The sequence below is a fragment of the Miscanthus floridulus genome, chromosome 8, assembly GCF_019320115.1.
Source record: "Miscanthus floridulus cultivar M001 chromosome 8, ASM1932011v1, whole genome shotgun sequence".
In the NCBI taxonomy this organism is placed as follows: domain Eukaryota; kingdom Viridiplantae; phylum Streptophyta; class Magnoliopsida; order Poales; family Poaceae; genus Miscanthus; species Miscanthus floridulus.
Window position 1 is genome coordinate 109,274,762 of NC_089587.1, and position 72,089 is coordinate 109,346,850.

The window sequence follows — 72,089 nt, forward strand, 5'->3', positions numbered from 1 at the left end:
CTAAAGGGATGTTGTGCCACAAGCATCTTTGTCATCTTTTCTCTTTTTCTTTGGTCTTTGCGTTCTTTTTTTCTTTTGCCGCGGCCTCCCTGGCACTGTGCTTAGCAGTAAGCAAAAAAGGCAACTCATCAAGACCCTCGTGCTACGAAGTGGATGTTGCCTTCAGCTGTCCAGTCAATAGTTACAAGTAGAGCGTCCATGACTTGTTAGCTTGTATGTAGGTAAACATGCATGAGCTTTTCTTCACCAATTATAAGTAGATTTGAAGTTAGATTATTAGGTTCAACGGCAGGGGCTTTAGGAGTCGTTTACACGACTAAAAATAACTATCACCATCTAGACTCCACAAAAAAGAAAACTTAAGTGAATTTTCAGTTTGATTTTGCTACGTTCGAGAGACACAAGTATTTTGGCCATCACATGTAACAAAAATGCAGTCGATGCAGGTAGATACATGGCCACATATGTAAACAAAGTAGTTTGTTAAACACCGGTTGCTTCTCTGCTCCCACCTACCTCGTTCAATACCAGCCGATAGCAATTAGCAAGATGTAATTCGTTTTCAAAACAGGGAGGCTAGGTCATTTTCATGTCCCTTTTCAACTTTACAATTACAGATAATATAGTATATTTTTGCTTCTCCTAGTTCATATATATATGAACCCCACAAAGGTCGTCGGATAAATGAGGTATCTCAAAATATCTGCATGCATCTCTTCGGATACCAATGCAACAGCCAATTAATAATAACGCATAAAGCGGACCGAATTCTAAATATATACACCGAAGAATAGCGTTTTTTCAGCCGGAACAATATTTTTCTCTCACAACAATTTAGTCAGAACAGTGTTTTTCAGCCAGTTTCGACCAAAATTCTGCCAGCCGAACGGGGTTGCAACTTATCATCTTATCACATCTATGCCCTATTCGTTTATGCTGGTTTGGCTTATAAGCCATGCCTGAAAGTACTGTTGCACTAGTACAGAAACGGGTTTTACTCCCGGTTGGAAAACCCCATTCAGTCCCGATTTTCTAACCGGGAGCACGAATCCAGGACTAAAGGGCTCCTCCTTTAGTCCCGGCTCCTCGCCCGGGACTAAAGGTGGGGTGGCCCTTTAGTCCCGGTTGGTATTACCAACCGGGACTAAAGGTTTCTTTTTTTTCTTTTTTTGTTTCTATTTTCAATTGATAATTCATTTTGGTTTTCGAATAGGTTTTCGAATACGCATTCTACGCTGCTAGTAATATACGTATTCTACACATTTATAATGTTTGAACATTTTGTACAAACTAAAGTATGAAACTAACGTATATATTACATGCATATACATATATTGTACGTTATTTTATGTACATATAATATATACATATACATATACATATACATATATATATATTACAAATAAAGCTTGCATTGTATATTTTATCATATCATTGGGATAACAAATTCACTCCATCTGGTTTGGCTTCCATGTTTCGTTGACGTCATTGTAGAACTCGTCGGCGGGTTGAGGACCAGGTCATTAAGAAATCCTGCTATGGTCTCTTGAATTGCTTTCAGTTGATCACGTCGTATGACTTTTTCCTTCAACCATAGAGTCTTCAATAAAAGTTAAAGAAAAAGTATTAATATATATATATATATATATATATATATATATATAGGGAGAGGCTATTCAGTAGCCGGCTACAAAATAAGTTATTCTGTAGCCACCTCCATTTACTATAATTTTATATACTAATTTACCATAATATAAATACATATTTACGATAGTTGGGTTACTATAACACATGGGGATATTTACCATAACGTTATATTAAACCACTTAGTAAGGAGTTACTATAATCTCGTAAAATAACATATTAATTATCGTAACTCAAAGTGGCTACAGAATAAGTTATTCTGTAGCCAGCTACATATATATATATATATATATATATATATATATATATATATATATGTGTGTGTGTGTGTGTGTGTGTGTGTGTTGGTCACGTGATTACTTATATATATGAGCAACAAAAGAAATTATGAATATATGAATATATTTATATAACGTACTTTGAGGATCTCTTTAGAAGTTCTTTTTGTGTACGCCATGATAAACTCACAAACATAGTATCTGCAGTAGTTGTTCCCCTGTTCTTGCCTCAGAACCCACTTTTACGAGAAAAAAGATCCGGTGAATTGAAAGCATGCATGGTCTTCCACGACCGTTGCCGCTCTCCGTCGTAGAATCAAAGCTCCTCCTTGATGTCCGTTACCGCTCGGCAGAGAACATGCTCGCCGAGATGAACATGGTCCGCAAATTCAACTAATACGGATTTTCTACAATTTTCTAACTATTTTCTAAGTTTTTTATTTCATGGAAAAATTAATTCTAAAAAATAAAAGGCATGATTTCTAAGTATTTCATTTCATGGAAAAAATAATTCTAAGTGACCTGCTCGATATCGGCGAGCTCGCGGTCGTTTAGGTTGCCGAGGATAGTAACATTTGTAGATGACATTTGTACGTCTAAAGTTATCAAATATCCATCAAATTATAGCTCAAAAACATGTTTTAATAAATAACCATCCGTACTAGTTGACATTGCTTACGTGATCATCTCGGCGAGCATTTCTCCACCGGATGGTACCGTACTTGGTTAAGGAAGAGCTCCGATTCTATGAGGAAGGGAACACAGTCTTCCATGACCGTTTTGGTTTTCGAATACGCATTCTACGCTGCTAGTAATATATGTATTCTACACATTTATAATGTTTGAACATTTTGTACAAACTAAAGTATGAAACTAACGTATATATTACATGCATATACATATATTGTACGTTATTTTATGTACATATAATATATACATATACATATATATATATTACAAATGAAGCTTGCATTGTATATTCTATCATATCATTGGGATAACAAATTCACTCCATCTGGTTTGGCTTCCATGTTTCGTTGACGTCATTGTAGAACTCGTCGGCGGGGTTGAGGACCAGGTCATTAAGAAATCCTGCTATGGTCTCTTGAATTGCTTTCAGTTGATCACGTCGTATGACTTTTTCCTTCAACCATAGAGTCTTCAATAAAGTTAAAGAAAAAGTATTAATATATATATATGTGTGTGTTGGTCACGTGATTACTTATATATATGAGCAACAAAAGAAATTATGAATATATGAATATATTTATATAACGTACTTTGAGGATCTCTTTAGAAGTTCTTTTTGCGTACGCCATGATAAACTCACAAACATAGTATCCGCAGTAGTTGTTCCCCTGTTCTTGCCTCAGAACCCACTTTTATGAGAAAAAAGATCCAGCGAATTGAAAGCATGCATGGTCTTCCACGACCGTTGCCGCTCTCCCTCATAGAATTAAAGCTCCTCCTTGATGTCCGTTACTGCTCGGCAGAGAACATGCTCACCGAGATGAACACGGTCCGCAAATTCAACTAATACGGATTTTCTACAATTTTCTAACAATTTTCTAAGTTTTTTTATTTTTGGAAAAATTAATTCTAAAAAATAAAAGGCATGATTTCTAAGTATTTCATTTCATGGAAAAAATAATTCTAAGTGACCTGCTCGATATCGGCGAGCTCGCGATCGTTTAGGTTGCCGAGGATAGTAACATTTGTAGATGACATTTGTACGTCTAAAGTTATCAAATATCCATCAAATTATAGCTCAAAAACATGTTTTAATAAATAACCATCCGTACTAGTTGACATTGCTTACGTGATCATCTCGGCGAGCATTTCTCCACCGGATGGTACCGTACTTGGTCAAGGAAGAGCTCCGATTCTACGAGGAAGAGAACACAGTCTTCCACGACCGTTGTCGCTCTCCCTCGTAGAATCAAAGCTCCTCCTTAACGTCCGTTACCGCTCGGCAGAGAACATGCTCGCCGAGATGAACACGGTCCGCAAATTCAACTAATACGGATTTTCTACAATTTTCTAACTATTTTCTAAGTTTTTCATTTCATGGAAAATTAATTCTAAAAAATAAAAGGCATGATTTCTAAGTATTTCATTTCATGGAAAAAATAATTCTAAATGACCTGTTCGATATCGATGAGCTCGCGGGCGTTTAGGTTGACGAGGATAGTAACATTTGTGACATTTGTAGGTCTAAAGTTATCAAATATTCATCAAATTATAGCTCAAAAATATGTTTCAATAAATAACCATCCGTACTAGTTGACCTTGCTTACATGATCATCTCGGCGAGCATTTCTCTACGGACGGCACCGTACTTGGCCAAGGAAGAGCTCTAATTCTACGAGGAAGGGAACACGGTCTTCCACGACCATTGCCGCTCTCCCTCGTAGAATCAAAGCTCCTCCTTAACGTTCGTTACCGCTTGGTAGAGAACATGCTCGCCGAGCTGATCACGGTCCGCAAGTTCAACTAGTACGGATTTTCTACAATTTTCTAACTATTTTCTAAGTTTTTCATTTCATAAAAAGATAAAATAAAATGTTTAGTCGCGGAGTCCATAGAAACGACCATATTTTGACCTAGCAACGCATTGTCAATTGTCATTGCGTTGCATTGCACCCTAGACTGTAGCAACACAACGAAAACTATCAGGCCGGCTGTTCGGACTCTGATTCTACGAACGAAGTGCACATGACAACAACGCAACCGCAAAACCATGACCGACAGAGTTGAACGACGACTAACGCCTACCTAGCGCTCCCGATGGAAACGAGTCGCACCGCTGGGCACCGCAGCCGCGTGGAGTCGACAGCATGAGTTCTCCGCCGTCCTGCACGTCGCGTTTTACAGAAACTCAAACACGCTCAAACATATAATGCTACTAACAGGCACATACAAGAGAAACTAATTACAAGGCTCGGCCGCGCTCCGGTAAGGCAGCGCGTGCGGGGAAGGCTCGGGCGAGCTCCGATGAGGCAACGCGGTGAAAGCTCGGCGCGCTCCGGTGAGCACGAGCGAGGTGGGGGCCAAGGACGAGGATGATGCGCGCTCCAGCGAGGACGAGTGAGGCGCGCTGGCCAGCCGGAGAAGAAGCACGCTGGCCGACCGGAGAAGAGGCGCGCTGACGAGGCGAGGCTAGGGTGGTTGCCTAGGAGCGGCGGCACTGCTGGATCAATCTGGTGGAGAAGATGAGGTGACGGCATGGCGGAGACAGAGAGGAAGAGAACTAGAGCATGGTTTATAAAGGGATACCTTTAGTCCCAGTTGAAGCTACCAACCGGGACTAAAGAATCTTTAGTCCTGGGCTATTATTAGAACCGGGACTAAAGGTCTGAGCTTTAGTCTCGAGTATACCCACGACCCGGGAGTAAAGGGTATTTGGGCGGGCCATGAAAACTGTAGCTCTACCTTTAGTCCCAGGTGGTTGATCCACTCGGGAGTAAAGGGGGATCTGTCTCGGCTAGTGGATACACCCGGGACTAAAGCTCCACCTTTAGTCCTGGGTGGTTGATCCACCCGGGAGTAAAGGGGGAGCTGCAGTTGGCTTTCTCCAATTACCATAAGTTTTTTCCTTTTTTATATATTTCTTTTATATAAATATGCAGAGAGCTATTAATTGCCTAATAAATAAAATATTATCCAAAAAAATTATAAAAAAAATTCTTGGACTTGGTTTTGCATTATTATACGCAACAAAAATTTGTAAACTAAACTCTTTTGTTTTACTGTATAAATATTTGATATAGTGTAAATAATAATTACAATTTACACCATGCAAAAATATTCTACTTAATTAAAATCATTAAAACTATTGTTTTTCGACAGGAAATTAGTTTTCACATCTTATTAACGTTCATCATTTGGTTTTTCATCACACATTCTCCACGGGAAATCCACCGTCTAGTAGAAAATTCATTTAAACCGTAGAAAATATGAAAACACGACAATAAAATCTAAAGTCACAATTATTACACAATAGGTCTAATACATCACTATATATATCAAGCGGGCACAGTAGTGAACTTCTTCTTAACATATATCCCATGGTTATGATCGCGTCGTAACCATGGAGTGTCCTCATCATTTAGCTGGATGCTTGGGTCTTTGTTCACTATGAAGGGTGGAATTCGGTCATCCTTTTCATAATCTTCTGATATGTCTGACTTGTCTTCAATTCCGACGATGTTTCTTCTCCCTAAAAGAACTATGTGGCGCTTTGGCTCATTGATTGGGTCATTGTTGTTTTTTCCTCTCTTCGGTTTTATAGCCATGTCCTTGACATAGAACACCTGATTCACATCCTTGGCAAGGACGAACGGTTCATCTTTGTACCCAATATTGTTGAGGTCCACGGTTGTCATTCCATACTGGTTGTCGACTGCTACCCCGCCTCCAGTCGCCTTTACCTATTGGCACTTGAACAAAGGTACCTTAAAAGTAGGTGCATAGTTTAGTTCCCATATCTCCTCTATGCTGCCATAATATGTTTGCTTATTTCCATTAGGGTCGGTGGCATCTATGCGGACACCATTGTTTTGGTTGGTGCTCCTTTTATCTTGGGCTACTATGTAAAATGTATTCCCATTTATCTCGCACCCTTTGTATGTGAGGATATGCCACGATGGCTGCCTAGCCAACAAATAAAGTTGCTCATCAATACTCTCATCACCCTGACATTCTTTTCGCAATCAGTCGCTAAAAGTTTCCATATGCTGACGCGTAATCCAAGCTTCAGACTTCCCTTGAAACTCAGATCAGAGCAACTCTTTATGTGTCTCAATATACGGATCCACCAAAGAGGAGTTTTGCAGAACTGTGTAGTGTGCTTTATTAAAATAATTGTCCTGCATACCAATATATGGTTTCTTCCCTAGTGTCCCCTTTCCACTTAGTCTCCCCTCATGTCGCGATTCAGGAACACCAATCGGGTCAAGGTCGGGAATAAAGTCAACACAAAACTCAATGACCTTCTCTATTCCATAGCCCTTGGCGATGCTTCCTTCTGGTCGAGCATGGTGGTGAACATATTTCTTTAGGACTCCCATGAACCTCTCAAAGGGGAACATGTTGTGCAGGAACACATGACCGAGAATGCTAATCTCCTTGACCAGGTGAACTAAGAGGTGTGTCATGATATTAAAGAAGGAAGGAGGGAACACCAACTCAAAGCTGACAAGACATTGAACCACATCATTCTGTAGTTTAGCTAGATCCATTGGATCGATTGCCTTATGAGAAATTGCATTTAGGAATGCACATAGCTTCACGGTGGCTAGACATACATTTGGAGGTAGAATTCCTCTTAATGCAATGGGAAGCAATTGTGTCATGAGCACGTGGCAGTCATGTGACATTAAGTTTAGAAATTTCTTCTTTGGCACATTTATTATACCCTTTATATTCGAGGAGAATCCATATGGTACCTTGATGCTTGCTAGGCATTCAACATGCTTTCCTTCTCTTCTTTGCTAAGAGTGTAGCTGGCAGGACTTAAGTAATGGCGTCCATCATCTGTCTTCTCTAGATGTAGGTTGTCTTGTTCTTTCAAACACCGCAGGTCCTGTCGTGCTTCAAGTGTGTCCTTAGGCTTCCCATACACACCCATGAAGCCTAGCAGGTTCACACAAAGATTCTTCGTCAGGTGCATCACGTCGATCGCGCTACGGACCTCTAGGACTTGCCAATAGGATAGCTCCCAAAATATGGACTTCTTCCACATGGGTGCGTGACCGTCGACGTCGTTCGGAACAGGTTCACTGCCATGTGCCTTTCCAAATACTACTTTCACATCCTTGACCATATTGAGTACATCCTCACCAGTTCGGTTGCCTGGCTTGGTCTAGTGGTCTGCCTTACCTTTAAAATGCTTGCCTTTCTTTCTTAGGGGTGATTCGCAGGAAGAAATCGACGATGGCCAAGGTACACGACCTTTCGATATTTTTTCAAGAATATACCATTAATGTCATTGAAACAGTGCGTGCACGCATTATATCCCTTGTTTGATTGTCCTGAAAGATTACTTAAAGTAGGCCAATCATTGATTGTTACAAACAACAATGCTCGTAGGTCAAAGTGCTCCTGTTTGTGCTTATCCCACATACGTACACCTAGTCTGTTCCACAAAAGTAGAAGTTCTTCAACTAGTGGCCTCAGGTACACATCGATGTCGTTGCCAGGTTGCCTTGGGCCTTGGATGAGCACTGGCATCATAATAAACTTACGCTTCATGCATAACTAGGGAGGAAGGTTATAGATACATAGAGTAACAGGCCAAGTGCTATGACTACTGCTCTGCTCCCTGAAAGGATTCATACCATCCATACTTAAAGCAAACCTTAAGTTTCTTGCGTCATTTGCAAACTTCGGGAATTCTCTATCGATTGCTCTCCACTAGGACCCATCAGCAGGGTGTCTCAACATATTGTCTACCTTACAGTCTTCTTTATACCATCACAACAACTTTGCATGGTCTTTGTTTCTAAACAGACGTTTCAAGCGTGGTATTATAGGAGCATACCACATAATCTTGACAGTGATTTTCTTCGTGGGACGTTCGCCCTCAACATCACCAGGGTCATCTCGCCTGATCTTATACTACGATGCATGACATACCGAGCATGCATCTAACTTCTCGTACTCCTCGCCACGGTAGAGGATGCAGTCATTAGGACATGCATGTATCTTCTAGATTTCTAATCCCAAAGGGCAGACTACCTGTTTTGCTTCGTACGTAGTGGTGGGCAATTCGTTATCCTTCGGAAGCATCTTCTTTTAGATTTTCAGTAACTCCCAAAATCCCTTGTCAGATACACCATTCTTTGCCTTCCATTGCAGCAATTCTGGTGTGGTACCCAACTTTTTCTGCCCTGTATCACAAGTTGGGTATAGCAATTTCTTGTGATCCTCTAGCATGCCTCGAACTTGATCTTCTCATTTTCACTTTCACATTCTCTTTGTGCGTCACGAATGGCCTGACCAAGATCATCAGCGAGCTCATCTTCTGCCCCTACCTCTTCTTCAGCTTCCCCCATTGCAGTATCATTGAAGGCCCCATATTCAGCAATAATGTCATCATCGTCCTATTGTTCTTCTTCACCTTCTTCCATTACAACCCCGGTTTCTCTATGCTTCGTCCAACAAATATAGTTTGGCATGAAACCCGACTTCAACAAGTGTGAATGAAGACACCTTGAGCTAGCATATTCCTTCAAATTCTTACATATGGCACATGGGCAGCACATGAAACCATCGCGTTTGTTTGCCTCGGCCACACGTAAGAAAGAATGCACGCCCTCAATGAACTCTTGGGAGCGGCGATCAGCATTGTACATCCAATACCGTCTCATCTGCATTACATGATATACATACCATATTAAAACCTAGAACATAATTAGTTATTATACGACATGCATGCCACCACACAAGGTATTAATTTATGAAAGTCTCGCTACAATGTAGACAATCCCAACTATCAATAAAAAAACTAAAGCTAAAATGCACTTCAGCAGCATAAGGATTTCGCGACCAATCCCAACTAAAACAGACAGATCATGCGTTTGTTCAACATCTATGAGCTTCTTCCACAGGATCACTGCCTCATCAGCCGCCGTAACCGCCTGTGCAAGAGAGTTTTGCATGTGTTCAACATACTCTTCCTCCTAGTACCAGCCTAAACATCCAGTGCCATCCCACTGAAATTAAAACAAAAAATTAGAACTTTAATCACAATCATCATGAAAATAAGTATAAATTAACCATAATCATCAAATGCGATAAAATAACTCACATTGCGATCTGGACACTTGTAGAAGATACGACCCTTGTTGGGACACTCCTTCCTCACCCGGTACTCCATCACAATCTTCTCCTCACACTTGCCGCATGCAATGAGAGGGAGGTCCGGCCTCAGTCGCTTTGTAACCCGATGAGAGGCCGAGGACCCGGAAGCAGTTGCCATCTACTCTCTATACTCATTTTTAATATAATATAAATTTCTCATTTTATAAACAAATAAAATTAAAAAAAACTCAAAAATTCTCTATATCTCTAAAGCATGAAGTGTGCTATGCATGCTAGAAATGAAAGCTCAATACTAGTTTTGAATAACTACTTTAACCTTCCTTCATCCAAATATGCAAACTTTAAAATGATTTTGAGCTTAAATGACTTACAAATAAAAAAAATATATCATAAAAACCACATATATCTAGTCCACAAAATGAAATAAGCTACTGATGAAACATGAGAGTATAAAGTTGGTAACCTTTAGAACCGAAGAATCGATGGAGGAATGGAAGAAATCTTGTGATCACCGGTGATGAGGAAGAAGAGAGGCTGGCGATGAAGCAAGAACACTGAGTTCGAAGTGGCTCAGGCTCGCGGAGGAACAAGGGGTATATAGGAGGAAACCTTTAGTCCCGGTTGTAGACAGAAACCGGGACTAAATGTCCCTTTTCTAGTCCTAGGCGGAGCCTTCAGCCGGGAGTAGACTTTTACTCCTGGTTGGAGGTACAAACCGGGAGTAAAAGTGAACATTTAGTCCCGGTTGGTAGCTCCAACCGGGACTAAAGGCCCCCTCCAGCAAAAGCCTGGCGCAGTAGCCGTTGGGCAGGGACGTTTAGTCCCGGTTGGAGCTACCAACCGGGACTAAATGTTTCTCTAGTCCCGGGCGCGAAAAATACCAGGACTACAGCCAAATTTCAAAGTGGATCAAATGTTGTTTCTCTACTAGTGTTGGCTGGTTTAGTGTGAGAGAAAAATACTGTTCGTTGACTGATAAGCCAAATACGACCAAGCGAACATGCTGCTGTAGATAGTCTCATGTAGTCATGTTGGATTGCATGAGTATAGTAGGTGGGTCCAGTGGATGCCCCCAGCTTGTCCCTCTCCGCCTCAACCGGACCAGGAAAAAAATGAAGGAGTTCGTTTGAGCTATTTTTCAGTCATGTAACAGTGTTTTTCTCTCACAACATATCAGCATAAGCCAAATTTTAGCATAAGCGAACATGAAATATCTCACGAGCGAGCCAAGTACGAATGAACACCGCAGAAGTCACACAACTCACAACCCCCCCACACACACAAAAAAAATCACAAAGCCACGTCCAATCCAATCATCAGCCTGTTCGGTTGGCTGGTTCGTATTGTTGTTGGTTCGTGAAGAAGTACTGCTGGCTGGTTTGTGTGAGAGAAAAATACCAGTGTTTTCCTAAACGCTAAACGGTAAACAGTCGGTCACCTACCGTTTAGCCATTATTCGGGCAAAACGTCCCATTAAACGGGTTAAACGGCCAATTAAACGGGGTAAACAGGTGATTAATTGGAAACGACGCACCACCGTGTAGCGTTTACACGGTGTTTAAACGGGCTAAACGACCATTTAGGCGAACAATGAAAAATACTGTTCCGGCTAAAAATTTACTATCGTTTACGACGAGCCAGGGCCAAACGAACAGGCTCCATACTCTCAATCCAAGTTACGCTGGCCCTACCTCCTATGTACCGTCTCCCGTCGATTGATTGTATATAAGCGGCCTGCTATGCCTACGCCTACTAGTGCAGCGCAAGTGGAAAAAAACATGCTTTTGCCTCTATACTGCTAACTAATTGCCATCTCAGTTTATCGTAAGTTAGCTTTTTTTAGCTAGTGTCTACAAAAACAATCGAATATCTTAAACAAAGAGTTAAATATCATGAAAATGATTTTATAACTGGAATAGTCATTGCCAATCCGCGTACACATAGCAGTTAGCACTCTTGAGGTGCATGCTGAAAGCCTGAAACCGATAGAACGAAAGCGTGCGATGCGTCTGATCACTCCGGCCAGCTCGCTTGACAGCAACCGCGGGCACTCAACCCGACGAGCCTGTTATCAAAAAAAAAAAAAAAAAAAAAAAAAAAAAAAAAAAAAAAAAAAAAACGACGAGCCTAGCCTTGCTCTAAGGGGCTCCAAAAGCGACATGGCGGGGCCCAAGTCCGCGTAGAAATGGGGGCCCAGCCCGTGAGTCCGTGACAGGAACGTTAGCTACCGCCTACCGGTGCCGGTGGAATCACTTTTCATCGGCAGGAGCACCTCTCCTGCTCCGTTTCCACGCCGAGGGAACGAAACAAGCGCATCGCATGCATGATCGACATCGACGACGACAGATGCTAATCGCCGAGCTGAGCACCAGGCTGCTTGCAGCGTGGATATGCCCGCAGCTATATGTGACCCGCGGTTGATGCCTACGAGTACCAGCTGCGTGTCACCACTCGCCAGCAAGAAACCCCAAACACGCTCAAAAGGCATCACATTATTTCACACACGAATCTGGTGCAGCAAGTGGACCGGAATCTCTAGCAAATGGAACTGAGCCATTTGACACGGCCTATCTCTGATATCTAGATGTCTAGAAGAGTAGGAAACTTCCAATGTATTTCGCTGTAGTACTCTAAAAAAAGGTGAGATGCGTTGCGTACCCATCATCCGTTGAAACTATGCCACGATAGGCAGGTTTCACTAACAGTCAATTTCTGAGGATGAACCAACGTGCGTGTACATATACAGAAGTCGCCACGGGGACTATGAGTTCGAACTTCCAGATTGTCCACGGTCACATGTATCATGGGAGGTGTTCCATTTCCATTTTTCAATATAAAACAATGAGAAGTTACAACAGGAATCTGGTAGAGGTTCGGAATTATGATAACTTTGCTTTGGTTACTTGAAAGAACTGCACTGCAACCTCAACAAGGACTATAGGAGCGCTTTGCAACTGTATGCAAGCTACAAAAGGCTGTCAAGCTGAGACTGCAGATCAGGTATCGGCAACATACCAATTGATTGCATTTCTTCAGTGGAGTATTCTGACTTCAGAAGGGACTGCAGCTGTATATGAGCCTCAACTATATTTGTCCTGTGGCCAAAGAGAGGCATAATAAGAAGAAATACTTTGGAAATGGTGCTTCACCTTTTCTCCAGTTTACATTTAGGAAAGGTTCTCTGTGTACTCTAAAGTATCACAGTTAGATAATCAATAAACAATAAAGATTAATTTTCCAGTAGTTTAGTTTCATTCATAGTGGAAACCACCATGTTAATCACTCCATCTATTAGAAGTTATATACTACCATAACACAAATAGCAGCACACACCATAGCACACTTTAAACTGCTGCAACCTGCCACATAGGTTTCCAATAATTTCATGAGGTTTGATAACCTTGTATGCACCAAACTAATCAAGGAACTCACATCAAAATACTCTATAGGAATGATATGTCAGTATACAACACATACACAACCAGTCCAGGGATTCACAAGGCATTATGACTAAGAAGCTGCCTCAACCACACAGGTCGAAAAAGCCCCCAAACCCTAGCCTCACCCTGTAGGGCTACGACGTAGCCTGAGCCAACCACGACCTTCTGGGTTGGCGACCACTGCAACTACCCCCTGGTAGGAGGGCCAACCAACCACACGAGCCAAAGACCAGCACTGCCATTATTTTTTAGGTTGCCAGTGAGTTTTTTTTTTCCTCGCTGGGATTTGAACCCTGGCCAGTGTCTCCCTCAGGACTCCTTTGGATACACCCATTCCCATGGAGATTGGAGGGGATTGAGGGGCAAATGAACTAATTCCCCCCTCAACCCCCTTCAATCCCATGGGGAATGATTGATCCGAAGGAGCCCAGAATGATTCATCACAATTTCAAGGTAGAAAGTACAATTATTGATATTATTATTATTGAAATGGCAGGTTTCTTATGGAAGTGCAAATTTGGCAGACTATAAGTGACACAATTAATTCATTATGCTGGCAATGTGTAACTGAGTTCACATGCTTCAAACAATCAGTAATTCGATGTCGGGTACAGAGAATCAGTGAAATTGGTAGACCAGGGCTAAGATGTATAAAAAACATTTGGTTTGATTTTTAAGATTTACACAAGTTAGACTTTTTGTGCTGAATTATGAACATAGTGAAAAATATTATGCTGATTTTGGCTCAAATCTAATTCTTGAACTAAGCTCACAAGACCTGGATATTCCTTTAAAAATCTGGAAGGCAAAAAAAAGTGTATGGATAAGTGGGATGATATCCTTACTTGATAGGTTTGAATAAGATCATCCGAGTAGATGGATTTTGCAAATACAACCTCATCTTGGTCATTACTTTGGGCAAATCTTGTTGAATGGCAGCGGCAACCTGTTCAGGGAAAACAACTTTTCATATAACATTTGGGAAAAGAAAACATTCATATTTGCTTGCATCATATACTGAAGAATTTGAAAAGGCACCTTCTGAACCAGCTCAGCAACTTTATCAGGAGAAGCAAAAGCTTGAGTCTTCAAGGGTTTTGCTAGAACTGAATCTAATTTCTGACCCTGGCTACCAGAGGACAATGCAACTTTGACGGCAGTTACCTGCCAGAGTTACGCCATGATCACATTCTAACATATAAAAGGTAAAAGGGATTTACATCTTACTAGGCATTACGGTTACTCACACCATACTAGTTCTGTAGCTTTCATACTACCCCATCTTACTGCATAGTAAACCCTAAACCCTTCCAGCAGTAGTCAAACAAGAGTAATTACAGAAGAATACAGTGAAGAACCTCAAAGTTTGCTCTTACTAACAAATAACTAACAATTTTCCAGGCCTTCATGGGTTGACGGGATAATACACAAAACATAGCAAGGGTTCAAATGAGGTACTATATATTGCAAGTAAGGTACATAAAGGACACCAAAATTATGCAATAAGTTCTGCAGAAGGCTAGATATCGCTACCTTAGTAACAAAAGAAAGCATTGGGTCCACTACTAATTTAGTTATGGACATTATAAACTCTTCACAGGTAGCTTTAAGGCTTTTCTCCAACTCCTGAAATAAAACAACAATACCAAAATAAGCTCAAATCAAAGAAAGATGTGAGCAACTAGAAAATATTAAAGCCGATCAGGTATCCCCTACTTTATCTAAATGTGCAACTTCATTCTATGTAATGCATGCACATATCTGGACTAATATGGAACAGTAAATTTATAGGAGAAGCAAACAAATATGCATCTTCAAATTATAGGACAAACCACAAAAAGGCTTCAGGTCAAGTTAGTTACTTTTCTGGCATCAATTTGGTTCTCCAAAACACGAGGAGAAAAGGTCCTAGCTAGTGATGTTGACCTTGACCAATCAAATAACGAGACCTGACCCCTGAGAATCCTTCTTAGGTGATCCTGCAAATATTGATTTGCATTAGTTAGCAATCATAAACAATATATTCCAAATGAAATGCAATGATTGTATGATAGGTACCAATTTAAACTAAAAACATAAAAAAAGAATGGAACTTAAGGAATTTTATTTGAGAGAATCAGAATTAAGAGAAAAGAACACATATATACCTAGAATAATTAATGTTCTCATGCAAATGACATGCACATATGGAAAGGATAAATTTTGTAATAAATACCAATAAATGGGAGAAATCCAATTCCTTATGTGTGACAGAGAACTCAATATCAAATGGAGCAATCTGCAAACAGGTATGTACCTTACGAGTCACAAGATGAAATTAATGAACAAAACGAAAATTTTCATGAACCGCAGATAGATGGACACCTGTTCCCGTAGAATGAGGAGGTGCTTAATCAGAAAAAGCTGGCCATCCATATGGGTACCTTTCTTTGAGATGACCTTGCTTGCACTCTGTTCACAACATCAATAGAGTGTCTCAGAATAACAAATAGTAGGATAATACATCATAGCATAAAAACAGGAATAGTGTTTTATCTTGATCGTTCCCCATGGAAAACAAGAAAAGAGGAGGGAGTTGGGCCGAAAATTGTATACCAACCTGAAGAGATGTTGAGCAAACTTCTACAGCTTCCTGGTGGCAATCAGATTAATATGTATTGTCAAGTTAAATGAAAAAGAAACGGTCAGCGAATGGATGGTCAGTGAGATAAATGATCTTAACTTTTATAGGTCCAGTACCTGGGCTAATCCAGTGAAGACAGAAGGCTCTAAGCAGCGATATAGCTTTGATAGGCATGAAACTGTTTTCTCCAATGGTCTGTACCATGTTACATATATGTCCGAGTTGTCACCAACCTACAAGTTAAAACAAATAGAACCAGTAATAAGAACCATGTGCTTTTATAAAAAAACATATGTAACTGTCACAAACGAGTGCCATTTTGGGTCAGGTGGAGCATACATATCATACAGGCAATTAGTGGTCAAAGTAGTGTGTTATTCACCATGCTGATGTCAAGAAATGATACACTATTTTTCTTTGACTGGAGAGTATGTTGGAATAGAAAGAGTAAAATGGAAAGAACCAATTGCGATAAGTGAGAAGCAAACTAACAGTAGCACTTGAAGATGTATCCACAGATCGTTCAAGTTTCCCAGGATAATCCAGATCTTCGTCAGAAGGGCGGAAATTTGCAATCTGGAAAAAAAAAGAGAGATAAGAAAAGTATACATTAATTACAAAACTGTAGCTGCACAAAGACCTAAACATAGAAAATCTATTGTTTGTGAAGGATAATGAAAATAAAATGTGCTATCTTATAAAGTCAGGTCCAACCAATTACTGGAAGGTCGCCACTTTCAGGCAGAATTAAACCTTCAACAAAGTATCCAGATGCTTCCAGGTCTTGTTTGAAGGGGCTCAAGCTTACTCTGTAAGTCATGTATGCTGGAGTGTATCTTATGAGTATCATCACAAATATGGCTTAAGCCAAAGTTCACTGGAACTCGAGGGAAATATATTCAAACTTTCAAAGTTTAAATAACAGCCTCCAACGACCTCCCTATTTCTTTTCTTTGGACAGTGTTAATACATACGCGTGCTCTCCAGTGCATGAAAATATGGTCATATGTCGCGACAGGTCCACTCAACTACTCATGTTTACACAGATAACTAAAATGCGCACCAATTTTTTTGTCATTAGTGCATAGTGCCAAAGTGACCATTTCAATTATCAAGTTTCAGGTTCTCCCATGATGTCACATCAGAAGTTCAGAACATTGCAGGTTAAGTATAAACTCAACACAGTTACTGGAAGTTGATCTGAATGTTAAGGAACAATTCTCGTAACATATAGGAGCCCAATAAAAAGTATACTGACGGAAAGACAGAATCATCAGTCAACATATGGACACACAGAGCACTACCTCTTCGCGGATATGAGTCCGAGCACAAAATGCTAGCCGCTCATGAACATCTGCAAGTATCCTTTGCAATATTGGACGGAGACCAGCTACTGATTCACCGCGTCTACTTAGTTGTTCCCCCAGCACTTCAACTTTCAGAATATCAACAAGTTCGCAGAGAGAATCAATATTTCCTTCATATATCAGTCTAGGCCTCAGAGTATCATACAAGTAGGTGCACCTGCATAATAGAAATCGTTAGTCTTCTTAAAACAATCGATTTACAATGAGTATTCGGATCAGACAAGATCACAAGAGAACCATGAGTCTAACCTACACATCACAACTAGGTCTGACCATGATAGAAGGTCTGGTGAGAGTTTTTTGTTTTTCTGGTTGGGTCGTTTCTTGATGCATATCAGGCGATTTTTTTTCTGGTGTTAGCCCATGACCTCCTCAAACCCTCTCTAGGCGGGGTAAGGAGGTTGCTTGTTATGGGATTCTCTTCCCTTTTTCTCTCTTTAATACAAAGATACCAGCTCTCCTGCGTGTTCGAGAAAAAAAAACTAGGTATGTGATTACATAGTGTATGGCGAGCTGGAGGGAGCCTCCAAGTTGATTAGCAGGCTGAGTCTATGTCTAGTCAACATGTCACCAAACTCAGCCAGCCAAGTCAACTAGGAGGATCCTGTTAGAATAGGCGCCTATGGGCTGGCCACATGGGCCTTGGCACCCACGCCTGGTGTGGCTGGGCTGCCTCTAGGGACTTATGGTAGATGACTACAGATTAGGCAAGGATCTCCGTTGATTGGGTGTATTCTATAAACCCTACTTGATCCTTGCCTATATATATTGTACTCTGTATTCTATCAATCTATCGATAGTTTCCCTGTGCCATATCTCACTTACATGGTATCAGCCGCCTAAAGATCCTATTTCTCCGCTGCCTCTCGCGCGCCGGCCCTCGCCGTGTAGCGCTCGCGCGCCGGTCCACACCGTGCAGCGTCGCCATGCCTGGCTCCTCTCCGCCCACTCCCAAGCCTGCGGATGATGATGCCCTGGCTGCTGCCACCGCCAACGCCTCTCTCACCACCGTCCAGGCCGACGAGCTCGCCCTGCGCCTTGCCCAGGAGAAGGCCAACGCGGCCGCCGCCGCCGCCCAGCGCCGTGATGCAGCCTTGGCGCGCGCGCTCTAGGCTGAGGAGGAGGCCGCGGCCGCCACCAAGGAGCGCGACGCCGCTGCCCAGCGCGCCAGCGAGGCCTTGGCGCGCGCCACCAAGGAGCGCGCGGCCGCCACCACGCTCTCTGATGGCGGATCCTCCGGAGCCGCCCCGGCTTCCCTAACCGACCTCCACTCCGCCATGCTCCTTCTTGAGGCCATCGCCCTTTTGAACCTGCATGCCCAGGCGATCGCCGTCAACAACATCCGGACTCACGTCACCATCATCCTCGACGTCGACTCCGGCAACTTCAACCGGTGACGCGATCAGTTCCTGCTGGCCCTTGGGAAGTTCTCCCTCCAGGATCACGTCCGCCTTGACCCTCCGGTCCCTGCCTCCCCAGACTGGTCTCGGATGGACTGCGTTGACAAGTCCTGGATCGTCGGCACGCTCACCGACGACCTCGCCGAAGTCATCTCTGCTCAGGGCTCCACTACTCGGCATGCCTGGCTTGCCGTTGTCCCAGTTCCTTGGCAACCGGGAGGCGCACGCCATCCACCTTGAGACAAAGTTTCGCAACTTCGTCCAAGGCGATCTCTCCATCACCGACTACTGTCGCCGCTTGAAGAAGATGGCTGATGATCTCACGGCCCTTGGCTAGGTCATCACCGATCGCACCATCGTCCTCAACGTGATCCGTGGCCTCAACGAGCGCTTCAGCCACGTCGGGGCCCTTCTTCGTCGTGCTCGGCCCTTCCCCACCTTCCTGGAAGCCCGTGACGACCTCATCCTCGAGGAACTCACTGTGGAAAACCGGAAGGACTCCCCTGCCACTGCGCTTGCTGCCTCCACCACGTTCAAGGCGCTGAAGAGCAGAAGGTGGAGGTGTTCAAGGCGCAGATGAAGAAGGCGTTCGACATGAGCGACCTTGGCCTCCTCTGCTTCTACCTCGGCGTCGAAGTGCGCCAGGACGCCAGCGGGATCGCCCTCCGCCAAACCCACTATGCTAAACGCATCCTCGAGCTCGGCGGCATGACAGGCTGCAATCCAGCCCCCACCCCGATGTAGGAGAAGCTCAAGCTGAGTCAGGAGAGCATGGCAGAGGAGGTCAATCCAACCCATTACCGGCGGATGATCGGGAGCTTGCGCTACCTGGTCCACACCCGACCGAACATCGCGTTCGCCGTCGGGTACATGAGCGGGTTCATGGAGCGGTCGACGATGGAGCATCTGCAGGCCGTCAAGCGTATCCTGCGCTAAGTGGCGGGCACCCTCGACTACGGTCTTCAGTACGGAAGGGCCCCCGACACGGCACGATTCGTCGACTACTGCGACAGTGACCTCGCCGGCAATGTGGACACCAGCAAGAGCACAACCGGGATGATGTTCTTCCTCGGTGATTGCTTGGTCAGCGGACAGTCCCTCAAGCAGAAGGTGGTGACCCCTCTTGAGCTGTGAAGCAGAGTACATCGCCACCACCACTGCAGCAACTCAGGCACTATGGCTGCCATGGAGGAAGGTGGATGTGGTTGAGCTGAAGGCGGACAACAAGTCTGCTCTAGCTCTGGCCAAGAACCTTGTCTTCAATGAGAGAAGCAGGCACATCCGCATCAAGTACCACTTCAGCAGAGATTGCTTGGAGGACGGGAGCATCAAGGCCAGCCACATTGCCACTACTGATCAGCTGGCCGACATTCTCACCAAGTCGCTGGGGAAGTCTAAATTCCAAGAGATGAGGGAGAGGATTGGGCTACAGCAGATCGCTTCCAGCGCTCGACACAAGGCTTAGGGGGAGAATGACAGATAAGCCTAGTGCTCGGCAGCACTTGTATCTTACTTTTCTGCATTTTATTTTCCTTGGCTTCCAAGCCTTTATAATAGTAATATGCTCAGCATCCACTTTAGTGGTTAGAAAATATGCTGGAGCAAGTAGAAAGTAGATGCTGCCCTCTGCCCACGAGAGGAGGGGCACACCCTTGTATCAGGACAAGCCATTGCATTTTCCTTTCAATCCAAGCGGCCAAGGACCAAGCTGCCCTCTGGTAGTTACCCAAATCTGAATCTGAGATCTATTTTGGGCCAACAGAGAGTACCTCCTAGGTTTTGTATATCCCTATGTTCCTCAAATCAAGCTAGGTAAGCTTTTCACAAACTAATCGCCTCAGCTAAAAGTAAGGTTGACAGCATGAGTGCATGACTGCACATACAAATAATGAAATAACAAATCTTTAAAGAGAATAAATTAACTTACAGGGGGTCCATTAAAGGAGCCATACTTGAAACATCTGCAGCAGATGATGGGAAGAAGTGAGCAAAAAGCTGGTGCTCAAACTGGCATGCCTGACAAGCAATGTTAAAACTAGTAAACATGTTTTTCTAGCAATCAAACATAAGCAGTGATTTAGCATTAGAAAACAAAAACAAAATACATGTGGATGATGCTCAGCAGCTGACAAAACATAAAGATATGATAGTCATTAAGCATGTATGATGAGCATTTATACTAATAGTAAATATTCACAAAGCAAGATGAATCGACATCTCTAGTTGAGTATCAAGTTTTCTAATACTACCAGTATGCTAGTTAGTTACTTACATTTTCTCCTTTTCCGTATGACATCAAGTTTTCTAATACTATAATGACTGCAAGTCGCCGCTTTCAAAAACAATTTCAATACACAAGATGAAACCTAAACAGGAAGTTAGAAAGTAAGGAGTTACCTCCATCAGATAGGCACAGCCAGACCTTGTCAAAGAAGGCAAGGCCTCTTTTCTTGCAAACTCCGAGATCCGTTGCTGCATCATGCCTCGTACCTAGCAGTCATATCAAACAGTTAAGGCTTAAGTGACAACCGAGTTATTATGGTGGAAACAAAGTGCCATGATAAAACTCTTGTAACATACCAAGTACAGCCGCTGCTCACAGAACAAACTGTGACACTCGGAAAGAATCTGTGTGTACTCCTTCCTTGAAGATCTACTTTCAATTTCACCTAATATTGGTTTTAGCTGGTTGACAAATGTACAAAAATTGTATCAGGACTGCAATGTCATACCCTATTACAGACAACATAATTTGCTATTATCAGAGTGAAACATCATGCATATAAATTATACCTCGCTAGCAGCCGCCTTGAAGCGAACATAGATAAGAGATGCCTCCACACCCTCTGTGACAATGTTTTTGCCAGAATCACTGCTTCGAATTGCAGCTTGAACCTGCAAGGTTCAACCAAGTATAAGCATCATTTATAGCTGTCTATTGACTTCACTTGTATACTAAGGAAAAGCAACTGAGAATTACCTGGGATGAAGCACCTTTAAGTATTGACAACACATGTGAGCGAATCATACCCAGTGCACGAGACTGCATATAAAGTACCAAATGATTATCAGGTTATGTGCTTTGATTCTTTATGCCTATGAATGTAGCTATTGGATCACCAGTAGTCATTTACTTGAAGTTGGCGAAACTTGACCAAGTAAACAGCAGATTCAGCATATTGTGGGTTGTTTTCAACATACCTACAATCAGCAACAGGGGAAGTTGCATTAGCTTCGGAAACGTAGCACTAGAATCAAACATAAAGCATTACTATGCAGCTACTACTTACGAGATACAGTCATCAAGGCGCTTCAACAGTGGAAGAAACTGTTCGTTTCCAATGTTCATATTTTGAGAATAAAAGCTGCTTGAGACCTGCAAAAGGCAACTAGGTAGTCAGCTCACAGTGGCATGTACATGGCAAAACTAGGTAGTTATGCATATAATGACAAAGCAATTCAAAAGGATTCTCATGCCAACAACTGAATAGTGGATATGTTGGGAAAGTTATAGCCCGATGACTTCTTTTGTTATTATTTGAATGTGCTGTAAGCCTGTAATTGATCTAGTGTTCTTTTTTTCAGATCTTGGTCGATCCCATGACCTCTTGCTTACCAACTAAGGCCCACTACCACTAGGATAGTGCTTGATTGGTCATTTCTACCCTGGAATGCCTGCTGTGAATTTAGTAGTTTACAATTGAGTTCGCTCATAGAGAGTTGGAATTATTTATTTTAGTTTCCATCTACATTAAGACAAGTAACGCATTACTGATTTATAGTTCGCATGCTTCAGAAAAACATAATACTCCCTCCAGTTTCAAAAACATGAAACCAATATGAATTTACATGGTCAAACTTCAGAAAAATTTGACCACTATATTCTCTAGTCTATTTCTGTGGCCACGTAAGATTAGTAAAATAAACTTTGACCACTATATTCTCTAGTCTATTTCTGTGGCCACGTAAGATTAGTAAAATTACATCTGTGATTTCACTAGGAAGCCTTGCCACGTTTTCATTAAAAAATACTGATCAAATTTTGATCCAGAAGATAATGAGGAAATCAAATAACTCAAGCCTCCTATTTTTTTAGTGGAAGAAGTATAAAACTCAGCGCCTCATATTGGTAACGAACTATTTTAGTAGCAGAAATGGCAGTAAAATTTTTCATCCATATGCTACTTTGCATCTGCAGCATATATGTTTAAAACTTGACATACTGCAGTTTCCGGTGCCTGCTTTTCTCTCTTTTGCATGTTACGGCTATAGTTAGTTCACCCTTTTCATGGAAAGAAAGCAAGGCCAAAAGTGGAGACCAAGCTAGTACCACACTTTTCTTATGGCGAGCCAAAGGATTTATAAGATACCACATTAGCAGTGGAAAAATATATTCATCAACCAAACATGCTCTAATCTTCTGGTTCTGGATATGGACTATTCTCAACAGCATCATGAGCAGAACCTAGGGGACACATACCCACTGATACAGATAACAACATAATATTAATCACAGATTGCAACGAAGGGAGTGAGGCACATAGTTCAGGGCCTCCATTAAAGTCAAATAAACATTACTCAAAACAACCAAATATCAGTTTTAACTTTACGCGAATCAACGACAGGCCGCAATAATTAACATAAGTGTAGAAACTTGACATAATTTATTGGTTCGGAAACTTCCACACAAACTAATAAGACAAAAACCTCATATTTTGTGTTTTACATAGTTCAGTAAATTTGTCACACAGTACTCTGGTGTAAGCTCCAGAAGCCATTGACAAGCAATGTTATCAAATCGTCTAACCGATTCTAGTTGTCATGGCACCGACTAATCGTAGTGCATAGATGATCGCCATCGTACCAATTAGCCCGACTAATCGTGATTAGTCAGATGACTTGATAACTGGATCTGATTTTTTTTCATAAAGTAGAATATAAAAATCTTTGTAATATGACATCTACATTTGCCAAACCTTACATTTTCCAATTCGTCAAAGTAGTTGAGCCTGCTTCGAAGTGCCTCTGCAAACTCAATCAGCCTTTGTTTCTCAACCAACTGCACCATCATTAGAAATAATGCTCAATCACCAAATAGTAAAGAAAACCAGGAGAGGAACCAGAAAGATGAGAAAAATATGTTTCTGCCACCAAACATTACATTCAATATCAATGTGGAATTAACATAAAAGTTTGTTACAAAGTAAAGTGACACCAGAATCCAGTACATGAAATGAAGTGTTAGGTTTCGTAAAATCAGAGTGCACTTACTGAATACCAAAAGAGATGTGAGCCTTTTTCAGTTTGTTTTAGATTATTGGCAGACAACGACAACAACAAAGCCTTTTAGTCCCAAGCAAGTTGGGGTAGGCTAGAGTTGAAACCCAACATGAGCCCCAATTCACGGTTCAGGCACGTCAATAGCTGCTTTCCAAGCACTCCTATCCAAACAAATATCTCTAGGTATATCCCAACCTTTCAAATCTTTTTTTTATTGCCTCCCCCCATGTCAGCTTCAGTCTTCCTGTACCTCTCCTCACATTGATATCTCGACTTAGCCAACCTAATAGAACTGGTCAAAACAATTATTTGGATTGATGCCACCATAGGTCCATGTAATACTTCCCCATGTGGTTAAAACAGTATGCAGTTTAGCTTGAGTATAATGGTCCATGGCATGCCTCAACTGATTTTGTGGATTTTACACATGACATTCAATAAGGCTACACACACGAAAAATAGTGTGTATGAGGACTCTCCTATGTAAAAGGTGCAACAGGAATGAAGCTACAAAATGCATCAAAAAATGGACCATGAGCTGAAATACAAGCTAACAAGCATGAACAAAGAGATTTTCCTTTTCTTTAGCATGATATATATAATTCATACAAACAAACTATATAAAGCAATAGATCTTATTTTGAAAAAACCCGCACGAATATTCATGAAACTCCTCAAGATGAGGAACTGAACATTGCATGTTGTAGCCTGGGAGGTATTGGTAGACTCCCACCACCCAGGTTCGAGTCTCTCTTCAACTCAAATTTGAGTGCCTACTTATTGACTATGATACGGTTCCTTTTAGGTTGGTCGATTTTTTTTATTTTTTTGAGAAAGACTGCATAAGATTGCACTGTGCGACCCATGAACAACTTAGCATAACTGAAGAAAATATGTACTCCCTCCGTTCCAAATTATAAGTCGCTTTGACTTTTTTGGTTCATCCATTTTGCTATGTATCTAGACATATTATTATATCTAGATGCATAGCAAAATGGATGTACCAAAAAAGTCAAAGTGACTTATAATTTTGCAATGGAGGAAGTACTTCTTTGGGCCCACTTGATGAGAAACAGAGCACTATGATTTGTTGGAAGTGGAGGATCGTAAGCAAGTAAGACAATATCACTGCTCTTTTTTCTTTCACTCTTCAAGATGGCTTATGCACACAAGCCATGCAGAATCAACGGTTCTTTCTGGTACATATTTCTTTTTTTCCTTTCTGGTGGATGTTCCATTATCAAAGAGTCAAACTGCACTAACACAACTGCAAGAATGATGCTAACAAAAATAACTAGTGCAGAAGGGACATACAAGTTGGTCGCAAGCATCATGCAAAGTTTTTGTCTTCGTGGCAACGCTTGAGTGCAAAGACTGCAGTTCTTCAAATAAGTTCAATGTATCATCAACCTGTACAGATCCAGGATAAAAGGGTTAAAACTAAAAATGCAAAGATGTATCTGTCTGTAACATCTTTTTTCAACATAACCCAACAAAAACTTTTGCAGGCTTACTTGCTTAAGGATACCGTCACATGTGTTGACACGCTCCTGTAATGTATTCTCATAGAGTCGATACTTCTCCTCAGTCTGTCAAAGAGCCAGAGGAGCAAACAGTGTTGTCACAGTCATTCCATTGCCAAGAGAAATAGTGGCATTAAACAAACCTCAGATTTCATAGCTGACTCCAGTTCTGCAAACCACTTGTAGAACTACAGGAAAGAAAACATTAATTTTAAAATTCCATTGCCAATGCTAGATATGAATAGCAATGCACCCATTAAGCAAAACTCAAGGAACAGAAGAATGAAAACAAACCTGATGTGTATTCACCAAGACTGCATCCATTGCACCAGCCTCCTCTAAAGCAGATTCTTTCTCTGGAACAGCCACACCTCCATCCTTCCCTGAACTCTTTTCCTGATAAACACCCAGAGAACACATTTTCATGAACTACATGCCCATCACACATCCAGTATCCACTACCAACCCAAGCCAGAAAAGGGAACATTAAAAAAAAAAGGGCGTAACCAGTGCAGAGAGTTCCCGCTATGTGCGGGGTCTGGGGAAGGGTGTCAGTGGCAAGCCTTACCCTCGCCTGTGCAATGCGAGGAGACCGCGACTCGAACCCGGGACCTTCCGGTCACAGGCGGTAAGACTCTACCGCTTGCACCAGGCCCACCCTTCAAAAGGGAACATTAAAACAGGACCAAAAATATTGTTCAGTAAAAGCCATTCAATGAAATTACCCTAGAAGGCCAAACATGCACTTAACATCACATGCAGAAATTAGAGCATAGCATGTGCGCTAAAATCTAGAATTGATCCTAATTTTCCAACCCCACAAAAATAAATTGCTTAAACCCTGCACTGCCAACTCAAACCCCAACTTCACAGGGCTCCAGTGCAGCCTAAGCAGTAGGCACACACTTTAGAGCACGAAGTAAGCCCAATTACAGCCCTACGAAATCCCAACATTCATTGGTTGGTTCAAGTAAACAATTCATACAAATATGACAGTTCTCAGGTGCGGCGCCTCACCAGGTTGGGCGGGAATGGCCGCTCCGCCACGGCGTGGGAGAGCGCGGCGATCGCGGCCTTCTGCTGCTCCGTGAGCGGCGCGTTCTGCCAAAAAACGAGGATGCCCAAACAAATAGAGCGTCAGATCCATGAAACAGACGATCGCACCGGCGAGATCTCGGGCCCGGCCACGGCCAGATCTGCCAAAAGCGAAAGCGTGGCGACCAACCTGCTCCCAAGTGGATGCGAAGTTGTAGCCCTTGGATACCGCCCCTGACTTTGGAAGCGCGGACGCCGTCGCCGGCGCCGGCGTTGTCGACATGAGCGCGTGCTCCCGTGCGGGCGCGGCTCGCGTCAAGCGGAGGGAAGCGTATAGACAGCGAGCGAGCGAGCGAGTTCTCGAGGAACGATCGGGCTTGGAGCGGCTGTGTAGTGCAGGCTCACCAACTAACGGTAAATGGACATGGGCCTAGAGTGCGGATAACCTTACATGGGCTTTTCTTTGGTGGTACTTGCAAGGCTGGGCTATGTGATCTGAGCCCACGTACGTGATTGCTCAAGTGTCAATCGGTCCATCCAGTTGGCATAAGACATGTAGCCCACCGCAGAGTTGCAAAGTTTTCGTAGATTCTAGAAAATCGTAATGGAGTATTTGAATCTGAAATATATAAAAATCATAAGATAGAATTAATTAAACCACTTTGTTTGTATAGAAAATCGAGATTTTGACAAACATGGTTGCATGTATATTTTCATTGTGACAAAACCACGTGACATATAGAGTTTTGGATCTTAGAGGAGCTTGAGTGTACGGTGGAAACGAACCGAGGGGAGAGAGAAACGGGGTGAAAGATCGATTTACACATTGGAGCAGTCGAACCGTGCCAAAAAAAAAATCTTCAGTTCGACGCTTACTTACGGTTCGACGCAAGAGCAATTAAATATTATAGTTTTCACTCATGCTGCCATGCAGAAGACGGAGCAGTGCTCTGGTCTCTTTTTTTTTTTTTTTTACTTTTTCGTGAGTCTCGCAGATAAAAAGCAGACTCCACACTGGCGCAGTGTTCCGTTTGCTTGCATGCGAATTAAATGGGTGCCTTCGTGGCTGACGCACGCGGCTCGGTTCGACGCGAGGACACTGGCGATGCTCTTATTGTCTAAAATTTATCCCTTAAATTTTAGCTTTTGAAAAGCTCAAAATAGATGGTCTAAAAAAATATTAATTCATTAGATCATATAAGTGTGCTAAAATTGATTAGTAGTCAACTAAACTTTGAACCACATGGATCCACCAATAGATGATAGCGCTCACACATGTAGCACCGGACAGAGGTAGGAGTTTTTAGCCTCATGATCAGTAATCTGGTTTTGTAGGTCTGAGGAGCAGAACCAAGAGAATTATCGAGTAAAGTGAAATTTGGATTCTGAAAATGGAACTATATTAATTCCTCACAAACTTTGCTAGCTCATCTTCATATATAAAATTTCACGCGCGGTGCAATCTGCAATGGCCAAGGACGAAATCGATATCAAACCATCAAAGACATAGCCGGAAGGAAGCTGCTTCTCCACGATTCGGCGATGGAGGCACGGGCCCCAGGCTGAGCGCCAGCTCCGCATCGCTCAGCCCCGGCGACCCCAGCTTCAGGCCGATCGGCTCCACCGCCACGTCGCCCTCCTCCTCACGTACGACCAACCGATCTGCCGCAGTGGCCTCCCCCATCGCTCCAGCACTCAGTGGGAACAGATCGAGGCACGCCACGGCCTCCGCCTGACGGTCGGTGTCCTCGGTGCCGTCGGCGTCGTCCTCCGCGGCGGCGGCGGCGGGGTAGCCCTGCTGCATCTTGCGGAGCGCGGAGTTCCAGCGGTTCTTGACGGCGTTGTCGGACCGGCCGTGGAGGAAGCGCGCGATAGTGGCCCACTTGTTGCCGTGCACGCGCTGCAGCTCGACGATGCGCGCGTCCTCCTCGGGCATGAAGGGACGGCTGTCCAGCTCCGGCGCCAGGTGCTGGCACCACCGCAGCCGGCACGACTTGGCGCCGCGCCCGGCCACCGAGCCCGCGATGGCCGCCCAGTTCTGCCGCCTGTGCTCCCGCACCGCCCGCCGCAGCGCCTCGTCCTCCTTCTCCGTCCATGGCGTCTTCTTGCACTCCGCCGCCTTGCCCTCGCCGCACTGCGCCGCCATCGCCATGCCCCCCGCTCCCTGCAGGGTACGACGCCTGCCACGTAGGGCAAATGCCGCTTAGCAAGAGGTTGGATTAGGTTACGCCGCGCCGCATGCCTATATATATAGTCATCCGCTTCATCCGCGTTGCGTCGTACAAATGGAATGAAATTAGGAATTCATCGGATATATGGAAAGTTTCTAGTGGAGGCCAGAAGGGGTTGCTTGTTCTTGGTAAACTGAGTGGCCATGCTTTGTAAATTGTGACTTAACAGAATTTAAGAACTGCTTGGGACAATAATCCATGATTTGTACAACTCTATACAATTAGAAATTCAAATGACTGAAATTGTAAGTTGATGTGTACCGATTGGCCCAACGGCCCATTAGGCCCTTTAGGCCCTTTGATCCACGCCCTAATCGGGGGTGTCCAACCTTAATATGGTTGGTGGGTCCCCATCGCAAAGCGTCATAAATAGGAGGTGGGGTCCGGGGCACCAAGCACGAGGTTCGCCTGCGCCGCCTAGCACCCCACCTACAGTCCTAAACCCTAACCGATCACAGAGGGGTGCTGCCAGCGACGGGAAGCACCACCACCGGCCAACGCCACCACTGCACCGCCGCCCTTCGGCACAGCACCGTCACCGGGTCTTCACCAAGCACCGCGATGGCGAGCCCGTCTTCCTCCAAGGCGGCCGATGGTTTGCACCCCCTTCACCCCTCTCTCTCTCACTCTATCTCTTATCCTATACTAGTAGCTGTTCATTCCAAAAATAAGTAGACACGCTAGATCTATGGCTAGTGATCCTGTTTTAGGTCTATCAATTGTATCAGACGCCTAACTAGGTGTAAATCTAGCCTATCGGATAAGAAAACCGAGTAGCAGCATTTAGAAGGAGATGATAGATTCGGTTTTGGATCAAAACAGAGGGTTCATCGAACCCAAAACCCTAATCAGGTGAAGAAAAACAGTAAGAAAGGGTCTTGGTTTTGAAAAGCAACTCAAACCCTAATCCTAACCCGCGTGAACCGCTCGGGGAAGATGAATAGTAAGGAAACTCTAACCCTAATCTCGATCCTAACCCCATCCCCAACCCTAAATTGGATAGATCCGAGGAGAAAAGAAAGAGAAATCCAATCAGAGAAGAAAAGGAAAGGGGAAGAGGCCTACTTCACCACTGCACCGCGCTGCCGCCTCGTTGGCGCGCGAGAAGAAGGGTCGAGCCGCCGCTGCACGTTGAGCGGGCGCGTGCTCTGGCCAAGGGCGCCGCGGCTAGACCGCTCGACGGCGGCGTGCTCACCCGCTGGGGAGCACGCGCGCGACGACGAAGGCGCCGTCATTGCCTCACCTCACTTGGTGTTGTCGTGGGGCTGAGAGAGACAAGGTGGAGAAGAGAACGGTCAGATCTAGGGTTTTCAAGAGCTTCTCACCGCAATGAGCGTGGGGATTAGGGCACTGACGCCCAGACTGCTCGACGGTGGCGCGCTCACCTGCTGGGGAACGCGCGCGCCGGTGAGAGGGCTGACGACGGCGCCACCACCTCTCTTCGCTCTCGTCTTCGCTTGGTCGCTCACTGTTGTTGCGCTGAGAGAGAGAAGGAGGAGAATAGAATGGCATTATGGTTTTAGAGGAGCAGTTGAGGTCGTCGTTTTGATCGAGCGACGCGAGCGAACTGCCGTCAGATCTGATCCGACGGCTGGAACGTCATCGGGCCAAAATGAGCCCAGGCGGGATTAAAGTTTCCTAGCCTAGGCCCAGGTTGCGGCCTGGGCGTGGGGGAGGCGTCGCGAGCGCGTGCGCGTGCACTGTTGCTGCTGGGACATTTACTGTTGCTGCAGGCTGGGCCAAAATAAAGAGCAAGAAATGATTTGAAGTTTATTTAATTTTTAGAAGCAGATTTGAATGAATTTTGAACGTTTAAAATTTCTAGTAAAATTACACCAACGTGTTACTTTTTTCCAGAAAGTAGATATGAACAAGAAAATGCTTCTGAAAAGTAGATAATTATTATTTATTCAAGTTTTCGCTGCAATATTAAAGTTTATAATCTTCATATTAAATTCGAACCAATGGAAGAATTTAATTTGAAGAGTAGTCAATTTTAATCAGTAAATTATAATATTGTTATTTTTCTGACCAACGTTGATAATAGCAATATTATAATATTTAGTCATAAGTTTTCCATACATTAATTATATTTCTGTCCAACGGTGATATAGAATTAGTGTATCAGAATATTGTATGCTTTAATTTTGACCAACGTTAAATTAAAGCATGCAATTATAATATCATATTTTCTCACTATCTCTGATGGTGTTTTCAGGACTTAACCCAATGGCATTTATCTCGCACATACCACCTCTAGAAGGGGCCAATTACAGAGTATGGCGAGAGAGGTATGAGCTCGCATTTGCGCTGTTCGAGAATGACTTAGCGCTAACCTCCCCGTGTCCTACTGAGCCGGTGGACCCGGTGAGGGAAAAAATGAGTCTGATACTGATTTCACTGCTCGACAGCGAGATCTTGTAGAAGTGCGGATGAAGTATGATCTCGAATGCAAGAAATGAGATATTTCAAACCGCAAGTGCTTGATGGTGGCTAAGTCCACAATTTCAGATGCTATAAGGGGTCTATTCTAGACTGTGATACCACCACGGAGTATCTTAAGAAGGTGGAGAGTCAGTTCACTGGCTCTTCAAAGGCTTATGCCAGTACATTGATCAAGAAATTGTTCAATGAAAAATATATTGGTGGCGGTATCAGAGAGCACATACTGAAGATGAGAAACATGGCTTCGAAGCTGAAGCCAACAGATTTGGGGCTCAAGGATGAGTTCCTGATTTATTTGATTTTTGCTTCCTTACCAAAGGAATATGAAACATTTGTTGTTAACTACAACATGCAGCTCGACAAGTGGGATATAGAGAAGTTCATCGCAATATGTGTTCAACAAGAGGAGAGGCTGAAGTCCTTACAGGGTGACTCTGCTAACCTTATGAATGACAAGAAAAATAACTTCAATAAAAATCCTAAACCTCAAGGGAAAGCCTCTCAGACTGAGCATCATCAGAAGAACAATAATGCTCAAGTTGAAAAGGATCAGTGCAAATGGTGCAAGAAGCATGGACACTACCAGAGAGACTGTCTAGACTTTCTAAAGAACCTTCTGAAGAGAGGTGAGGATTTTGTTACATTCATAGATGGATCCTTATATTTAAATTATGCAAAATCTACTTGGTGGATTGATTCGGGTGCAACTGTTCATGTTACAAATTCATTACAGTGATTTCGTACGAGGAGGACCCTGCAAAGAGGAGAAAGAAGAATTCAAGTAGCAAATAGAGTTAAAGCTGAAGTTGAAGCCATTGGAGATCTTTCTCTAGAATTAGTTGATGGTTTTCTACTTAAGCTTTCAGATGTTTTATTTGTACCCTCTTTACGAAGAAACTTAATAAGTGTTTCACATTTAGATGATGATGGATATGATTGCCATTTTGGTAATGACAAATGTCAGATTGTTTATAATAATAAATATGTTGGTCTTGCCTTCCGACAAGACAAGCTTTATTTATTATCACTTTCTGAGAATTTAAATGATGTAAGTACTGAGAATGAGAATGCTTCCTCATCTATGAATGCAATAAATAAGCGGAAGAGAGTGCATGACATATCTTTAAAATTATGGCACTGTCGTTTAGGCCATATTTCGAGGGGAAGAATAGAGTGATTGATTAAGAAATCAATTCTTTCGCCCTTAGAATTTTCAGATTTAGAACAATGTATAGATTGCATAAAAGGAAAGTATGTTAAGAAAATAAAGAAAGATGACAAACGAAGCGTAGGAATTTTAGAAATAATTCACACAAATATCTGTGGTCCTTTTCCTATGAAGAGTGTGGATGGTTATGATTCATTTATAACATTCACAGATGACTACTCACGTTTTGGCTATATTTATCCAATTAAGGAAAGATCGGAAGCATTGGATAAATTTAAAATATTCAAGGCTGAAGTAGAAAATCAGCACAACTTAAAGATTAAGATAGTAAGGTCCGACCGTGGGGGGAGTACTACGATTGACACACTCCATATGGCCAAGTTCCTAGACCCTTTGCAAGGTACTTATAGAAAAATGACATAGTAGCCCAGTATTCTACACCGGGCGAGCCTCAGTAGAATAGAGTAGCTGAAAGACGCAACCGTACCTTAATGGATATGGTAAAAAGCATAATAAGTTACTCTACCTTACCAATAAGTTTATGGATGGAGGCATTAAAAACCGCCATTCATATTCTTAATCGAGTGCCAAGTAAGTCGGTGCCTAAAACACCATATGAGTTGTGGACTGGAAATGAACCCTCACTAAACTATTTACATGTGTGGGGTTGTCCAGTTAAGGCAAAAGTATTTAACCCAAACATAGGAAAGCTGGACTCCAAGACAATCAGCTATCATTTCATTGGCTATCCAGAAAAGTCAAAAGGTTATCACTTCTATTATCCTAATAGACAAACAAAGTTTGTAGAAACAAGTCACGATGTCTTCTTGGAGGATGATATGATCAGGGGGAGCAAGGTAGCATGAGAAATTAGTTTTGAAGAGAAGCGGGTATATGTGCCCACTCCTATGGTTCAGGAGCCATTCTTCACGCTACCTGTTGTTGCTGGACCAACAGTGCAAGACACTGTAGCAACAGCACCTGTTGTTAGTTCTCCTATGGCAACAATGAATGAACATGAGGAATCTGTCCTTCAAGATCCTATAGAACCCATTGTCACACATGAGAAAGAGCAACAATAGTCTCATATAGAACAAGCATCATCTAACGAGGCCTCTAGAAGGTTTCAAAGAGTCAGGAGATCAGTCATTCCTAATGATTATGAAGTTTATGAATGTGAGGAATTTCAAATGGAGGGTGATCCCACCTCATTTGAAGAATCTATGAGAAGCGCTCACTCATCCAAGTGGCTTGAAGCCATGGAAGATGAAATGAAATCAATGAAAACCAACAGAGTTTGGAACTTAGAAACAATTCCTAAAGGAGCCAAGATAGTAGGCTATAAATGGGTCTACAAAACTAAACATGACTCCAAAGGGAATATAGAAATGTTTAAAGCATGACTTGTGGCAAAAGGTTTCACGCAAAGAGAAGGCATAGATTACAATGAGACATTTTCTCCAGTCTCATATAAGGATTCTTTTAGATTGATAATGGCGCTTGTAGCACATTATGACTTCGAATTACATCAATTGGATGTAAAGACGGCGCTCATAAACGGGGATTTGAAGGAAAATGTTTACATGGCATAACCGAAAGGTTTTGTTGTGGAAGGAAAAGAACACATGGGATGTCGCCTGAAGAAATCTATTTACGGATTAAAACAAGCTTCAACACAGTAGTATTTGAAGTTTGATAGTACAATAAGAAAGTTTGGGTTTTAAGAAAATATAGAAGACAATTGAGTTTATGCAAAGTTCAAGAATAGGAAATACATTTTCCTAGTCTTGTATGTGGATGACATCTTGCTTGCTAGCAGTGATGTTAATCTACTACTAGAAACAAAGAAGTTCTTGTCCTCAAGGTTTGATATGAAGGATCTCGGTTGTAACACCCTCGGTGTTACACTAAAAATCTTTTGCTGAAACATGTCATGAGCATCATGTTTATGTGATAGTGTATGTAAAATAGTGTGTAAATCAATTTCTGCCACTCGAAACGATCGTTGGAAACGCGAAACGAAAGCTACATTTCACTGTCGCATTATATCACTTAGGGATGTAAACGAATTTTTATTGAATGAAAATGCTATAGAACGCATAGATGAAACTTTAATAAAGTTTGTAGTACAAACTTCGTAGGTGATGATGAAATACCAGTGATCGAGAAATGAATTCCCTAGCTAGCATGGTTAGTAGCTTGGAAATCGAAGTTGATGCGAATCAGTGTTGGTACGGACCCATAGGGTACCTCGCAAGGAAGGAAGAAGACCTAGTCCAATTAGGACTCTCCTCCTGTAATCTTAGTAGTAGTATTACTCTGTAATCCTACTAGGAACTCTCATTGTAAACCGACTAGGACTCTAACCTCCTGACTATATAAAGGAGGGCAGGGCTCCTTAGATCGGGAGTTCAATAGAGCAATTGTACAACACAACACTTCATAATCAATCCAACGCAAAGGCTAACGCCGACTGGACGTAGGGCTATTACTCGATCTACGATCGAGGGCCTGAACCAGGATAAATCGACTGTCTCTTGCGTTAACCATCAAGTTCAGCATATGCTAGAGCCCAAACATACTGCCCCGGGTACCCCCATGGCAGGCTATCGGTGGTCAAACATCGACAGCTAGTGCGCTAGGTAGGGGCTTTCGGTGACTTTGCATCCAAGAGCTCGATGGACCTTGACAAAATGATCTTCCCAAAGGGATCAATCTTCATCTTCGGTTCATGGATCTACAAGGTAGGCAACGATGGCAAGCTCCAATGATGTCTCCTTGAAGAATCAGATCATCATCAGGATCATCCTATTTCGACGATAACGACAGATCAGCTCGCCAGAAGATTCGCACAGCTCAATCCGACTAAGTTCTCGCAAGATCACATATCCGATTCAAACTCAAGTTCTGCTTCCGAAAAGAAGTCTTATCCGAGTTCTTTCGGAAGACCGAGTTCTTTTCTGACAAAGCCCCAAGACATGATGCCAACCTATCAGGAGTACTACTCGGAGCACACCCAGAATACTTCAAAGAAGTTAGATCTTTTTCTGTTTGGATTCCACAACATGGCAACATCCTATCAGACATGGCACGAAGGATCGACTTATTCCATGCTTAGAATGCCACTGAAGGGAGCCTAGGAAGGTCTCATTTTAACCATAACATCTCAGGACTGCATCATTCACTGGCCAGATACCGTTCCTGAGGATGACGACGCCCAACTGGTCGACGACACAGCAACAGCAATTCTACCCTACCAAGAAGGAGATTCCATCTATGACTTTGAAACCTCTACTGAAGTCATCAACAGCTCTACCAATATAGAAATCAACAATGATGATAGAACAACTCACGCTAGAGAAGTACTCATGATTCGCTGTCCTCGATCACCATTGATCCCCCCCAAAAGCACCCAACATAAGGTCTTCAGATGAATCCGAGTCCAATATATCACCATTTATCTAGGGATACGATGGTGAGACTAAGAGCCAGAAGCAAGCAAGAGAAAGAAAGAACAAATTGAAACAAGGACGGCAACACCGTGCGAAATAGCGGAAATACACTTGGAACAAATATGAATCAGACCTAGCCGAGTACAATAGAAGAAAATCAGAACGAGAAATCGAAGAAGGACGAGCAGCGAGTACTCCCTACGATAAGATCCGAGAAGCACTAGAAGAACTCAAGGCAACCTCACACCCCAATGAGAAACAAGAATAGCTTCGAGATTTCCTTCGATCAACAATCTTTAAAACGAATGACAGAAAGGCAACATCTCATGAACAAGAAGACCAAAATCAAAGAAAGTCTGCTTTTGAAAGACTAGGACCAAGTGGAAGTCACAACGGAGGAAGCCGAAGAAATCATAGTCAAAATAACCGAGTCGAGCAACCAAGAAAGGACAGGAGCAGAGCACCTACTCGGACGGCCACACAAAACTACTCTTACCAAGACGACAGCTAGCAAGAAGGGGGTACAGAATCAGAATATACAGAAGCTAGAACACATGATAGATTTCCCTATTTTGCAAACAGACTTGCATTGATTCGACTACCTCACAAATTCAAGCCGTCCAACCACTCCAAGTACAATGGCAAGACCGAACCTAAGCAATGGCTCAGGATTTACTCACAATCGATCGAACTAGTCGGAGGAGACGATGACATCAAAACCTTGTTCTTCCCCATGGCCCTAGAAACCATGCCGCTTCAATGGTTTGACAAATTAAATCTTGGATCAATCAGAAATTGGGAAGACTTACAAAGAGCTTTCTATGGAAATTTTGTAGGAATTATTACACATCCAATCACCCATGTAGAATTAAAAGGACTCAAGCAGAAAGGAGGTGAAAGTCTCAGAAATTACTATCGACGATTTGGCGAACTACGAGCTCAAGTACATGACATCACACAACGAGAAGTAATCGAAGCCTTCTCTCACAGAATCATGGCTAGGTGGCAATTCCAAGACTTCTGCAAAGAAAACCCAAGAAATAACGAAGAATTCAGAAGAACAGTAGAAAAGATGATTACCGCGGAAGAAAAAATAAAGGAAAGATTTCTAGAAAGGAATAATAGAGACAACCCGGACAGGCAAAATCCTCGAAACAACAGGCATCAGGAGAGAAAGCAAGGTCCAAACAACACAATAGCAATGGCTGACAAATCAAAGAAATTTACCAAGCCTAGAAGATATGACGACATCGAGAACATACGTTGCCCTTTGCACCCTAACGGGAGGCACACCATTGGAAATTGCTACACCTTCAACGAAAGGTACACTAGAAAAGATAGCAAGGGAAACAATAAAAAGACAATTAGAAAAAAGAAGAAGACAACCATAATTATAAGGGATTCCAAAAATCTAGAGGGACAGTAGCGGTAATCTTTGCTGGGATTCCAGACTCCAGAAGCAAACATTAGGAAAAGCTAGCGCTACGAACAATTATGGCCGCAGAACCCGCTACTCCAAGATATCTCAACTAGTCAGAATACCCAATCCAATTCTCAAGAGAAGACCAGTGGACCAGCGTAGGAAACGTAGGCCATTACCCATTGGTTCTAGATCCAACCATTGCCGACATGACTGTCACGAAAGTACTAATTGATGGAGGAGCAGGACTCAACATCATCTTTTCAGAAACTCTAAGGAAGATGGGACTACAACTCGCTGGGATGATCACACCAACAAGCACACCTTTTTACGGCATAGTACCCGGCAAGGTAGCAATGCCACTTGGACAAATCACTCTACCGATTACCTTTGGGACTCCCTCGAACTACCGCACAGAGTTCATCAAATTTGAAGTCGCAGATTTCGATTCCTCATATCATGCAATTCTTGGGCGACCGGCGCTAGCAAAATTCATGGCAATACCACATTATCCGTACCTATTGCTCAAGATGCCAGGGCCTAACGGAGTCCTTTCTCTTCGGAGTGACTTAAAGCGCGCATTTGACTATGATGTACAGGCGATCCAAATTGTAGCAAAGGCACAGGCAAATAATGGGAGAAAAGAAATAACCACTATCGCAGCAGAAACAAGCCAAGAAGAACTAGAGATACCGACTAAGAGACCAAGCATCCTAGCTCCACCAAAAGAAGCCAACGTGAAGCAAATCGACCTAGGCACTAGTGACCCCACAAAAACAGCAACCATCAGTGCTCACCTATCGGCAAAATAGGAACTCGCGCTCACCAACTTTCTTTGGGACAACAAAGACATTTTTGCTTGGAAGCCGGCCGACATGCCAGGGGTGCCAAGGGAGTTGGCTGAGCACAGAATTAAAACCAATGAAGGCTCCAAGCCTCTAAAGCAACGACTATGATGATTCTCTCCCAACAAGAAGGCAGCAATTAAAAAGGAAATTACAAAACTAATGGCAGCTGGATTCATCAGGGAAATCCTCCATCCAGATTGGCTAGTAAATCCAGTTCTAGTGCAGAAAAAGAACACAGACGAGTGGCACATGTGTGTTGACTACACAGATCTCAACAAACACTGCCCAAAAGATCCGTTCGGGCTACCATGCATTGATCAGATAGTTGATTCAACAGCAGGATCGGCCTTATTATCTTTTCTTGATTGCTATTCTGGGTATCACCAAATCGCATTAAAAGAACAAGACCAAAGCAAGACATCTTTCATCACTCCGTTCGGCGCCTACTGCTACAAGACAATGTCGTTTGGACTCAAGAATGTTGGAGCCACTTACCAAAGAGCCATCCAAACATGCCTCGGTAATCAGATCGGCGAAAACATAGAAGCATACGTAGACGACGTGGTCGTAAAAACAAAGAACCCGGATACACTGATTAATGACTTAAAACAAACCTTCGAGAACCTAAAGAGGTGGAGGTGGAAATTAAACCCAAATAAGTGTGTATTCGGAGTTCCCTTAGGACAACTACTCGGTTTCTTGGTCAGTCATCGTAGAATCAAAGCAAGCACCAAGCAAATTTGAGCAATAACTAAGATGGGCCCCCCTCGAAACATCAAAGAAGTACAAAAACTAACAGGCTGCATGGTGGCACTTAACCATTTCATATCAAGACTCAACCAAAAAGGGTTGCCTTTCTTTAAACTACTAAAGAAGACAGACAAGTTTGAGTGGACAGAAGAGGCCAATGAAGCTTTCAAAAAACTTAAGGCATACCTCACCTCCTCACCAGTCCTCACGCCTCCAAAGAAAGACGAAGACATGATGCTATACATTGTAGCAACTACTACTGTAGTCAGCATGGCAATAGTAGTGGAAAGAGAAGAAGAAGGGCGCGTATATAAAGTACAACACCCAGTATACTATATCAGCGAAGTGCTATCAGAATAAAAAATTTGATATCCGCACGTGCAAAAACTACTCTATGCCCTACTGATTACTTCACGCAAGCTTCGTCACTACTTTGAGATCCACAAGATTACCGTGGTGACAGATTTCCTACTAGGAGACATCTTCCGCAACCAAGACACAACAGGACGCATATCCAAATGGGCGGTTGAGCTCGGTGCTCTCCACATCGGTTTTACCCCGCGGAAAGCAATTAAATCTCAAGCCCTTGCTGATTTTGTTGCTGAATGGATAGAAATCCAACAACCCGTATCAAGCGCTATCCTTGATCATTGGAAGATGTACTTTGATGGATCACTTAAGCTAGGAGGAGCGGGTGTAGGCGTCCTCCTAATTTCACCAGACGGAAGACAACTAAAGTATGTCCTTCAGATATTATGGCAAGCCACCAACAACGAAGCAGAGTATGAAGCTCTCATACATGGGCTAAGAGTGGCTATTACACTCGGAATCAAGCGATTACTCGTATACGACGATTCGGCAGTAGTCATCAACCAAGTCAACAAAGATTGGGATTGCACCAAAGAGAACATGGGTGCCTACTGTGCTGAAATCCAAAAACTCGAAAAACACTTCCAAGGACTAGAAATTCTACATGTCCTGCAAGACCCCAACATTACAGTAGATGTTCTTGCCAAGCTTGGATCCAACAGGGCGGAAGTCCCACCCGGCGTATTCATAGAGGAGTTATCAGCTCCTTCTATCAAACAACCCAGTGAGACAACCACAGAACTCATAGCCAAAGGCAACCAGATTCTGGTGATCAACACATCATGGACATAGGTTTTTATTGATTACATCAAAGAAAATAAGTTGCCAGCAAAAAAATAGCAAGCCACACAAGTCGTCCGTAGAAGCAAGAATTATGTCCTAGTAGGAAACAAGCTATACAGAAGAGCTGTATCATCAGGAGTACTCCTAAAATGCATCTCATTTGAAGAAGGCAAACAAATCCTAGATGAAATACACTCAGGCTGCTGTGGAAATCACGCGGCTTCAAGAACACTAGTCGGCAAAGCATTCCGCACGGGTTTCTACTAGCCAACCGCTTTGAAAGACATAGAAGAACTCGTTAGAAGATGCAAAGGTTGTCAGATGTTCACAAGACAAGCTCATGTGCTAGCCCACAACCTCATCTGCATTCCACCTGCTTAGCCTTTCTCCTGCTGGGGGCTAGATCAAGTAGGACCTCTCAAGAAAGCAAATGGTAGTTTCAAGTACATCTTTGTAGCAATTGACAAGTTCACCAAGTGGATCAAATACAAACCACTCGCAAAATACAACGCAGCCAAAGTAGTCGAGTTCATCCAAGATATTATGCACTGTTTCGGCATGCCAAATCGAATCATCACAGATTTGAGTTCTCCATTCATAGCTACAGAATTCAAAAGTTGGGCACAGGATTGTGGCTTTAGTATAGATTATGCATCGGTCGCACATCCAGAAGCCAACGGATAGGTAGAAAGGGCCAATGGACTCATACTAGCCGGACTAAAGCCAAGATTGTATGAAGAACTAATAGACTATGGGTCAAAATGGATCGAAGAATTACCCAAAGTTATATGGGGGCTAAGGACTCAAATAAGCAGAGTCACCGGATACTCACCTTTCTTCCTAGTATATGGATCAGAAGCCGTACTACCCGCAGACCTAATCTGGACGTCACCAAGGATAGAACAATACGACGAAGGAGAAGCAGAACACACCCGAAGATTAGAACTCAACAGCACAGAAGAAGTCAGAGTAAATGCTACTCTGCAATCAGCAAAATACCTACAGGGACTAAGGAGCCACTACAACAAGAATACTCGGTCTCGATCATTACAAGTCGGAGACTTAGCACTAAGAAGAATACAAAAAACTAACGAGCGCCATAAACTACTCAGTCCATGGGAAGGTCCTTTTATCGTCGCAAAAGTCATCGGACCAGGCACATACAAGCTCATAACTGAAGACGAAAAAGAAGTCAACAATACATGGCACATCAGTCAGCTACGAAGATTCTACGCATAAAAACAAATCAAGGGAGAATATGTATACAAGACACAAGAGATCAATGTTCATGATCAACAAAGATACCACAATGTACCATTGTAACACATCAATATTCATGATCAATAAAGATGATTATTTCTTGACAAACATATATCCCATGGCTCTATCCGAGTTGTCTCTTAAAATGCAAAATGGCTAAAAATACGCCTGAGCATCCCGGCCGAGAGCAAAATAGTTGAAAAGACACTTGAGCCCGCCGATGAGGGTAGCTAACAAGCTAACACCCGAAATAAAATGCAAAATGGCTAAAAAGACGCCTGAGCATCCTGGCCGAGAGCAAAATAGTTGAAAAGACACTTGAGCCCACCGATGAGGGTAGCTAACAAGCTAACACCCGAAATAAAATGCAAAATGGCTAAAAAGACGCCTGAGCATCCCGGCCGAGAGCAAAATAGTTGAAAAGACACTTGAGCCCACCGATGAGGGTAGCTAACAAGCTAACACCCAAAATAAAATGCAAAATGGCTGAAAAAACGCCTGAGCATCCCAACCGAGAGCAAAATAGTTGAAAAGACACTTGAGCCCGCCAATGAGGGTAGCTAACAAGCTAACACCCGAAACAAAATGCAAAATGGCTGAAAAGACGCCTGAGCATCCTGGCCGAGAGCAAAATAGTTGAAAAGACACTTGAGCCCACCGATGAGGGTAGCTAACAAGCTAACACCCAAAATAAAATGCAAAATGGCTTAAAAGACGCCTGAGCATCCCGACCAAGAGCAAAATAGTTGAAAAGACACTTGAGCCCGCCGATGAGGGTAGCTAACAAGCTAACACCCGAAATGAAATGCAAAATGGCTAAAAATACGCCTGAGCATCCCGGCCGAGAGTAAAATAGTTGAAAACACACTTGAGCCCGCCGATGAGGGTAGCTAACAAGCTAGAACCCAAAATAAAATCAAAACAACCGAAACTAAGCAAGAGGCTCAGGGGCTACACTGGAGATACCAAAGAACGCAAGATCTACATATAAGGAGTTGTTTACAACTTGACGGATCAAGAAAGGTCGTCAACACAAAGATCTACATACAACGAGTTGGACACTGGAGATACCAAAGAACGCAAGATCTACATATAACGAGTTGTTTACAACTCGACAGATCAAGAAAGGTCGTCAACACAAAGATCTACATACAACGAGTTGTTTACAGTGCACAAGAGAAGACCAAACAAGCACTCGACAGATCAAGAAAGGTCGTCAACACAAGTTGTTTACTCAAACAGAAAAGTACTCGACAAATTATCCAAGGAATAGGTAGGGCATTCAGGCAAAGAAGACATCAGCAAAAAAGACCTTCATTCCAAAAAAGAAGTATAATGTCATGTCACAAGGCACGGGCATAAAAGTCAAATACATCAAGCCTCATCATCAGGAGAAGGGAGGACGATATTAAGATTATCTACTATCCTAGTGGCTAAGTCTTCAACTTCAGGCTCCATCCTCTCAATAGCATCGATGTATTCTTGACTATTAGATTCCTCTGCTATCTTAGATAAAGAAACCGCTGGAGCAAGAACCCGGACTTGGGCCAGAACATTCTTGGTACATAGTTGAGCGCACCTCTTCACGAACTCTTAGAAACAAGTCAGAATTCGAGGAATCAACTGAGCCCAAGATTGCCCGTCATCCACTGGAGTTCGAAGAACGTCGGCCACTGAACGAAAGGATTTCCACAAAGCCTTCCAGTTTTCAGTAGCCGTCGTCAACCTACCAGACAAGTCTTCAATGGTTTTTTGAGCCTACACAAGATCTCTATCAGCTCCACGCCTGATCAACTTAGCAAGCGCAAGTTCCTCTTCAGCATGAGTAATTACCTCCTCAGCCATGTTGTGACTTGTATAAACGAGAGTCCTCATTTCTTCAACGCCCTCCGAGAGCTTCTGCTTTTTGACCCAGAGAGCTAGACAAAGCAGCAGATAACAAGTCAACAGAAAGAAAAAGTTTGAATACAAAAAGAAACAGAAATAACCCTCAATATCGTTGCACTCTTTCTTCAAGGCCTCCAAGCCTTTCACGGCCTCCGAGTTCTTTCGGGCCTCCTGAAGAGCGGCATCCCTCTGCTTCTCGGTCTCAACAACCCGGGCACAAAGGGATTTTTCTTCATCCTAATGTGTTTGATGCTCAGCCTCTAGCTTAGCCCGGAGGAGATCAAGATCAGCTTTCAGGGTGCTCACTTCTGAAGACAACTTTTTCTCATTTTTAGACAAGAAAAAGAAGCCGGTGTGATCATGAGAGAAGGACTGAGCAAAAAGATACAAAGAAGAACAAAGAATAAGGACCAAAGAAAAGCAAACATCCAAAGAAGGAACGATGAAAAAGCTTACCTGGAGCTTTTCTCCAAAAGAAGTCGCAAGGGATGACAAGTCTCCCCAGGCAGCAGTTAATTCCGATAGCTGATGAGTGGCATCGAACTGCTGCACCACATCATTGGCAAAAGGAGGACCGCTAGAGGCAAGACAAGGAGAAGGAGAGTCCGGCCGAGGTGAAGAAGGAATAACCAGAGCGACCTCCCGAGAAGCCGAGGCCAATCCCTTAGAAGGACCCAACGCAATGGCCACGGTCTCCTCTAGGGTGGCCAAGTCTGTAGCAGTGCCATCGCCAGCCACTTCACCAACAGTATGCTACGAATACTGAAGCTCGGTACTCGATGGCACGATAGAGGGCTGAGAAGAAGTCAACGAAGAAGCGAGAGAAGGCGGAGGACTAAAAATTGATAAAAGAAATCACCGATGAGAACCAGGAAAAAGGAGAACAGAAGCAAAAGGATGGAGCCAGAATCTACTCACACGGCCACCTTCTTCCTTGCGAAGCCAAAAGAAGACCTAACAGGGGGGACCATAGTGGCAAAAACATCCCCGCCACTTGGCGACAAGAGCAGTATAGCCGATACTGGAGCCCCGGAAGAAGCCGAGGCCAGAGCCATAGTAGAACTCAGCATCGGAGGTGCGGGAGAGCTTGGCACCAAGGAACTCAACACCAGAGCTTCAGAAGAAGCCGGCATGGGAGCCTCAGAAGAACTTGTACCCGATGTCCGGTTACTTCAAAAAAGATCAAGACTAAAAGTCAAAACAAAGAGGACAAATTCAATAGAAGGGGAATGTGAAAACAACTCACCGCCGCATGATAAGGGGTACTTCATCATCCTCTTCCCCCTCGGTCTCGACCAAGGCCACCAAGGCACCCATTGAAAAAAGAATAAAAGCACTCGGTTCAAGACAATAACAAGAAAACAAAGGGACAAAGAGTATAAATATGCTCACCAAAGAGCATGCTAGCTACAACTGGAGTACCTAGAGGAGTACTCGGCTTGCAAGATTTCTTGGAAGCAGGCAGGCCAGATGAAGACCCATCCATTCATCCCCTCTTCAAGACACTACAAGGACCGCGGGGGACTAGATGAAGAACATATTCTTCATATACATCAACAAATCCAGAAGAAACTCTAGGAAACACTGTGGAGATTAGGGACTTACTGGTTGCAGAAGCTACGGCGAGTTCCTTCCTAGTTTTTGCCACGATAGGGGGAACAGCCAGAGAAGGGATTGGGTCAACAAAGTTGCACCCAAATTCCTACAAAAGAGAATAAGACAACAAGACAAGGAAAAGTTAAACAAAGAAAGATACAACAAGAATACATAAAGTACCCGAACAAGGAGAAAACAACTTACAGCTGGAGGCGGGTTGTTGGTGGAGAACTCGGAGACGGTAGGCAGGACAACGCTTGCTCCCTTCAGCATCTTCTAGAGACGCTTGAGTACCTCCTCATCAATCAGCTCAAGAGCTGGGACCATGCGAGAAGGATCCTCAGCACCCGAGTACTCGAAGCCAAGGTGCTCTCGCTCCTTCAAAGGCTAAACTCGGCGACAAAGAAAACTCGAAACAATACCAAAACTGGTTAAACCCTGCTATTTCAGCATACTAATCCTATTAAGGAGTGGCTGGATTGCCTGGACCTCAGTGGGCGACATAGGGTTCTTATCCCATCGGTCATTAACCACGGGACTAGATCTAGAGTGGACAGTAAGGGAAGGGATCAGATTGGCAGCATAAAACCAATCGGCATGCCAATCCCTTACAGAATCAACCAGGTCATAGTCAAAGAACTTGCTCTTAAGACCCTAGCAAAATTGAATCCCACAACCACCAAGAATGCTGGTTTCTTCACGGCGGGGTTGGGGTTTCAGGTGAAAGAAGTAATGGAACAGAGAAAGAGAAGGGGGAATTCTGAGGAAAGCTTCACAAAGATGAACAAAGATAGAAAGGTGAAGGACTGCATTAGGAGCAAGATGGTTCAAGCAAATCCCAAAGTAGCTGAGAAACTGATGAAGAAAAGCAGAGGCAGGAAGGTAGAATCTAGCATGAATGAAAGAGACAAAAAGGACAATCTCACCAGGACCTGGGACAGGGACCCGATGCTCGCCTGGAACTCTCCATTCAGCAATGGCCTTGCTCTGGATCAAACCGTCACTGACAAGCTCATGGAGCTGCTCCTCAGTGGTCATCAGAGTTGGCCAAGACTTCTGGGCGGCCCTCATGGCAACAAATTCCTGATTCTCAATCACAGGGAGTGAAGATTCCTCGTCCACAAAGGAAGATTGGGACTTGCTTGCGGTTTTCTTCTTGCCCATATACTAATGAAGGAAAAAAGTGACTAGGGGAAGAGAAAGACTTGACAGCAGCGCTAAAGACAGCGGCGGCAATGGCGATGGCAGATGACTGAGAGCTAGGGTTTGAAGGTAGTAAAGAAAAAGAAGATGAAGGGTCTTTAAATAGATTTTACTGTGTTAAAAACGGCCCACCAGGCTCGTTAAAGCACCATGTGAGAACGCAACGGTCTATTTACCGACACAGCTAAAATGACGGAGGGCACAAATCCACACAACGGTACGATTCAACGGGTAGATTTCAGACTTATCCATCCAGCGATGCTGCGGAGTTATCAGATAATTGCAAGAACAACCCATCAACAAAGAAGAAAAGAAAGGCAACTTCACAAGGAACATAAGAACTTGGTTCTTACAAAAAGAACTCAAGAATATCATGAGGAACTGGAACTGTTGTCACAAAATCGACCAATTTATAAGAGTACAAGTACAATGGCAGCCCGCAAGCGGTCGCACTGTCATACTTGAACCCATATAAACCCGGTAGTCCGTCGAGTACCATGACGGGTCTCGATAAACGATTTACAACAACCAAGATCGTACAGGATTCAACATACATGCCACATATTACATAAAGTTCGCAGATACATTTCATCATTAGAGTACGAATAAAAGTTATTACAAACCGAGTTTGATGGATAAAGCGGAAGCAAATAAGTTCAAAAATAAAGTTTCCAACATAGTTTGATACAGTGCCAAGTCGGATCACGGTCCACAACAGCAAGGATAGGAATTAATAAAGAAGCCTACCTAAGGCTTACTCCTCATCCACAGTGGGATAGAAGCAACTCTTACAATAACCATGATACATAGTGCCATCTGCAACAATGGGAAAATAAACCCTGAGTATGAGAAGGTACTCAGCTAGACTTACCCATCATAAACCGGAAATAAAGTGACTCCAAGGATTATGCAAGGCTGTATAAGTGGACGTAACTTGACAACAGTTTGCGTAAAAGGCAACTGACCCATTGTACAATTATGATTCCTTTATCAAGTTAATTATAACTATCCATTTCTAGATTAGCAACTATCCTGTGCCAAACATGTGGTATATCATTAAGAAGCATACAATAGTAACCATAGTAGGTATTGTAATTCCATATTCATTCGAACCATCATGTTTCATAACATAGTTACTATAATGTTGGAGCTAGTCAAGTTTCTCACTATCCGGGAGAGACGGTGATTCGAATCGATTTCAACCAGCTGGGAATTTATTCCTAACACAAACCCAGGTCTACCAGCCACGATAGCCTTAGGTCACCTTTTGTACAACTCTGGTACACATTTTGTGGGTCCGTACCATGCCGCACAATCTAGAACACCAGATGCCAGGATGCTCAGGCCAAGCCTATCCTTGGGCTCAGTCTGATCATTCCTCGAAAGGAGCGCACAACAGAACGGGTCCTGGCCTGAGTTGAATTACTCGGCTTCGCGGTCGGAATGAGTTATCCGGCAAGCTAAGTGAGAGGCATGTGTTCAATCTTGTCAGAAGTTTCAACAACGATACGGTCCTTGATCGACACAGACGGGGATAGATCCACACCCAAGACCTCCATGTCTTGTTGCTTCTCTATCGACCTCCCGTCCAGTCTTGATTTACTTTACCTCATGGTTCTGTTCCACGATGGCAGATATAGCCAACCGTGCTCCGGTATCCACCTATATCTCGTAGGTGATAGGACATCACCCGACTTCTACCAGTCTAAGCATGGCTAAGCATATATTCGATCCTGGACCTATACCGGTTAAAGGTGTAATATCTGGACAAGGAATGTACATGCATCAAGTGGTTCCATTCAACTCTTATAACCTAATGCATCAATCATAAGTACTTAAGTAAACAGTTATAAATTACTGGGAGACTTATAATGCTTCGGGGCTTGCCTCACAGAAAGGAAGTAGGGCGGTGGTTAGGACACTCCGGAAGCTCTTTAGGGTTCTACTCCATGCCTTCGGGAGCTACGGCTTGCGAATTCTCCTGCTGGTCCCCTTTCTCTGCTTCTTCGAATTCCAATAACATTATCTCTTCCTCCGATCCTAGATGCATGAATATGGCATAAGTATTATGAATGCATATATGTTAACAAGTGCATTATGTTTATTGAGTAGGTGCATATCTCTTCTCGATTATTAATTAACTATTTCTACAATGCATCGACTATGCCACAAAATAGTAGCTACTTATTTCACTCATAACTGAAGTTCTACTAATCCAAACACAGTGATCCTGGACTTTCTGGAAAGCTTATCAAATTCTCTACAACTTTGTTATTAACCATTTTTACAGTACACATCATTTTCAATATGCAACTCATCAAACTCCAGAATCTGTCCGGAAACTATTCAATATGCAATACAAAGTAACAATACTTCTACTTCATGTAATCATTCAAAATTTGACAACATAAAATCTACCAATAGTTTAAGCATACCAAATATATTTAAGATAAAATAATAGTGAAGCCCAAACTATGTATTTAAATGCCTTTATTATTTTATTTAGATATCTAGGTTAAATAATAAACATATACCAGATGTGTTTCAAAAATTCTTAAAAATTTACGGTGACTTACTAATTCTATAAAAGGACTACTGTAAAAGTTTCATGCCATTTTACCTAGTAGAACATTCTATACAAAAATGACAAGGAAGCAAGGCTTGAAATAGCATAAATGGAAAACCCTATTGAAAAGTGTCAAGCAACAGATTTCCTATTTTTCTTAGCATCCATATACTACTAGGATTACCTCCAACAATTTTCATGAATTTTGGGTTCACAATTAATTTATAAAAATTCATCCAAGGATTAACTATTCATAAAAGAAAAATCTTTAACTATAAATCTACACATGCACTGGTCTTCAAATTTTTACCAGAGCTCATATATGCTAAGACTAGCTTACCACAAAAATTTCATAATTTTTGGAGCATAGGAACTCTAGATACAAAATAAACAAATTTGAATGCATTCAAAAGCACATTTCAAATCCCTATTTAAATCTCCAAAAATTTCTACCGTAAATGTCAAGGACATATTTTTCCTAAATACTATACTTCCTAAGGAACACTAACAAATTTATTTCACAATTTTTGAAGCTACCAAACTGAAGATACAAAAATTACAAAACATAGGAAATCTGCATTCAAAATGAACTAGCTTTAAAACATGGAGTCACTGACCGGTGGGACCCGCTGGTCAGCAGGGCTCACCTGTTAGTGAAACCAAAATAGAGCCAGCGGCGCTGAGCAAGATTGCACGGCCATGGCTCGTTGACGGCGAGTCCGTCGGTGGTGACATCTTCACCGAGCGACCTACGTGACCTAGCGCACCGGGTGAGCTACTCGGTGGAACCTCTCGTCGGGGCTATGTGCAGTGGCGGTGCTCATGGCGGAGCAGCGGCACTGGACGACGGCGCTACGCCGGTGGGGGCTACGGCGGCTCGATCAAATGCTATGCTGAGCATCATCGAGCTGTGACGGAGCTATCTAGCTCCCTATTGTGGCCTAGGGTGGACGGTGGCGACGTGGCCACGGAGATGGGGCTAGCGGTGGAGCTCCGGTGAGGCGTTTGCAACACCCCTAGTGTTTAGCTTCCACATTTGCACTGCATTTCATGAACACGAGCATCATGCATCCATTCGTGAACTTATATCACATGAAACATGATTTTGAAACATTGCAACATGTTGTATATTTCATGTGTGTTGTTCTTTTATGAAATGTAAAGTGTGCAACACTTAAGTGCAACATGTGACACTCACTTAGTGAAACCAGATTAGTTAATACTATGCAACAAGATCATGAAACATGTGAAACATGACTATGAAACATTTGCAACATTTCTTGTGTTTTTCATTGTTTCAGTATATATCTTGCTTGACTCTTGTGTGACCAATGCATGGTATGGCTAAAAATGCTGGTAAGTAACTTAGTTACACATAGAATGTCTTTTGGAACATTGTTCATGTTGATCACTTTGCCTAATTAGGTTTCCAAGTCATGGTTGACCAAATTGGACCCCTAGAGCTCCTGTGTTTGACTGTTTTAAAAGTGTAGCTTAGGATGTTTGCATGTCTGAGCAACCTAAAGCAAAGTTGTAGAGAATTATATAAGGAACAAACTTTGTTTAGAAGCCAAGTCATGAAAATGTGCACAACATGTTCAAAAATGGCCCACAAGTCAGTTTTGAGATCTAATTTGAAACTCTGAAATTTTTCTAAGTGTTGTAACTGAGTTTCAGTTTCATGACCTCAACCTTGGCTTGATATAACTCATGATCCATGGAGAGTTAGCTGTTGATTTCTAAATAAAAGTTGTAGCCCTACTATAGCTCTACAACTTTCATGTTCATTGTTTCTTCTAACTCGTCTTGGTTTAGGAGTTAATCGGTGTTAAACTTGCCCTGTCAGTCGGCACCTTTGAGCTCTGAATCGAAAAAGTTCAGACATCTACAGTGTTCACCGATTCAGAAACCAGCCGACGCGTGGTGACACCCATCGCCGACCGTCTGACCGCACGGCCACGCGCCGCGGACGCCCTGGCAAGGCCAGCCACGATGGGCACACTAACACGCGCCTGACCGACCAGTGCACCAGCTCAATTTTTCATTTCGTCGCCCCACAGCGCGCAGCAAGCGAGCTCAGCCGCTCCGCCATTGTTGCCGCAAAGCTTCGCCGTCGCTGAGCTCGTGAACCATCGCAAAAGCGCGACTGCCATCTCGCCAACGACTCCGCCGTAGCCTGCTCTACCTCCTCCACCTATTAGCCGCGCCATTTGGGTCTCGGTAAGGGCGCAGTGCCATTTTCCACCACCGCCGCCATGGGCATGTCCTATATCAGGGATTCTGCAAGTATTGTCTCCACCCGGCGGGTGATGAGGACTAGATCATGGGCATGATTTCCTTTCTCTTATCTGAATGCTTTTGCGGTCTGTGATCAGCGAACCAGTATGTGTATTTGAACTCGGTGTGTGAGTTAAACTATTTGCTTCCGCATGTTTTACAAGACTCGTTTTGTAATAACAATGACTCTGTGATGATGTAATCTATTTGCGAACATCTGTGAAATGTTGTAACGTACGATATGTTATGTTGGATTACTGTGATCTTGGTTGTATGCAAGTTGGTTTGAAATCCTTCGAGATTTCGGTTGACTACCGGGTTTATATGGGCTCAAGTTCGAGAATTTGATCGTTCCGGCGATTGTTTTTTTTTTGTACTTGTGCTCTTATAAATTGGTCGGTTCTGTGACAGCTGGTATCAGAGCTAGATTCAACATTAAACATGTCTTATGGCTATTTAAAACAAAAGTTTTTGTTGTAAAAATGGTTTTCAAACTTATAATTATATATATAAGTGTTCAAAAATCAAAAAATTTTTATGGTATACTGGTGATCACATCCCTTATAGCCCACTTAAGGACTTCTAGGTGGCTTATATATAATTACTAACTTGGGGGAATTGATTGTCTCTATTTCGTCGTCCATGCGGCGTGATATTGCATGGATACCATTCATTGAATGGTAATGTATGGATCAATTGCCTCTACGCTAAGGTAAGAGTAAGTTGTGAGAGCATGACCGTCCAACCGTCGGTCTAGGGGAGAGCTAGTTGTGGTTACTGGAGTATTTACATGTTGCATACATGTATATATAAAAGTACTTAATTGTGGGTACATTTGTTGGGTAGCTTGGATACCGAAGTATATATATCGGGGGATGTATATATGGAGAGTATCTTAGTACTACTTGTGTAATTAGCATTATATCTTATTGGGTTGGGCTGCAATGAAGTTTTTCTGTAGGTACGCTAACAACGCACCGTGTAGATCGACTAGTTACCGCTAATTGAGAGAACATAGGTATGCCACCGTATAGTCCGCTAAAGCTTAAATTTTCTTAGGTTTGGGAGGACGTACGGAACTAGCATGCATCATATTCACTCATGACATTCATATTGCATTACTCCCTCCCTTATAATTGCTTATCCCAAGTATAAAGTGAAATCTCTCGGCAAGAAGTTAGAAGGAGAGGAATACCCAGAAGAAGTCCAAGGTGCCTCCAATGTGGACAGTAATCACTTCGACGAGTAGTTCGTTAGCAAGTCTCATGAGTTAAGCTTTTGCAGTCATACTGGTAATGTACTTTAATTCGCTCCCTTCGGGATGCGTAACGTTGGTGAAGTTTAAAACTTGTCATGTTGGAATGCACTGCATATGGCGCTAGTAATCTACTTGATGATGTGGGGATTGGAGAATGAATTATTGCCTCTGTTTATTGTATGAAGTTTTCATTCTCATCAGTAAATATAGTTTGGCACGATTGTATTGTTCCTCTCCAGTGTGCTGACATCATCAATAATTACTGGTTGCGCATTGTGCAGATGCCTCATACTCGTTCCACCGGTGCGAGTGATGATGATGATCTTCCGCCACCACCACCCACACCCACGGAACTAATAGCAATGCTTGCAGAAGGACAGCGCACCATGGCCGAGGCCCTCCGTACGATTGCGAATCGTGATGGCCGTGGTCCACGCCAAGGACCGGATCCAAATCAATACAGTGATTTCAAGGATTTCCTTGACACGAAACCCCCAATCTTCAAGGAGGCTGAGGAGCCTCTACAAGCTGATGAGTGGTTGAATACTCTCGAGCAGAAGTTCCGTCTGCTCCGCTTGACTGAGGTGCTAAAAACTGAGTACGCATCGCACCAACTTCATGGGCCTGCTGGCATTTGGTGGAGTCATCATCGGTCCACTATGCCTGCTAATGCCCAAATCACATGGGATCAGTTCAAGTCTGCTTTTAGGGGAAATTACATTCCTCCTGGTCTTATGGTGATCAAACATACAGAGTTCATGAAGCTGACTCAGGGAAACAAGAGCCTGAACGAATACCTGCAAGCTTTCAACAACCTTGCAAGGTATGCTACCGAGTTTGTGGACACAGATGCCAAGAAGATTGCAAGCTTCAAGCGGGGACTTAGCCCCAAACTAATGAAGACCATGGGAAATTGCAAGTGCGCTCATTTTAATGAGTTTGTGAGTGATGCTTTATCGTAAGAGAACAACAATGCGGTGTATGCTGCTTCAAAAAGTCGTAAGAGGGCCTATGAGGCGGGTGCCTCACAATCTAAGGCTCCTGTCGCACAAAAGGCTCCATTCCGTCCTCCAGCATCAGCCGCCAAGTTTTGCCCCCCGCAGAAGAAGAATCCTACCAAGACTGGGTTTCGCAAGGCATTTACTGTTGCTCTTCCCAAGGGCACTACCAGTCAGGGCAGTTCCAGGGCTCCACCCAGCAACATGCCATGCTAGAACTGCAATAAGACAGGCCACTGGGCAAGGGAATGCCCTTACCCTAAGAAGAATAATTACCAGGGTGGCCGTCAAGGACAAGTGAACCACACTAATATTACTGAGATCCCTTCAGGTGAGGTAGTGACTGCCGGTAAGTTTCTGATTGACCAACACCCCGCAGTTGTACTATTTGATTCAGGTGCTTCACATTCCTTCATTAGTCCATCATTTGTATCCAAGTTTATGCAGAAAACATATATGGTTGAGGGTGAGGGTTATTGTATTAGGGCTGCCAGTGGTATTATCCCAACCAAGCTGGTAGTTGGGGACGTACAATTTGAGATAGAGGGGCAAAGTTATCAGGTTGATCTGGTAATTTTACCGGGGCTAGGTATCGATGTGATATTGGGAATGAACTGGATGAGCCGTCATGGAGTGCTTATTGATACGTCGACTAGAGTAGTCATGCTCAGAGATCCTGGTAATCAGGAGGGTTTTCTAGTATAGTTACCCAAGGACATCAATCTTTCTTGCACGACCAATGCGGTGCAAGCAAAGTCTCTGGCAGATATCCCTGTCGTGTGTGACTTTTCGGATGTTTTTCCCGATGATTTGCCTGGATTGCCCCCGGATCGAGAAGTAGAATTCAAGATAGAGTTGCTTCCTAGTACAGCTCCCATATCTAGAAGGCCATATAGAATGCCTCCCAATGAACTAGCTGAACTCAAGACCCAGTTGAATGAACTGCTACAGAAAGGCCTTATCTGCCCTAGTTCATCTCTATGGGGGTGCCCAGCCATCTTTGTGAAGAAGAAGGATCAATCTCTACGCATGTGTGTAGATTATAGACCCTTGAATGCAGTTACAATCAAGAATAAGTACCCTCTGCCACGCATAGATATCTTGTTTGATCAGTTATCTAAAGCAAAAGTCTTTTCTAAGATTGATTTGAGATCTGGGTATCATCAAATCAAAATTCGGCCTGAGGATGTCCCAAAAACTGCATTCTCTACAAGATATGGTCTGTATGAATACCTTGTTATGTCTTTTGGATTGACCAATGCCCCCGCACATTTTACGTATCTGATGAATTCAGTGTTTATGCCTGAGTTGGACAAATTTGTGGTGGTATTTATAGATGATATCCTGGTCTATTCTGAGAATGAGGAAGATCATGTTGAACATTTGCGGGTGGTTCTTACTAGATTGCGAGAACACCAGCTGTATGCAAAGTTCAGCAAATGTGAATTTTGGCTTCGTGAGGTACCTTTTCTTGGACACGTGTTGTCCGATGGTGGAATTATGGTTGATCCCACCAAGGTGCAAGAAGTATTGAACTGGAAGGCTCCCATCTCGGTGCATGAGGTTCGGAGTTTTCTGGGGTTGGCTGGCTATTATCGTCGCTTCATCCCGGATTTCTCTAAAATAGCCAAGCCTATGACTCGATTGCTGCAAAAAGACATGAAGTTTGTCTGGACTCCTGAGTGTGATGCGGCTTTCCATACCCTGCGAACTCTTCTAACATCGGCTCCAGTTTTGGCACAACCGGATATTGAGAAACCTTTTGATGTGTTCTGTGATGCATCAGGTATTGGGTTAGGAGGTGTTCTTATGCAAGAGGGTAGAGTCATCGCTTATACCTCTCGCCAACTTCGGAAGCATGAAGTGAATTATCCAACGCATGACTTGGAACTCACTGCAGTTGTTCATGCTTTGAAGGCCTGGAGACATTATCTACTTGGCAATGTGTGCAACATCTACACTGATCACAAAAGCCTCAAGTACATCTTCACTCAACCAGAGTTAAATATGCGTCAGAGAAGATGGCTTGAGTTGATTAAGGATTATAACCTTCAAGTGCACTATCACCCTAGCAAGGCAAACGTCGTCGCGGATGCCTTAAGCAGAAAGTCTCATTGCCACTCATTGATTGAGAGTGATGTCCATTTGTCAAAGCTCCTTCATCCTGCAGTCCTGCACAACATCACTGCCAGTTGTACTCTACAGAGTCAAATTATCGAGCTACAGAAGACAGATGCAGGTGTGTTTCACATCAAGCGCAAGATGAAAGAGCAAGAAACCAAACATTTTCGAGTAGATGAGGAAGGCGTGTTATGGTTCAAGGATAGGTTAGTAGTTCTGAAGGATAGAGAGCTCAGAAACCAAATCATATCCGAAGCTCATTCCTCTAAACTATCTATTCATCCTGGTAGTAGTAAAATGTATCATGATTTAAAGCCTCGATTTTGGTGGACCAAAATGAAGAAAGAGATAGCCGCTTATGTGGCTAGGTGTGACACTTGTTGTCGGGTCAAGGCGGTACACATGAAAGCTGGATTACTTCAGCCACTCTCTATTCCAGGTTGGAAATGGGAAGAGATAAGTATGGATTTTATAGTTGGACTCCCTACCACTCAGAGGAATTTTAACTCAATTTGGGTAATTGTGGACCGACTGACCAAGTCGGCACACTTTATTCCTGTCCGCATAGACTTTCGTCCAACCGACTACGCGGAGTTGTACTTCAACCAGATAGTCCGACTTCATGGGATCCCTCGTACTATTGTCTCAGATAGAGGACCACAGTTCACTGCTCGCTTTTGAGAGCACTTACACGGGTTATTAGGGACTAAGCTCGTAAGAAGTTCTGCCTATCATCCACAAACCAATGGGCAAACTAAACGGGTGAATCAAATCTTAGAAGATATGTTGAGAGCTTGTGTCATCTCGGCTAAGGGCTCATGGGAAAAATGGTTGCCCCTATCTAAATTCTCGTACAATAATAGTTATCAAGAGAGCATAAAGATGGCACCATTTGAAGCTTTGTATGGCCAGAAGTGTAGAACCCCGTTGAACTGGGTAGAAGCCGGTGAAAGGAGATATTATGGAATTGATTTCGTTCAAGAAGCTGAAGAACAAGTCCGTACTATCCAAACCCACATGGCCGCAGCTCAAGCTAGGCAGAAGAGTTATGCTGATCGACGTAGGAAACCTATTGAGTTCGAAGTTGGAGACTTCGTTTATCTGAAAGTCTCACCTATGAAGAGTGTCCAACGCTTTGGTGTGAAGCGAAAGCTTGCGCCGAGATATATTGGTCCGTTTGAAATCATTGGACAAAGTGGTAAAGTGGTGTACAAGATTCAATTACCTCCTGAGATGAGTGCTATCTTCAATGTCTTTCATGTATCCCAATTGAAGAAATGTCTTCGCGTCCCTGAAGAGAGAGTTCCATTGGGGGATATCGAGTTAAAATCGGATTTGACCTTTGAAGAAAAGCCGGTTCGAGTGATTGACACCCGTGAGCGAGTGACTTGGAGTCGGGTAGTCAAATTCTATAAAGTCATGTGGAGCAATCAGGGTAGTGAACGCGATGCAACGTGGGAAAGGGAAGACTATTTGAGGGATGGTTATAAGGAATTCTATCAACAATGGTACGCTTTTCAAATCTCGGGACGAGATTTTTATAAGGGGGGAGGGCTGTAACACCCCTGGTGTTTAGCTTCCACATTTGCACTGCATTTCATGAACACGAGCATCATGCATCCATTCGTGAACTTATATCACATGAAACATGATTTCGAAACATTGCAACATGTTGTATATTTCATGTGTGTTGTTCTTTTATGAAATGTAAAGTGTGCAACACTTAAGTGCAACATGTGACACTCACTTAGTGAAACTAGATTAGTTAATACTATGCAACAAGATCATGAAACATGTGAAACATGACTATGAAACATTTGCAACATTTCTTGTGTTTTTCATTGTTTCAGTATATATCTTGCTTGACTCTTGTGTGACCAATGCATGGTATGGCTAAAAATGCTGGTAAGTAACTTAGTTACACATAGAATGTCTTTTGGAACATTGTTCATGTTGATCACTTTGCCTAATTAGGTTTCCAAGTCATGGTTGACCAAATTGGACCCCTAGAGCTCCTGTGTTTGACTATTTTAAAAGTGTAGCTTAGGATGTTTGCATGTCTGAGCAACCTAAAGCAAAGTTGTAGAGAATTATATAAGGAACAAACTTTGTTTAGAAGCCAAGTCATGAAAATGTGCACAACATGTTCAAAAATGGCCCACAAGTCAGTTTTGAGATCTAATTTGAAACTCTAAAATTTTTCTAAGTGTTGTAACTGAGTTTCAGTTTCATGACCTCAACCTTGGCTTGATATAACTCATGATCCATGGAGAGTTAGCTATTGATTTCTAAATAAAAGTTGTAGCCCTACTATAGCTCTACAACTTTCATGTTCATTGTTTCTTCTAACTCGTCTTGGTTTAGGAGTTAATCGGTGTTAAACTTGCCCTGTCAGTTGGCACCTTTGAGCTCTGAATCGAAAAAGTTCAGACATCTACAGTGTTCACCGATTCAGAAACCAGCCGACGCGTGGTGACACCCGTCGCCGGCCGTCTGACCGCGCGGCCACGCACCGCGGACGCCCTGGCAAGGCCAGCCACGACGGGCACACTAACACGCGCCTGACCGACCAGTGCACCAGCTCAATTTTTCATTTCGTCGCCCCACAGCGCGCAGCAAGCGAGCTCAGCCGCTCCGCCATTGTTGCCGCAAAGCTTCGCCATCGCTGAGCTCGCGAACCACCGCAAAAGCGCGACTGCCATCTCGCCAATGACTCCGCCGTAGCCTGCTCTACCTCCTCCACCTATTAGCCGCGCCATTTGGGTCTCGGTAAGGGCGCAGTGCCGTTTTCCACCACCGCCGCCATGGGCATGTCCTCGCCGGAGCTGAGGCCGCCGTGGTCGGGGTAGCTAGGAGCCATTTCATCCTCGATTATTGCTTCCTTGAGTTTCCCCGCGTGCCCATGGAGCTCGTACCAAGCTTAGTCGCGCTCTACTCGGCCGGACGCTGCCGGAGCGTCGCCGGACTCCTCCGCCGTCCGCCATTTCACGTCGCTGTCGGTGTTCGAGCTCGGTAGAGGTTGCGGGTAGGACATGGTTAGATGCGGTTCGCTAAGGCGAGCATGCCGGTGCCTTCGATTTCGCCGGAGGAGCCGCCGCCGGCGAGCCTCGCCGTGTGCCGCGCCGTCGGAGCCGCCTCCTCTGTTCTGTATCGCTGACGGGTGGGGTCGGCTATCAGCCGGGTCCCACACGTCAGTGGCTAGGGATTCTTAAGCTAGTTCAAAAATGCAGTTTTGAATGCTGATTTGATATTTTTGTATCTCCTGTTTTGTAGATTCAAATTGAGTAATTCCAATTTTGTTAGACTCACAGTTAGGTCTAGTATTTAAGAAAAATATGTCTTGAGCACTTTATGTAGAAATTTTGGATGAATTAAATAGGAACTTGAAATGTGTTTTTGAATGCATGCAAACTTGTTTAAATCATATCTTGAGTTTCCTTGATCCAAAAATTGTGAAATTTTGTGGGTAAGCTAGTCTTGTATGTTAGAAGCTCTGGTTAAAATTTAAGAGTCATTGCATGTGTAGTTTTTGAGTTATAGATTTTCCTTTTATCATTGGTAGATACTTGGGTAAATTTTAGTAAATTAATTATGAATCCTATGGCCATGAAACTTGGTAGGTAGTATCTTGGTACCTTATAGATGCTAGGAAAAATATGAAATCTGTTGCTTGACACTTTTCACTAAGGTTTCCTAATTATGCCATTTTAAGCCATTCTGCCTTACCATTTTTGTGTAGGCTGTTGTACTTACTAAAATGGTGTGAAATTTTTATGGTAGTCTACTTAGGGCATGTGGGGTCTACTGTAATTTTTGTAGATTTAATGGTGTAGCTTTTATATATGTTTACTATTTTCTCTAATTAATTAAATAAATTAAGAAAGGTATTAGAGGAAATGTTTTGGTGATGAACCCCCTACTTTCTGGTGTTCTTGTGATATGTGTGATATATCAGTAAAGTTAGTTTTGTCCAATTAAGTGTTTATATCATAAGTTAGTAATTAATTGTTTGCATTATGTCCCTCTGGACAGATCTGGGGACTTTGAAAAGTTCCCCATGATATTTTGGTTTTCTGTGAATGAGTTGAATATAAGAGTTGTAGATAAATTAGGTAGCTAGCCCCTATCAAAATTTGAGGGCATTTGGCCTAGTAGTTTAGAAACTACAGCTGTTTAAAGTTAGGTTGCAGTTTTTGCTGATTCTCTGCCTTGTGAGGATAGACTTCTGTTGATTGATGAATTTGACCTGGTAAAGGTTTGAATCATGCTTTGAGGTCTGAAAATGTATTGTAGACAATTTTATAAGCTTTCCAGATTGTCTTGTTGCATATCATTTGGATTTATAAATCTCTAGTTATGGCTAGTTTACTGCACCGCTGCATAGTATTCATCTTGCTGAAATGCAATTGCTTGAGTGTATGTGGTTGCAATGTTCTCGTTGATTGTTTAGGGGTTAGCCTAACTTGAGAATATGCTTAGGTGCAGGTGCTAGGTCATTAACGGAAGATGAGCAATTATACCTTAGGTTGTATAAACGTGGTAAGTGAAAGTGATTTGAATAGGGCTTAAGTTGGAATATGCAAACTACAGCGAACATGTGCATTCCCCGAGCATCCCCGACATTCGTACATGTGCATCCATGATATTTATCTTGCACATTCATGCAATAGGTGTGCCGGAGGGAGTGACGTTGCTGGAGTTCGAGGGAGCCAACCAGGAGGAGGAACCCGAAGTGCAGGAAGCCGACGAAGCAGTCGCCGCGGAGGAATTGCCCGAGTGCCCTGACCACCAGCCTTCCTCGTTCCTGAAAGGCAAGCCCCGGAGCATATTAAGCCTCCTATGTTTTCACAAATACATTGAGTATCTTTTATTGTTGATGATGCATTAAGTATAGGAATTGGTTGAAACCAATTGCTGCATTATATCCTTCCTTGTCCAGATATCGCACTGGAATCCTATTTAAGTTCAGGAACGGGTTAAATGCTTAGCCATGCTTAGTGCGGTAGAAGTCAGGTGATTTCCTGTCACCTGCGAGCTTTAGGATGAGGTGGATCACGGTTGGCTATATTTGCTATCGTGGAAAAGAACCATGTAAATAATGAATTAAGACCGGGCGGGGTCTTGTGTAGGTTTGAACATAGTGACTCCGTCTGAGTCGTTTAAGGACCGATACGCTGTACGTCCTCATGTCATGTTGAACGCAGCCTAACACTTAGCTGGCCGGATAAGTCGTTCCGACCGCGAAGCCTAGTAGCTCGATTCAGGCCGGGAACGCGAGCAGTGGCGGCACTCTGGAGGTAGTAAGGATGTGCGGAGAGCCATTGGCATAAGTCCAAGGCGGGTTAGAGTCCCGAACAACCTTGGCAGAGTGGTTCTCTGAGAATGCCGATCTGTTCGGACCCGCGACTCCTGAATTGTACCAAAGGTGACTTGTTGCGACCCTAACGGGGGAAGCAGAGTTTGTGTTTAGGAATACCCCTCCAGCTGGATAGGAATCGATTCGAATCGCCGTCTCTCCCAGATAGTGAGAACTTGACTGAGCAGTGGCAACGTAGATTCAATTAATTTAATGATATGGTTAAATGGATGATGATAAGGTTGCCACAATGAATACCTGATATGGTTATTAATGTTTGCACCCTAATAAAATGATTGCTTAGTACAGGTGCTAATATAGATGACAGGTTAATGGCTAAAAAGTTACTGCTAGTTCAGGTTAAGAGTTGATCATTATTACTTATGCTTTTCTGCAAAAAGAAAATGTCAGCCAGCTCCACTACATTAAGCTATGCATAATCCTTGGTGTCTTTTGTTTGGTTTTCGACGGGTAAGTCTAGCTGAGTACATTCCCGTACTCAGGGTTTATTTCCCTCTTGTTGCAGATGACCTCCTATATTAGGGATTCTGCAAGTATTGTCTCCACCCGGCGGGTGATGAGGACTAGATCATGGGCATGATTTCCTTTCTCTTATCTGAATGCTTTTGCGGTCTGTGATCAGCGAACCAGTATGTGTATTTGAACTCGATGTGTGAGTTAAACTATTTGCTTCCGCATGTTTTACAAGACTCGTTTTGTAATAACAATGACTCTGTGATGATGTAATCTATTTGCGAACATCTGTGAAATGTTGTAACGTACGATATGTTATGTTGGATTACTGTGATCTTGGTTGTATGCAAGTTGGTTTGAAATCCTTTGAGATTTCGGTTGACTACCGGGTTTATATGGGCTCAAGTTCGAGAATTTGATCGTTCCGGCGATTGTTTTTTTTTTGTACTTGTGCTCTTATAAATTGGTCGGTTCCGTGACAGCGTTGCACGGTGCGGTGGCTTACCAAGATTAAACATCATGCACTGGTGGACGCTGTGGGTTGCTGGGGATCTTGTGGTGCTGCTGTGGTGATGAAATGGCAGCTCGGTGCGAGCTTGCGTGGGCTATGGCGACGGCGGAGGCGGAACGAGCTCGCTGCTGCGCTGTGGTGAGGAGGGAGGAGGCGAAATGCGAAAATGGAGTGCTGTTGAGTGCGGGCGGACGCTGGAGTGTTGAAGCCACGCTCAGGCGCGTCGTGGCCTGCGCAGTCAGGGCAACGGCGACATGCGGCCGTCGCCGTTGACATGCGGCGCGCAGGCTCTGCCGGTGGTCGGTCACTGAACGGCTTCGTTCAGTTCGTCAGTTAAGCAAGCCGAGCCTGACAGTGGGTTTTGCAATCGAGTTAACTCCCTATGCAAAGCGATTTAGTGATTTCTTTCAGAACCAAAGTTGTAGTCCTAAGTACCATCTCCAAATGTTGTTCAATGATCTCATGCTAACTCACAACATAAACTGAGTAAAATCATGATCAAGGTTAGCTTGTCAGGCTGTCAGTGATCCAGGACTTAGCAAAATTTTGCAAAGTGTGGAAATCTTGGTTTTGCTAATTTTTGTGGGACTAATTCAAGCATGTTAGATGCTAAATCAGTCAATGACCCAAAAATAAAAGTTGTCCCTTATGTCAAACACTACAACTTTGCTTTAGTGATCTCCTCCATGCAAGGTCTCTAACACCTAGTTCAAACTTGGTCAAACAAGCTACATTCAAATGATGATACATACTCAAACTATGACTTAATGACCAAATTAGCCCTAGCCCTAAATACCAAAGTTGTTCATGATGATATTCTAAACATGTTTAAGCTATTTGTAAGGTCACACAATCATCTACATGTTTACACTCATGATCATATGCACATACACATGGAAACATGAAATAATAAGAATGTTGCATATGTTTCACTCAAATGTTTCAAGTGTCAAAGCTTATATATATGAATGCTTTATGATCATGCTTATGCTATACAAGTCAAGTTATGCAAGGCTAACACCTGAGGTGTCACAGCCCCTCCCCCTTATAAAAATCTCATCCCGAGATTTGCAAGACCTACCATTCTTGGAAAAAGGCGGGATAAACTTCTCGTAGATAATCTTCTCTTTCCCACGTAGCATCTTGTTCACTATAATTGTTCCACACCACCTTATAGAACTTAATAATCTTACTCCTTGTTACTCTCTCCATCTCCTCTAATACTCGAATTGGCTTTTCTTCATAGGTCAAATCCGATTGAAGCTGCACATTGGTGGGTACAATAGCTTCTTCAGGTACTCGAAGACATTTCTTCAACTGAGACACATGGAACACATTAAATATTGCACTCATCTCAGGTGGAAGTTGTAACTTATACGCAACATTTCCTTTTCGTTCCAAAATTTTGTATGGCCCTACATATCTTGGTGAAAGCTTCTTTTTCATCCCAAATCTTTTCACACCTTTCATGGGTGATACTCTCAAGTATACATAGTCAACCACTTCAAAAGTTAGTGGTCTTCTTCTTCTTCTGTCGGCATAACTCTTTTGTCTTGATTGAGCTGCCTTCATATGTTGTTGGATGATACGTACTTGCTCTTCGGCTTCATTGACAAAATCAATACCAAAGTATCTCCTTTCACCGGGCTCAATCCAATTCAATGGAGTTCTGCATTTTCTGCCATACAAGGCTTCAAATAGAGCCATCTTGATACTAGCTTGATAACTGTTGTTATAGGAGAATTCAGCTAAAGGTAACCATTTCTCCCATGAACCTTTTGAAGATATAACACAAGCTCTAAGTAAATCTTCTAGGATTTGGTTCACTCGCTCTATCTGTCCTGAAGTTTGTGGATGATAAGCTGAACTTCTTATTAGCTTGGTTCCCAAAGCCTGGTGTAAGTGCTCCTAGAAATGAGCTATGAACTGTGGTCCTCGATCTGAGATTATAGTCCTGGGTACTCCATATAGTCTCATGATCTAGGAAACATATAACTCAGAGTATTTCCCCACGTGATATGTTGTGTGAACTGGTACAAAATGTGCTAACTTGGTGAGATGATCAACAATTACCCATATTGAATCATGACCTTGTGGTGTCATTGGAAGGCCTGTGATAAAGTCCATGCTGATTTCCTCTCATTTCCATCCTAGAATAGGCAATGGCTGAAGTAATCCAGCAGTTTTCATATGGACAACTTTTACTCTATTGCAGTTATCACACCTAGCAACATAGGCTGCGATCTCTTTCTTCATCTTAGTCCACCAAAAATGGGTTTTCAAATCTTGATACATCTTACTACTACCCGGATGGATGGACAATTTGGACGAGTGAGCTTCATCTAAAATTTGATTTCTTAACTCACGGTCTTTTGGTACCACAAGTCGGCCCTTAAACCATAATACACCTCTTTCGTCCAATCTAAAATGCTTAGTTTCTTGCTCTTGCATTTTCCTCTTGATGTGACTTATTCCTACATCTGTCTACTGCAGCTCTATGATTTTGCTCTCTAGTGAACAACTGATCATGATATTGTGTAGTATAGCAGGATGTAACAAGTTGAATCCATCTTCCAACAATGCTTCCACAGTGATGCAATGGGACTTTTGACTAAGTGCATCGGCTACTACATTAGCTTTACCCGAATGGTAATGCACTTCTAAATTGTAGTCCTTAATCAATTCTAACCATCTTCGTTGTCTCATGTTCGGCTCTGGCTGGGTAAAGATATACTTGAGACTTTTGTGGTCAGTATAGATATGATATACATTGCCCAACAAGTAATGTCTCCATACCTTTAATGCATGGACAACGGCTGCAAGTTCCAAATCATGTGTAGGGTAGTTGACTTCATGTTTTCTCAATTGCTGAGAAGTATATGCAATCACTCTTCCTTCTTGCATAAGCACACACCCTAAACCTATTCCCGATGCATCACAAAATACATCAAAAGGCTTTTCAATGTCTGGTTGTGCTAGCACAGGTGCTGTAGTCAACAAAGTTCTAAGGGTGTGAAAAGCTGCTTCACATTCTGGTGTCCAATTGTACTTCTCATCTTTCTGAAGTAGTCTGGTCATAGGCTTAGCTATCTTTGAGAAATCTGGAATGAAACAACGATAATATCCTGCTAACCCTAGAAAACTCCGAACTTCATGAACTGAAGTTGGGGCTTTCCAATCCATGACCTCTTATACTTTGGATGGGTCTACTGAGATTCCATCTCTTGATAAAATGTGACCTAAGAAAGGTACTTTGCTCATCCAAAATTCACATTTGCTAAACTTGGCATATAGCTTATGCTCCCTCAATCTAGATAAAACAACCCTAGATGCTCTTTATGATCTGACTCATTTTCTAAATAAATCAATATATCATCGATAAACACAACCATGAACTTATCAAGTTCGGGCATGAATACCGAGTTCATCAGGTACATGAAGTAGGCTAGAGCATTTGTTAGTCTGAAAGACATAACCAAATACTCGTATAAGCCATACCTAGTAGAGAAAGCAGTTTTAGGTATATCCTCCAGTCTGATCTTTATCTGATGGTAGCCTAATCTCAAGTCAATTTTGGAGAATACCTTTGCCTTCGCTAGCTGATCGAACAAGATGTCGATGCGGGGCAACAGATATTTGTTCTTGATGGTCACAGCATTGAGTGGTCTGTAATCTACACATATTCTCAGTGACTTGTCCTTCTTTTTCACAAACAAGGCTAGATATCCCCACGGAGATGAGCTAGGTTGGATAAGACCCTTGTCTAATAGATCTTGCAATTGAACCTTAAGTTCCACTAACTCATTGGGTGGCATTCTATAGGGCCTTCTAGATATGGGTGCCATACTTGGCACTAACTCGATCTTAAATTCCATGTCCCTATCCAGTGGTAGACCTGGTAATTCCTCTGGAAATACATCCAGAAACTCACAAACCATGGGGATATCACATATTGTGGTGGTTTGGATAGCATAGGCTAAATGTTGGGGTTCGAAATCATGGGAAAGTGGGACTAGAAAAGCATTCCCTCCCGTGGGTTCTCTCAACATAATAGTACGGGTGCTAGTGTCGATAAGAACACCATGATCCTTCATCCAATTCATGCCTAAGATTACACTTATTGACAACCCGAGCAATATTATCAAATCCGTGGTGTACTCCCTCCCTTGTATCGAGATGAGTACATTTTTTACTATCCTATTGGTAGTAATAGTTCCCCCTGCTGAACTTATGTTAAAACCCCCTCTCCTTACTTCAATTATTTCTTGATCATGTCTAGATGCAAATGCTTGACTCATAAATGAATGAGAAGCTCCCGAATCAAATAAAACAACAGTGGGATGTTTGTTGACGAGAAACATACTAGCCGTGACAACTTCTCCAGCGAGCACTTCCTCCACAGTGGTATAATGCACTTGTCCCTGACATGCCCTTGCATTTGCCTGCCTCTGATTGTTCTGATTTGGGTTGCCATTCTTCTTGGGGTGGGGCACTCCTTGGACCAATGACCCAGTTGGTTGCAGTTGAAACATGGTTGATTACTTTTGAATCCGGTGGAGCTGTCTTGATTGCCATTTTCTTTTGGTAAGGCAATAGTGAACGCCTTACGAAATGGTTTCTGTGTCCTATTATTCTGAGCTTTCGGTGGTGGAGGCCTAAACTTGGGTGTAGGTGGACGGAATTGTGGCCTAGCTGTGATAGGCGCTTTTGACTGGAAAGATCCAGATGCACCGGCCTCATATGCCCTCTTGCGACCCTTAGCAACTGCATGCATGTTGTTGTAGTTTTCTTGGGTCAAGGCATCACTAATAAACTCATTGTACGTGGCACATCTAGAATTTGCCATAGTCTTCATCAGTTTAGTACCCAAACCTCGCTTGAAACTCTCTATCTTTTTCTCTTCAGTATCCATGAAACTTGGAGCATATCTTGACAAGTTGTTGAATGCGTGCATATATTCTGTGAGTGATTTTGTTCCTTGAGTGAGCCTCATAAATTTGGCCGCTTTTATGCGCATCAGGCCCGGGGGAATATGGTGTCCCCTAAAAGCCAGCTTGAACTATTTCCAGGTAACTCGTGCATTAGCAGGCAAAGACGACAGGAAATGTGTCCACCAGATCCCTGCTGGTCCTTGCAATTGATGAGAAGCATATTCAGCTTTTAGATGCTCTGTGACCCTCAGTAGACGAAATTTCTGCTCAATGGTATTTAGCCACTTGTCTGCCTGTAGTGGTTCCTCAGCCACCTTGAAGATTGGAGGCTTCATATCTAGAAACTCCTTGAATGTACTGTGCTGATTTGGCTCAGCCCCTGGTTGATGTGGGTGGCCACGAGCAGTGTTTTGCGCGATGAGGCGCAAAGCTTTCTCCATTGTCCTTTGGCTCCCTAGGAACTGGGTAAAGAACTCCTATGCAGACGGTAGAGGTGGGGGTGGCAAGTCATCATGGTTGCCATCCTGGCTGCCACTAGCTCCAGCACGGGTGCGCGTCATCTGCGAAGTTGCCACAATAAGCGATTATTGGTTGATGCCAAGAGATTGTAGATGAACCATAATCATGCCAAACTGAAATTACTGGGGAAAATTCTCAAAATCATCATAAAAACAGAGGCATAACAATTCATTCTCGCAACATGACATCCCCAAATTGACCACTCATCACGCTCATAACGCATGCAAATTTAAATCGTGATTACCGACAAAGGACTGGAATTGCATTGAGGTTCATCCAAATGTGCGATTAATCAACATTACATGATAGTCGGGTTACTAATACCAAACTCGAACTACAGGTCCATTACATGAATAAAGGTGATACATTAGTCCTTCCACTAAGTGCTAAGCGATCTAATCCTCATCATGATCACTATCGAGGTCAGAGATAAGATCATCTCCTTCCTCAGGCTCCACTTCTTCTTTAGGCTCTACTTCTTCTTCTTCCTCGTCCCCTTCTAGATCCATTTCTGTGGCTCTAGGTGGGACATAAGGGTGGAGCTAGTTGTTTAGCAGATGAACCTCTTCATGTAGGTTATCGTTGTATTCTTCCGCATTGGCCAGCTGCTGCCCTAGCTCAAACTGTTGAGCTCTCAGAACATCTTCCCTAGACCAGGCTGCATTCCTCTAGTGAGTTAACCAAGCCATCTCTTCATTGAGCCTCTCAATCTCGGCATCGTGCTCCCTCTGAAGCTGACGTCAATCCTCATGGGCATGACCAAGGGCACCAGACACACGTCTGAGGCTACCTTCTACTCCATCTAACACTCTCATCATTGCGAACATGGTGCTCATGGAAGGGTTATTGTTGTTCTGCCCTTCTACTACACCAATCTCCAAAGATCTTCCTCTTGCCTGCTGCCATGAGTCAGTGGAGGGGTTACCCCTCGGAAAGACTCCAACCAAAGCGGCTGCTAGCTCCTGAGGAAAACGATCCATGATATCCCTTAGGATCCCAAAGGCTACCCTGCCAGCTGCTTCTTCAGTAGTCCTGCCAGTTGACTCATAACACCAGCCTATCCACTTAGAATTGTCACCTCAGGGACGAACAACGGCCTCTACAGTAACTAACAGACCTTCTCCCAACTGCTCATTTGCCCAGAAGTAGCGGGGTTCCATTCTATCAGGATAGCCTACATAGCTGAGCACTCTCCACAAGAGTGTAGGCATCCCAAACTCTCCAAGAAACATGTGATGTTGACGGGTACGTGGAGCAAGCTAACGGCTAGGAGCTCTGCCTCCGGTGGACTTGCGAGCGGTCTGCTTTGTGCGTGCCATCTGCACCATTAACATGTACCACTTTGGTGAGACAATGCCATAATGGATAAGAGTTACATAACCGAGTAAGAATTTTATAAGGGGAGGAACAATGTAGTTATGTGAATGGTAATTATCAAGATGCATGCTCGTTCTATACATCCTCACAAACTTAGGAAAAATTTGTTTCTAATCAGTAGACATGGTGGCATACATTCGTTCTCTCATAATTAGCGTAACTAGCCGAGCTACACGTTTCGTTGTTAGTGTACCTGCATAAAATTTCATTTTAGCCCTAAACCCATAATGAAATATGCAGAATGTAATTGTAAATACTTCCATATATGTATACCCATACATATACTTCCGTATCAATCTACCCGACAATAATTTAAACCCACAATTAAATACGTACCATATACACATGCAAGCATGCATACATAGCCGTACCAAAGCTAACTCTTCCTGACCGCACTCTCACATCTTGCGGTCATACACTCATCATCTTACTTGGCGTAGAGGTATTTGATCCATACATTATCACTCAACTGAATGGTATCCATACAATAGCACGCCGTATGGATGACGAAGTAAAAACCCCCATGTTAGTACTTAATAGCCACCTAATAGTCCTTAATTTGGGCATAAGGAAAGTGATCATTGGCACACTTTAGATTTCAAATACCTATTATATAACTATTAGTTACTAGAGAATGGTTTTTGGAAAACAAAAACTTTTATTTTAAATACACTTGTGACAATTAATGTTGAACCTTGCTCTGATGCCAGCTGTCGCAGAACCGACCAATTTATAAGATTACAAGTATAATGGCAGCCCACAAGTAGTCGCACTGTCATACTTGAACCCATATAAACCCGGTAGTCCATCGAGTACCACGACGGGTCTCGATAAATGATTTACAACAACCAAGATCGTATAGGATTCAACATACATGCCACATATTACATAAAGTTCGCAGATACATTTCATCATCAGAGTACGAATAAAAGTTATTACAAACCGAGTTTGATGGATAAAGCGGAAGCAAATAAGTTTGAAAATAAAGTTTCCAACATAGTTTGATACAGTGCCAAGTCGGATCATGGTCCACAACAGCAAGGATAGGAATTAATAAAGAAGCCTGCCGAAGGCTTACTCCTCATCCACAGCGGGATAGAAGCAACTCTTGCAATAACCATGATACATAGTGTCATCTGCAACAATGGGAAAATAAACCCTGAGTATGAGAAGGTACTCAGCTAGACTTACCCATCATGAACTGGAAATAAAGTGACTCCAAGGATTATGCAAGGCTGTATAAGTAGACGTAACTTGACAACAGTTTGCGTAAAAGGCAACTGACCCATTGTACAATTATGATTCCTTTATCAAGTTAATTATAACTATTCATTTCTAGATTAGCAACTATCCTGTGCCAAACATGTGGTATATCATTTAGAAGCATACAATAGTAACCATAGCAGGTATTGTAATTCTATATTCATTCAAACCATCATGTTTCATAACACAGTTACTACGATGTTGGAGCTAGTCAAGTTTCTCACTATCCAGGAGAGACGGCGATTCGAATCAATTTCAACCAGCTGGGAATTTATTCCTAACACAAACCCAGGTCTACCAGCCACGATAGCCTTAGGTCACCTTTGGTACAACTCAGGTACACATTTTGCGGGTCCGTACCATGCCGCACAATCTAGAACACCAGATGCTAGGATGCTCAGGCCAAGCCTACCCTTGGGCTCAGTCTGATCGTTCCCTAGAAGGAGCGCACAACAAAACGGGTCCCGGCCTGAGTTGAATTACTCGGCTTTGCGGTCGGAATGAGTTATCCAGCCAGCTAAGTGAGAGGCATGCGTTCAATCTTGTTAGAAGTTCCAACAACGGTACGGTCCTTGATCGACACAGACGGGGATAGATCCACACCCAAGACCTCCATGTCTTGTTGCTTCTCTATCGACCTCCCGTCTAGTCTTGATTTACTTTTACATCATGGTTCTGTTCCACGATGGCAGATATAGCCAACCGTGCTCCGGTATCCACCTATATCTCGTAGGTGATAGGACATCACCCAACTTCTACCGGTCTAAGCATGGCTAAGTATATATTCAATCCTAGACCTATATCGGTTAAAGGTGTAATATCTGGACAAGGAATGTGCATGCATCAAGTGGTTCCATTCAACTCTTATAACCTAATGCATCAATCATAAGTACTTAAGTAAACAGTTGTAAATTACTGGGAGACTTATAATGCTCCGGGGCTTGCCTCACAGAAAGGAAGTAGGGCGGTGGTCAGGACACTCTAGAAGCTCTTCAGGGTTCTGCTCCACGCCTTCGGGAGCTGCGGCTTGCAGATTCTCCTGCTAGTCCCCTTCCTCTGCTTCTTCAAATTCCAATAACGTTATCTCTTCCTCTGATCCTAGATGCATGAATATGGCATAAGTATTATGAATGCATATATGTTAACAAGTGCATCATGTTTATTGAGTAGGTGCATATCTCTTCTCGATTATTAATTAACTATTTCTACAATGCATCGACTATGCCACAAAACAGTAGCTACTTGTTTCACTCATGACTGGAGTTCTACTAATCCAAACATAGTGATCCTAGACTTTCTGGAAAGCTTATCAAATTCTCTACAACTTTGTTATTAACCATTTTTAGAGTACACATCATTTTCAATATGCAACTCATCAAACTCCAGAATCTGTTTGGAAACTATTCAATATGCAATACAAAGTAATAATACTTCTACTTCATATAATCATTCAAAATTTGACAACATAAAATCTACCAACAGTTTAAGCATACCAAATATATTTAAGATAATATAATGGTGAAGCCCAAACTATGTATTTAAATGCCTTTATTATTTTATTTAGATATCTAGGTTAAATAACAAACATATACCAGATTTGTTTCAAAAATTCTTAAAAATTTACAGTGCCTTACTAATGCTATAAAAGGACTACTGTAAAAGTTTCATGCCCTTTTACCCAGTAGAACATCCTATACAAAAATGACAAGGAAGCAAGGCTTGAAATAGCATAAATGGAAAACCCTATTGAAAAGTGTCAAGCAATAGATTTCCTATTTTTCCTAGCATCCATATACTACTAGGATTACCTCCAACAATTTTCATGAATTTTGGGTTCATAATTAATTTATAAAAATTCATGCAAGGATTAACTATTCATAAAAGAAAAATCTATAACTATAAATCTACACATGCACTGGTCCTCAAATGTTTACCAGAGCTCATATATGCTAAGACTAGCTTACCACAAAAATTTCATAATTTTTGGAGCACAGGAACTCTAGATACAAAATAAACAAATTTGAATGCATTCAAAAGCACACTTCAAATCCCTATTTAAATCTCCAAAAATTTCTACTGTAAATGTCAAGGACATATTTTTCCTAAATACTACACTTCCTAAGGAACACTAACAAATTTATTTCACAATTTTTGAAGCTACTAAACTGAAGATACAAAAATTACAAAACATAGGAAATCTGCATTCAAAATGAACTGGCTTTAAAACATGGAGTCGCTGATCGGTGGGACCCGCTGGTCAGCAGGGCCCACCTGTCAGTGAAACCAAAATAGAGCCAGCAGCGCTAAGCAAGATCGCATGGCCATGGCTCATCGACAGTGAGTCCACCGGCGGTGATGTCTTCACTGAGCGACCTACGTGACCTAGCGCACCGGGTGAGCTACTCGGTGGAACCTCTCGTCGGGGCTATGTACAGTGGCAGTGCTCATGGCGGAGTGGCGGCGCTGGACGACGGTGCTATGCTGGTGGGGGCTACGGCGGCTTGATCGAATGCTATGCTGAGTGATGAGGACATGGCACCTTCGGATAGGAACAATGATTATAAGGTGCGCTCGTTCCTACATTTGCATAGTGGCTTTGGTTATAATTCACT

The 72,089-nt window shown here is 42.9% G+C and overlaps 2 protein-coding genes across 3 annotated transcripts; both read right to left on the bottom strand.

Moving 5' to 3' along the window:
• Positions 1 to 12,510: 12,510 nt before the first annotated feature.
• On the bottom strand, positions 12,511 to 26,772 carry LOC136473239 (conserved oligomeric Golgi complex subunit 3-like). Of its 2 annotated transcripts, XM_066470919.1 has the most exons (25): positions 26,605 to 26,772; positions 26,397 to 26,480; positions 25,674 to 25,775; positions 25,523 to 25,567; positions 25,371 to 25,445; positions 25,171 to 25,266; positions 23,558 to 23,635; positions 21,867 to 21,952; positions 21,711 to 21,777; positions 21,557 to 21,619; positions 21,370 to 21,471; positions 21,157 to 21,261; positions 20,974 to 21,066; positions 20,504 to 20,592; positions 17,114 to 17,333; positions 16,302 to 16,385; positions 15,926 to 16,042; positions 15,786 to 15,818; positions 15,551 to 15,637; positions 15,402 to 15,464; positions 15,049 to 15,165; positions 14,720 to 14,812; positions 14,225 to 14,350; positions 14,032 to 14,132; positions 12,511 to 12,841 (listed from the first exon to the last, which is right to left on the bottom strand). In XM_066470919.1, exons 1-25 carry the CDS (start codon positions 26,695 to 26,697, stop codon positions 12,712 to 12,714), a joined length of 2,349 nt encoding a protein of 782 aa, XP_066327016.1. In that variant the 5' UTR covers positions 26,698 to 26,772; the 3' UTR covers positions 12,511 to 12,711. The 2 variants fall into 2 exon arrangements, with proteins under 2 accessions (XP_066327016.1, XP_066327017.1); XM_066470920.1 differs by lacking the exons at positions 12,511 to 12,841; positions 14,032 to 14,132; positions 14,225 to 14,350 and having other exon boundaries at positions 14,714 to 14,812; positions 15,019 to 15,165.
• A 1,140-nt stretch (positions 26,773 to 27,912) lies between these two features.
• Positions 27,913 to 28,566, bottom strand: LOC136469715 (transcription factor MYB77-like). The gene has a single exon (XM_066467798.1). It carries the CDS (start codon positions 28,564 to 28,566, stop codon positions 27,913 to 27,915), a length of 654 nt encoding a protein of 217 aa, XP_066323895.1.
• Positions 28,567 to 72,089: the final 43,523 nt, after the last annotated feature.

What these genes read in the sequence shown, in the direction of transcription:
- LOC136473239 (XM_066470919.1), bottom strand. Translation starts at nt 26,697, where the DNA reads ATGTCGACAACGCCGGCGCCGGCGACGGCGTCCGCGCTTCCAAAGTCA. An exon ending in GGACTCATATCCGCGAAGAG is followed by an intron (nt 16,386 to 17,113) that starts GTAGTGCTCTGT and finishes TTTTTTTTCCAG; the next exon opens with ATTGCAAATTTCCGCCCTTC. An exon ending in ATACATCTTCAAGTGCTACT is followed by an intron (nt 16,043 to 16,301) that starts GTTAGTTTGCTT and finishes TTTAACTTGTAG; the next exon opens with GTTGGTGACAACTCGGACAT.
- LOC136469715 (XM_066467798.1), bottom strand. Translation starts at nt 28,566, where the DNA reads ATGGCGATGGCGGCGCAGTGCGGCGAGGGCAAGGCGGCGGAGTGCAAG.